Source organism: Sciurus vulgaris (genome assembly GCF_902686455.1).
Source record: "Sciurus vulgaris genome assembly, chromosome: 1".
In the NCBI taxonomy this organism is placed as follows: domain Eukaryota; kingdom Metazoa; phylum Chordata; class Mammalia; order Rodentia; family Sciuridae; genus Sciurus; species Sciurus vulgaris.
In genome coordinates, this window is record NC_136461.1 from 96,222,094 (window position 1) to 96,283,041 (window position 60,948).

Sequence of the window (60,948 nt, forward strand, 5' to 3'; positions counted from 1 at the left end):
AATAGTACATGACATAAATAATCAGGTCAATAAATATTTGTTTAAAAAAGGAGTGAAGGAGAAGGAAGAGAGGAAAGAAAGGGAGCGGGAATAGGGGAAGTGAAAGTCAAGAAGGTGAGAGAGAGAGAGAGAGAGAGAGAGAGAGAGAGAGAGAGGAGACATTTCCTGCAACAAATGGCAAGAATTTATGGTGTACAGTTCATTGAACTGAAGGAGAATATCAGTAGATGATCAGGTAACTGAGGTCCCTGTTATGGTTTGAATATGAGGTGTCCCCCTAAAGCTCATATATGAAACAATGCAAGGTTTAGAGGAAAAATTATTGGGTTATGAGATCCTTAACCCAATCAGTGAATACTCCCCTGATGGGATTAACAGAGTGGTAACAAGGTGGGTGGGTTGGCTGGAGGAGGTGGGCATTGGGGGCATGCCTCTGGGCTTAGTCTCTTTGCTTTCTGATCATCATGTGAGCTGCTTCCTCTGCCTTGCCTCTTTCGCCATGTTGTTCTGACTCACCTCGAAGCCCTGAGGAAGGGAGCCTGCTATAGACTAAGACCTCTGAAACCATGAGTCCCCAAATAAACTTCTTCTCTCTAAATTTTTTCTTGTCAGGTCTTTTAGTCACAGCAACAAAAAGCTGACTAAAAGAGTTCCCCTTTGCTGTAGTCATATAATGCCAGCTTTGTGAACAGATTCAAGCTTATACAATTCTTCATATAAGGAAGTCCTGTATTGTACATATTCTCAACTCTTTTTACTCTGTACCAAATATTCTTTTGTCTTGACAAATGCCATCAGTTATTGCTTCTGATTAGAACTTTATTTTTTAACAATATATATCTGCCCCATCCAACATGATAGCCACTAGTCAGTGGACTTAGTATAAGAAAAAATGCAAAATAGCTTACTATTAATTTGTATGTGCTTGCCTGTTGAAATGTTAATATATTGAATATATTGAGTTAAATGAAATGTATTACTAATATTAATTTGCCTTTTTTCTTTTTACTTTATTAATATGTACCAAGAGCTAGCCAAACTACAGAGTTGGGGGCACAGATGAGCAGACTGCCAAGAGTACACAAGACTCCTGACCTGACACCAATCGCAACAAGTCTAACTACAGAGTTCAAGGGAAAGCCACTGTCACTTCAAACTCAAACTGCAAGTTCACAGAATTTCCAAAAACTGCCCTTAGTTTTTACATTTCCCTAGGAGGATCAAAGAACTCACTGAAAGCTGTCATACTCATGGTTATGGTTTAACAAAGAGAAAGGTTACAAATTGCAATCAACCACGGGAAGAGACTCATAAGGCAGTTTGGGAAGTTTCCAAATGTGAAGCTTCTGTTGTCCTCAGGACATGTCACCCTCCTGCCATCAGTGTTGACAACATACACAGTATTGTCAGTCAGTTAAGCTCAACTAATTTATATGTCCAGAATTTTTATTGGGATCTTACTCGATAGGCATGATGAACTTTTTCAACAAGGTTGTATTCAGGCTCCAGGTCAGTTGATATTATGTGACCCAAAATATCCACCATAAATCACATGTCTAGTCTGTGGCATGGCTAGCTCTACTCTAAGACTACTGGGTATGGATGGCCCCCACTTTAAGATCTGTGTGAACAAATACCAGTTAAACAAAAACATTCCTCTCAGGTATGACCTTGATTACTTTCCTAAAAAAAAACCCCACAAAATCTAAACTTCTCTTTCAGCTAGGTCAAATTCTATATTATATAAAGTGACTACTAAGAATTACAAAATTAAATATATGACTCACATTACAATACTATTACGCAGAAATATCTCTATCTTTCCATAGACAAAATCCTTTTCAATTCTATCATATTTAGATCACAGTAATATCTCTAGATTCCTATAACCACATAGTGCATATTCTGCCATTTTAGTATTCTTTAGCTCTCATTATTTTTATTTCCAGTATGACCCATTGGAACTTTCTACATTTTTTATTACTATTTCCAGGTGAGTTTAGGGTAGCTACATGTATTTGAATTTTATAGGCTCTGTGATCCATCTTTAGCTGGTCAGTCTGGAAGAGTTCCTAGCAAAAAATTTTCTGCAATCTGAAGCTCCATTTCCCTAAGAATTTGGTAATATCAAACTATTACCTAGGAAAAGACGGACATAATCTATCTACCAAGTTCTTGATTGAACATATTCTCCCTTCTCTTCCATAATATATACTTTATATGGAGAAAAATGAATTCAAGGATTCATAAACAGTAGATACATTCTGTAGATGTCTTCAGAAGTTTTATTGATTGTTTTAGTCAATTTTTTCACTCCTGTGACCAAAACACCTAAGAAGAACAATTTGAAAGAAAGAAAAATTTATTTGGGGGCTCACAGTTTCAGAGGTCTCAGTCCGTAGATAGCTGACTCCATTTGTCAGGGCCTGAGATGAGGCACAACATCAGGGCAGAAGTGTATGACAGAGGAAAGCAGTTGGGAACATGGCACCAGGAAGCAGAAAGAGAGAGAGGGAAGAAGAGAGAGAGAGAGAGAGAGAGAGAGAGGAAGCGCACTCCCCTCACAGACAAAATATAAACCCCAAGGGTACTCCCCAGTTGACCCACCTCCTCCAGCCACACCTAACCTGCCTAACCACCCAGTGAATCCCTATCAGGGGATTAATGCACTAATTAGGTTAAAATTCTCATAACTCAAACATTTCACCCTTCTTACATTGTCTCACACATGAGCTTTTGGAGGAAACCTCAGAGCATAACATTCAGTTTTTTTAAAAACAATAAAATCAAAGTTATATTCCCTATTTTTTTACCATGTCCTCTGTGTAAGACATAGCCCTCTTTCTACTTAACCATTTCAAGACTCCATAAAGTTCTTTCTCAGCTTGTATTTTGACTGTTGATCAAATATAAAATTGTTGGTCCATGCACCATTTATTCAATGCCCATAGAGTGTTATCAAGTAAGAATGATGTAAAAAATGGAAGAATAAATATGTTGTCCTTTTGAGTTCTCAGCCTAAAATGTAAACTTGACACAAAAGCCTTACATGGTCAGTGAGTACTGAAATTATGAACTCCATGTGACAGGCAATCTGAAGACAAACCAAAAACAAAACCAGTCTGTTCCCAGATTATGGAATCCCTAAGAAATTTATTCCACATTATTCTTAATCTATACCTTGTCAAAAGAAAAGTTGCTAGTGTTAATAAAAAATATCTACTCTTAAAGAATGTGTGTTGCAACCTGTGTAAAAGGAGGTCAGTAGCTCTGCCTTTCCAAGTGGGATTACTAAATCCTGGATCTTGTTGAGGTTAAAACAGGCCATTAATTACGTTTAGTTTTGTTCATCTACTAAACCACTTCATTCTGTCATGGGGCATATACCAATTAAATGTACACAGATTGTTTTATGAACACATTAAATGGGGATGACAATCACTAATGCAATACCAAAACAACCAAGTTGTTCTGCTGTGATAAGCTCTAGAGGTGAACAGTGTGAGATTCTGCAGCCTCCAGCAGTTCTGTTGATGGCTTTCCATTCCCCGACAAAACCACTGAGGATGACTCTAATGGATGTTGCATCTGCACATATGCCATTAGTTGCCCTTCCTTCACGCTTACTCTGCCCTGGCTGACTTTGCACATCTGTTATAATTTGGTAAATAATAATAAATACACCTTTGCAATGTGTGATGCTGCATAGCACACACAACTGAAAATTCATGAGGCAGCTAGAGTGAAGAAATAATCGCATTGTCTCATGGACTACCTTGTCATGGTCATTTTGTGCCAGACGAGGACTTCAGAAAGCTGATCCTGATCTAATACTTCCGGTGTTCCTTTGTTGAGAAGTCTTGGGAAAATTTCTTAAGTTTTCTGCCTCAATCATTCATCTGAGGAGTAGGAATGTTTTTCTGCACAAAGTGATTACATACATTAATTGAGGTTTTGTAAACATGAAAAAAGAGTCTCTCACAAGTTGATGTGTATATCATTTTCTTCAAGATTTTATTGACTTCACGGTAGAATATTATATTTCTTAAATAAAATGATTTTTTTTCCGCTACGTAATAATAATCAGTGACTTTCAGGAGGAACAAGTTTGAAATTCCTATTACTGGTTCATAAGACTGAAGTCAGCTTCTGAAACATAAGCCGTAATGTTTTGATCACCCATAAAAAGATACTAAGGCAGCAGTTAGGAATCTTTCAGGTGTACATGCTCATCAGGGAAACCTCTGTGATGTGACTACAATTGAGGACCACAAACAATTTCACAAAACTTACTCTTTCTATTTTCCTGCCAACAGGTAACTGTAGTTTTCCTTCTATGACTGAAATTTCTCTGACAAGTAGCTGTGTTGCCAGTGAGTGATTAAAAAAAAAAAAATTAAACCCTCTTCTACCATTTTTCTATGCCCATGGAAATGTTTTTCTGCTGTTAACTCATTTCGAATTAACTCAGTGCTAAAATTAATCACCCATACTCTTTCTCTCCACTTAGAAAAATAGAAACTCTTTAGCTTTTTGTCATTGGTACCAGGAGGGGCCCAACATAACTTTTGCATCATTTGTGGTTCTCTATAATTGCCTTAATAGGTTTAATTAGTATACTGGATTTTGTTTTCCAAGAGCTTGCATATTTTTAATGGGTTTGCTCTCTTGTTAATGGTCTAAATGACTTGCCATGAAGATCATATCCCAACAGAGGCAGACAGAATAACAATAAAAAGACTACCAATCTCAGGATGATTTTTCCCCATGACTTTTAAGTTCAAATATTTAATGATGAGTTTTTAGCAATTGCAAGCAAATCAGCAACATTATCAGGAAAATTTCGAATGTTTAAAGAATGCTTTATTTCATAAATTTAAATTTAAATATTTAGGAGTGGGTTTTCAACAACTTGAGTAAATGTATTTTGTTAAAAATCAAGACAAAATATCTCATGTTGGCTTTGGAGATATTTTCCAAATAACTGTATCAAAGTATTAAATTATAATAATGTCTTTTACCTGAAAAAACACTTCAAAGTACTTTCATAAAAATTAATCATACTGGTGCATACTGAGTGTTTCAATTAATGATGGTATAATAGTCGCTCGAAATATTTTTACATAGAGATAAATATTCTCCTTTCGGTTCTTTTTAGAATGAACATTTTTAAAAAACTTTTTACAAATTAGAGCACAAAGGTTGGTAGAAATTCTGACTATTTAAAAGAAATAATTTGATCCCATATGTTATAAATAACAATTTAAAGATTATGGAAGAAACTCATTTTGCTGGAATCACACCATCTATCAAAGATACAACATAGGATTATTTTGTTTAAAGAAATAAAAGACTGAAGGTTTCATGATGGCGGACTAGAGGGTGGCTGCATTTCATATTGCTCCAGACTCAGGATTCAAGAAGAGGAGATATTGAGAGACTTGGGACCAACTCAAAGCTACCGGGTGAGTCTCTCCCGTTGGGGAGGCGTCCCGGATGGGGTGGTCGTCCCGGAACGCAGGGGAACTTTGTGAAGAGGAGTTGCCCAATGAGACGCCCCTCCCCCTGCTGGAGCAGTGAACTGGGACAACTGGAAGCATCGTAGAGGAGGCCGCTCAGCACAGTGCTTGGACTGGAGGAACCCACCGGGCTCCGGAGCCTGCCCAGAGGAGGAGGCACTCGGTAAGTTGTTTGGACTCAGAGCGACCGCTCCTGAACACCAGGTGGCTGCCCAGAGGAAAAGGCATGCGGCGGGTCACTGGGACTTGGAGTGACTATATGGGGCTCCGGGTGGCTGCTCAGAGGAGGGGCCACATAGCCAGGTGATTAGGTGCAGAGCAGGGTCCCAGAACCTAGGAGGCTTCTGGGTGGAAGAGCCCACAGAGACAAGCTGAGGGGCGGAGCGAAGGTTCCAGGACTGCAGGCAGATTCTCTGAGGAGGGGCACCCTAAGGAGACTCATCTGCGAAGGGTGAGGCTCCCAGGCCCGAGAAGTAGGTCCGGGCCCCTGGGAACATTGCAGAGGAAGGCAGCCCAACCCAGGCGGTAGTTGTGGATTCAGGGGAACCTCTAGGAGAGGAACTGACCAGCGAGACCTCCCCACCAGGTGAGTCTTCCCTGCCAGATGACGTTTTCCCACAAGGATGATAAACCAGAGACACAGGCCCAAACAGGCCTTGCCTCAGCCCGCAGCCTAGTTCCCCTTTGGATGACCATTGGTCAACAAGTGGAGGCACCTCTGCCCACTAGCAGGGAATATACCCCACCTGAAGGCCACCACCCCTAGAGAGGCAGCTTCCTTGTGGAGCACCACACTATCAACTTTCTCCAAGACTTCAGCCTACTGAAGGCTAAGAGGGAATATACTAGAAATCTTCAGGGACATTATAAGTCAATAAGAAAATCTGCAATATCTTAGCGGTCCACTGATACCTGAACAATATGAGAAAACAAGGGAAGAAAATGCCCCAAACAAATCTAGATGTTACATCAATAAAATCCAATGACAGCATGGCAGAAGAAATGACAGAAAGGGAGTTCAGAATGTACATAATTAAATGATCAGGGAAGCAAACGATGAGATGAAAGAGCAAATGCAGGCATTGAATGAGGAGATGAAAGAGCAAATGCAGGCGTTGAATGATCGCACCAATCGACAGCTAAAAGAGCAAATACAGGAAGCAAAAGATCATTTCAATAAAGAGTTAGAGATATTGAAAAAAAAACAAACAAACAAACAGAAATCCTTGAAATGAAGGAAACAATAAACCAAATTAAGAACTCCATAGAAAGCATATCCAATAGGATAGAACACCTGGAAGACAGAACCTCAGATATTGAAGACAAAATATTTAACCTTGAAAACAAAGATGACCAAACAGAAAAGATGGTAAGAAATCATGAACAGAATCTACAAGAACTATGGGATATCATGAAAAGGCCAAATTTAAGAATTATTGGGATTGAGGAAGGCTTAGAGAAACAAACCAAAGGAATGAACAATCTATTCAATGAAATAATATTAGAAAATTTCCCAAATCTGAAGAATGAAATGGAAAATCAAGTTCAAGAGGCTTATAGGACTCCAAATACACATAATTACAACAGACCCACACCAAGGCATATTATAATGAAAATAACTATCATACAAAATAAAGACAGAATTTTAAAGGCTGTGAGAGAAAAGAACCAAATTACATTCAGGGGGAAACCAATATGGATATCAGCAGATTTTTCAGTCCAGACCCTAAAAGCTAGAAGGGCCTGGAACAACATTTTTCAAGGTTGAAAGAAAATGGACGCCAACCAAGATTCTTTACCCAGCAAAACTCACCTTCAAATTAGACGATGAAATAAAATCCTTCCATGATAAACAAAAGCTAAAGAATTTACAAAAAGAAAGTCAGCATTACAGAACATTCTCAGCAAAATATTCCATGAGGAAGAGATGAAAAACAAAGAAACAAATCAGCAAAGGGAGGAATTATCCTAAAGGAATTGTCAAATAAAGGAGGAACCAAGTCGTGTCAAAAAAAATAAATAAAATTTAAAAAATGAGCCACATGACCAGGAATACAAACCATATCTCAATAATAACCCTGAATGTTAATGGCCTGAATTCATCAATCAAAAGACATAGACCGGCAGATTGGATTAAAAAGAAAGATCCAACAATATGTTGCCTGCAAGAGACTCACCTCATAGAAAGAGATACCGATAGACTAAAGGTGAAAGGATGGGGAAAAACATACCATGCACATGGACTCAGCCAAAAAGCTGGGGTATTCATCCTCATTTCAGATAATGTGGACTTCAAGCCAAAGGTAGTCAGAAGGGATAAAGAAGGACATTTCATACTGCTTAAGGGAAGCATAAATCAACAAGACATAACAATCATAAACCTCTATGCCCGAAACAGTGGCTCATCCATGTATGTCAAACAAATCCTTCTCAATTTCAGAAACCAAATAGACCATAACACAATAATACTAGGTGATTTTAACACGCCTCTCTCACCACTGGACAGATCTTCCAAACAAAAGTTGAACAAAGAATCATAGATCTCAATAACACAATCAATAATTAGACTTAACGGACATTTACAGAATATACCATCCAACCAAGAGCAAATACACTTTCTTCTCAGCAGCACATGGATCCTTCTCTAAAATAGACCATATGCCACAAAGCTAATGTTAGCAAATACAAGAAGATAGAGGACACTACCATGTATTCTATCAGATCATAATGGATTGAAATTAGAAATAAATGAAAGAGTAAAAAACAGAAACTACTCTAACACCTGGAGATTAAACAATATGCTATTATATGATGAATGAATAACAGAAGATATTAGGAAGAAAACTTAAAAATTCTTAGAGATAAATGAGAACAAAGAAACATCATATCAAAATCTCTGGGACACTATGAAAGCAGTACTTAGAGGAAAATTTATTTCATAGAGCACATTCAATAAAAGAAGTAAAACTCAACAAATAAACGACCTAACACTACAGCTCAAAGCCCTAGAAAAAGAAGAACGGAGCAACACCAAAAGTAGTAGAAGACAGGAAATAGTTAAACTCAGAGCTGAAATCAACGAAGTTGAAACAAAAGAAACAAAGAACTCAAAATACTCTACACTAAGAATGCAAATAACCTTATTGACAAATGGGCTAATGAAATGAACAGACACTTCACAGAAGAAGATCTACAAGCAATCAACAAACATATGAAAAAATGTTCAACATCTCTAGTAATAAGAGAAATGCAAAGCAAAACTACCCTAAGATTTCATCTCACCCCAATTAGAATGGCGATTATCAAGAATACAAGCAACAACAGGTGTTGGCGAGGATGTGGGGAGAAAGGTACACTCATACATTGCTGGTGGGGTTGCAAATTAGTGCAGCCACTCTGGAAAGCAGTGTGGAGATTCCTTAGAAAACTTGGAATGGAACCACCATTTGACCCAGCTATCCCACTCCTTGGCCTATACCCAAAGGACTTAAAATCAGCATACTACAGAGATACAGCCACATCAATGTTCAGAGCTGCTCAATTCGCAATAGCCAGATTGTGAAACCAACCTAGATGCCCTTCAATTGATGAATGGATAAAGAAACTGTGGTATATATATGTATATATATATACACAATGGAATATTACTCAGCCATAAAGAATGATAAAATTATGGTATTTGCAGGCAAATGGTTGAAATTGGAGAATATCATGCTATGTGAGGTAAGCCAATCTCAAAAAAACCAAAGGACGAATGATCTCGCTGATAAGTGCATGATGACACATAATGGGGGGGTGAGAGGAGTTAGTGTTAGGGTTAGAGTTAGGGTTAGGGTGGGGGGCAAGAAAGGAGGAAGGAAGGACTGGATAGAGGGAAAAGAGGGGTGGGAGGGATGGGGGAAGGGAAAAAATAACAGAATGAATCAAACAACATTACCCTATGTAAATTTATGATTACATAAATGGTACGCCTTTACTCCATGTATAAACAGAGAAACAACATGTATCCCATTTGTTTACAGTAAAAAAAAAAAAGAAATAAAAGGCCATCCTCTATAGAGCAAATTTTTGGAAAATGAAAAGATAAGGAAGAAACTAACAAACATTTACATATTAAATAATCAACAAATTACAAATGTTTATGTAGTTCCCATTAGATCCAAGACACTACTCTAATAAAAAGTCACATTCATGAACAAAAATAACCTTTAATGGATTTTATTTATATTCTGCAGTGAGAAACAAATAAATATAAAATAAAATATGTGGCAGTCCTGTACTCATGCAGAAAAGCAGGATATGGGCTGCAGGGTGAAGGAGGTACAAAATCTTTTAGATAAGTCAGTTAGAAAAGACCTAAGAAAACTACAGATTAAAGAAAACCAACAAGTAGAGCAGAGACATGGGAATTTTTGGTGTACATTCCTGTACATGGAAACTCACACAAAGGTCCTGAGGCAGCAGACTACTCTACAAATTCAAGGAGTTGAATTGAGGCCTATGTAACTACAACAGACTAGGAAGTCTGTTTTTACAGTGGTTATTAGCTTCCCACATACTGACTTAAAATACTGATGCCAAACACAAGGCAAAAGATTAAAACGTTTAAATAAAATACATAAATATACTGAATAAAAACAATGTGATCAAAATGTGGATCAATGTATATTAAAGAAAGAGAACACCAGTGTGATTTATTAAACAAAAACAAAAAACTAGGTTTTCCTAATGTCTTAGAAAATTATTTAGTTATATTTTCTCCATCAAATAAAAATAAAAGCTACATTTAATTGTTAAGTGGAAAAATGTTTAAAAATTCACTCATTATTTGTGGAAAAGTAGAATATAAGCCTGAGAATCTGATAAAACTTCACTTTAATTATTAAATTTCCTCACACATTATTAATAAAGAGGTAAGTATTTTATAATAGCCAAGTAAAAGGCCCTTAATTATGTATTTTTGTTACTGAGATTTCCATAATTCTGAATTTCTTGAGATTAAAACAAGACATCATTAATATGGCTTTTTAAGATATCTTAATTCACAGAAGTGTATTTATATTTATGATTACTTATAAAATTTATTCTGGCTCAAGATGGAGGGCTAGATACATAAAAGTATGTATGCATAAAAGTATGTATGCATTTTACAAATACATTAAGTGGAAATGACAATTACCTATATAAAATAAAAATAAAGTGCTCTTACATTATTTGCTCTTGGAAGTTAGTCTGTTAAGATATTTTCTCTGTCATAACTAATCTAAACAATATTTAGCAGCAAAATGAGAAGCAAAAAAAAATTATTACTTCAAAGAGAACACAGATATTGTGTTAAGTCCTGGTTCTGCCTCTTACTAGCTGTGTGACATTAGCAAGTTACTCAAATTTCCTGAGCCTTAGCATATTCTTCTGTAATACCAAGACAAAAATTTCTTATTGATTTTAAATGTACACTATCAAAATCCTAGACATAGTATCAGGCATTTAAGAAGGTACTCAAAAGTTGGCATTTATTTAATTAATAGAAGTAGTTTGGTTTTTTTGCTTTTGTTTTTGTTTTTTAATCATCATTATTACTAGTACTAATCAATTGTAAATCTCAGGTTGTTGACATCAGTTCCAACAGTCTATACCCAGATGAAATTGTAGTACCTGACCCTGTAGGGACATACTGGTTACTTGAGAGAAGGACATGCTCAACCTTGCCTTATTGACTTACCTCATGGCAGATGGCAATTTGTGATAGTGTTACTCCTGGGAGTTACGCTATGCTGCTGTGTCATTGTTTGATGGGGAAGGCCAGGCTAACACAGAAGAAAACAGTGACCAACATCTGCAGAATTACAACCCCAGTAAAGAAAAATTATGAAGAAGGTTGCTCTCATAATATTTTGTTATAATGATTCTTTTATAACATAAAAAATTTTAATGACTTCCATCATTCCCGCTAGCAAATGGTATTTTTACACTTTTATGTCCTACCTTTTGAGAAAATCACATTAACAAAAGACTTCTATAAATTCTTAAAATCTATTTTATTAATCACAATAGCTTTCAAACAATATGCATATGGAAATGTAGGTTTTGAGCCAACTGGATAACTATCAAAACAAAATTTTGTGAAATTCCTCACACAAACAGAATGAATTTCTAATTGATCAGAAGTAAAGCAGTCAACACATTTACTGTAATAATCTGCTTCCCCAGATGTCCTCAAGACTATCTCCAGGAGGTCCAGACAGCACATTCTGAACAAGATCACAACCACTCCATTCAAGGTCAAGACCTGAGAACCATATGTGCTAGAACTTTTATCTCCTTAATCAGAAACTCAACTTCCCCACAGCACACCCTCTTATTTAAACTGTATGGTTTGAAGGGGCTCTCTGCTTTGAATACACCCAAATACACTTCACTATGCCCTTTATCCCTATTTAAGGATTAACCACACTCTCAGAACATCTATACTCTATTCACAATAAGAATCTTTACATCTTCTTTTCTGTCCCTGTCTCCCAAGCCATTCAATTGCTGAAATTCTTTCACTCTACCCTTTAAAATCATGGGTCTGTTACTAGCAAATTCCTATTCCCTTCATCTTCTTCCACAACTGTTTTTGTTTCCTGGTTCCTGGGATTGAATCCAGGTACATTTTACCGCCGAGTTACATCCCCAGCCATTTTTATTTATTTTGAGACAAGATGCTGCTGTGTTGCTGAGTCTGGTCTTAGTCTTGTGATCCTCCTACCTCAGCCTTTCCAGTAACTGGGATTGCAGGCATGCACTACCACATCCAGCCTTCCTCGGTTGAAAGCAGGCTTTCCCTTTGGATCCTGCTTTCCCTGCAGCTCTCTGAGGTGGTGGGTTTTTGACCCATTGCCCACTGCCCCTGGACTTCTAGGTGATGCAGATATCATCTTGAGTCATTGCTATTTTTAGATCATTCTCCTCCCTAAAACACACTGCTTTGAATCTACTGTCATCAGATCATACTCCCTATTTGTGCCAGTATAGCATATGCTCTGTTCCCCTAATTTCTCAGCAGGATAGAAACTTGACTCATTGTCACTCTCTGCTATATAATTTCTTCCTTATTTCAAAATGATTCACTAAACATATTGTATTAGTTTGCCATGGCCGCCATAACAAAATACCAGAATGAGTGACTGAAAGAGCAGAAATTTATGTTCTCATAGTTCTGGAAGCTAGAAATCCAAATCATGGTGCCAGCAAGTTTGGTTTCCTCTAACTCTTCTCTTCCTGGCTTGCTACTGGGGGTTTCTTCTATATGTGCATGCATCTCTGGTGCCTCTTTATGTATGTCTTAAATTCCTCTCTTTCTAAGAACACCTCAGCTTTTCTCCCTATGACCAAAATACCTAATAAGAACAACTTCAGAAGAGGGAAAGTTTATTTTGGGCTCATGAGTTTAGAGGTCTCAGTCCATTGATGGCCGACTCCATTGCTCTGGGCCCAATGTAAGGCAGAACGACATGGCAGAAGGGCACAGTGGAGGAAAGCTGCTCAACTCATGGCAGCCAGAAAGCAGAGGGGGAACGTACCACAGAGAAGATGCACCCTTCCCACGCACACCCTGGTGACCTTTCTCCTCCAGCCACACCCCACCTGCCTACAGTTCAATCCATTCATTCAAATTAGGATGGACTGATTAGGTTACACCTCTCACAATCCAGTCAGTTCACCTCTGAACATTCCTGCCTTAATTGAAGAGCTTTGTGGGGGACGCCTTATATCCACATAATAACAGATTTAATTTAATTACCTTTAAAAGCCCTATCTCCAAATGCACTTACATTCTGAGTTACTAAGTTTAGGGATTCAAAACAGGAACTCTTGGGAAAACACAATTCAGTTCATCGAGTATACAGATGAGTCATCTCCTATTTTGTCTTGTCCTTGACTTCATCAGATTAATCTCCTTGTCATCCAAGGTATGTCCTTTAAAAATGTATGTCTTATTACACCATTCACCATTTCTCAGGTACTCACTCTCATATCACACAGTAGGTATAGGTGTCCTTGTAACTTTTGCCCTCTATAATCTCAGCTCATTGCTGCCCACATCCTGGCCTTTCCTCTTCCAGCATATTCCTGCTAAAATCTTACTCTCGATAACTCCTCATTTCCACTAAAATAAATCCTATGATCTTTTCCCTGAGCTTTGATATCCTCACTTCTTCCCTGACTTAGCTTAAATAATTTTGTCCCTTTAAACCATGTCATGCTTGTTACTTCTCTACCAAAACTCATCAGGGACTCCCTCATTTCACTCAAAATAAAAGCTGAAGTCCTTTGAAGCATCTAGAATACTCTATAGGCTGTGGTCCCCATGAGTCTTTCATATTCATCTCCATCTATTCTCCTCATTCATTATACTGCAGTCCCCTAGCTTCTTGCTCTTCTCAGGCATTCTCTTGATTTAGGATCTCTGCCTAGAACATTCTTTCTCCAAAGATGTGCATGAAACTCATCCTTTTTCTTCCTTGGCTTTGTTCACATAGCACCTTCTCAGGGAGCTCTAAATTGATCATCTTACTCAGAATTTCAATTTATACTCTCCACTGGACATCCCAGCTTCCCTTCACCTGCTTTCTCTACCTTAATTCTGATAGCATTCATTGCTTTTAAAACATACTATGTAATTTACGTGTTTATTTTACCTAGTTCCTTTCCCTGGAAAATGTGTCTATCTCCCCCCTCTCCCCCAGAATGCAGGATCTCAAGGGCAATGATATTTCTTTTTCTTGATCACTGATACATCCCAAATACTTAAAATAGTTCACAGCCCAGGGGACTCAATAAATATTTGTTGTGTGTTGGGAGGAAGAAAATAGAAAAGGGCTTTCTACTGTATTTCAAAATCCTAGATCCACAAAAAGATAAATAAGTCTGAATGCATTAAAATAATTTAAAGAGGTAAACTTTTGTACAATGAAACTTCAGAAGCCAAATAAATCTCAAATCATAAACATCAACTTAGCTCTCATATCAAAGATAAAGACTAATCATTAGGATATATAAACAGATTCTAGAAATTGATAACAAGAAAATCTAATAACCCAATAGGAAAATAGGCAAAGGTTAAATTCAAATAAAGAAAAAAATGATAGCTTTTAACCATATAAAAGGATTCCAGACTACTGTCATAATAAGAGAAATACATATTGAAACTCCTCTGAAATTTAATATCTATTCTTCAGAAAAACAAATCCAAAAGCTCAAGAAAGCTCTTTACAAGTGAGCTGGATACTGTCACTCTCACACCCTCCTGATAAGAGTATAAACTGGCATGACTTCTGTAGAAGATGATTTACCAATATCTGACACAATCACAAATGCACACACCTTTTGACCTAGTAATATCTATTTCAAGTCTATTATTCTATAGACTTGGTAAATCTGGCACGAGGTCTGTAAGATATTATTTGTTAAAATATTGGATGTTTTAGTAACACACCACGGAAAATAATGTATATGGATACAGCATTGGTTATACACATTCTAACACCTAAATCAAATGAAATACTACTTAAGTATATAAAAGAACACAGATCTATGTATTTTGATATACCAGGAGTTCTAAGATATAATATCATGAAAACTGCAAGGTAAAGAAAAATCGGATCTTGTATTTAAAGAGCAGAGAAATGATGACATATTTGCAGTTGCTTCCATATTGCCTCAATCTATTTTGGGCTGCAATAAGAAAATAAAACAAACTGGGTATCTTACAAACAAGAGAAACTTTTTCTTATACTTCTGGAATCTGGAAAGTCTGAGATCAAGGCATCAGAAAAGTTGGTGTCTGGTGAAGACTCCATTTCTGATTCATAGTTGGCACCTTCTCAGTGGGTCCTCACATGGTAGAAAAGGCCAGGAAGTGCTCTTAGACCTCTTTTTATAAGGCATTAATCCTGTTGATGAAGGCTCCATCCTTGTGAATTAATCATCCCCCAAATGCCCCACCTTCTAGCACCATCGCCCCACATAATTGATTTCTACATGTGAATTTGGGTGGGACACAAATATGCAGACCACAGCACATGTACCTCTAAAACAAATTATTTACCTGTGGAGTTGCATAACAGGAATCAGGCAAAGGAGAAGAAAAGGTAGGTGTTAGAAGACATTTTACCTTGTAATAAAACATTTGAAATTGTTATATCACTTCTATATTACAAAAATATTACCTATTCTAAATACTAAATGACAAAAATAATTGCAGAAAAATAGTTCATAAGAAAAAAATCACCAGCACTATATTATTTTAATACAAAAACTTTGTTCTGCAAATATCTTTATTGAATAGTTTACATATGCTAAATATAAAGTCAGGTAAAAATAAGGTTTTTTTTTTCCCACTTTGATTTCAGGAAGATTATAGAGAAAGAAGAATAGGAACTGGTAAAGAATTCATTATTGTTATTTATTAGGTACTGCAGGCCTGCAAACATGTCAGGAACTCAGATAAAACAAGACAAGAAATGATATTAGCATCAAAAACAACAACTGACAGTAAGCAGTGCTACTTGCAGAATAAATAAACAGGTGTATAGCTGCTTTAAGCATAATTTCCACATAATAGGAACAAATAGATACATAAAAGAGAAATCTTCCTGCTGAGACTGAGAGAAATTGGACCACAGAAAAGAAACATATCTATTGCTAAAATTACAATCAAGATAGTAGGTGATAGAAACAGAAGGAATACAGAGAAACATTGAGGAACCCCTCCTTATATTTAGCATAGGTCCATTCCTTTCCAGACACATACAGTTCAAGGCCAATTGCCAAAAAGGGACCTCCACCTCAGTGCTCCTCATCTGAGTCCTCAAGTAGACAGTTGAAAAGTGGTGAGTAGGGATAAGAGGTATGTCCCATTATGACTGAACAGAAGTCTCACCAAAACCTGACAGATTCAAGTAGGGCAACAAATGAATTAAAAATGTAAGAATGAAGTAAGGGTCTTTAACCTAAAAAAGAGAACAATATGAGGAAGAACAACTAGAATTTGCATCAGCAAGAACAAATATTATTTGATCACCAGTTTAGGACTTGGAAATTAGAAAATTAAAAAAAATGTGACGCTAAACACAAACTCAGTTTTTAAGGAACTTAGGAGATAAGACACACACGTTAAAATAAAGATTATAAACTGATCTCTTATGGGTGTATCCAGCATAGAAATGCATTAAATAATACCACAATATAACAATATTAAAAATATTGAACAATTTCTTATAAAATATCTGGATGTTCAGCTCCATTTCAAAAAGTAGGACAAGAAAGGGTTGTTGAGTGCAGAAAGCAGAAAGTGATTCCCATACCACAGAAAGATTTTACACTAGGAAGGGGAAAACAGCATGAGAAAGAAACGGATAAGGTCCTGAGGCACTAAAAGTTCAGGGCAAAATGAAATACAATGTGAGGGGCTTCATTGGTTAGTTTGGGCTACTACTGAAATGCCACGGAATGGGCAGCTTACACAATGGAAACTGATTTTCTAGCTGTTCTGAGGTTGGAAGTCTGAGATCTGAGTGCAAGCTTAGTTGGGCTCTTCTGAGGGCTCTTTCCCAGTTTGCATACTGCCACCTTCATACCATTTCCTCACATAGCTGAGAGTGAGTGCTCTCTCTCCCTTTTCTTATAAGGCCCCTCGTCACATCATAAAGGTTCCACCTACTTCACATAATCTAACTCTACTGACATTCCAAAGGTACCATCTCCTATACCACCACATTTGGGGCTCAGGGCTTCAACATATGAATCTGAGGGAAATACATTCATTCCTTAACAAGAAGCTACAGTAAACTGCTTGCTGGGAAACAGATTTGCATATGTGAAAGACTTTTGGAAGAGACAATTTTTAAATTATCTCATACCACCCTTAAATTCAGTGTAGTTAATAACCTCTCTCCACTCCAAACTTCACCCTTTCCCTTATAAATATTACACCCTAATGGTATCTTTTACTCCTTCTTACTCCTATTCATCACTTACAGAAAAGGTAATACATGTGTAGTCCATCCCATACCAGTTATATACATAAGGCCATGAGGTCAATTTCACAAACTGCATAAAAAATTGGTCTTGTTAACTTATATTTTCCTTTTATAGAAGATAATATTTTTAAAGAGCAGAGACTTGAAACTAGTCAATAATAAAATCAGCTAATTAATTTAGTTATGCCATATGCAAATGAGGTTACAAGTTTTACTTTAAAATTAAGTACCTGTGTACCTTTTTTTAAGAATACAGAAGCACTTCACTCATTTGATAAAACAGCTGTTAAATATTTAATTTTTAAAAGCATGCTGGTAAAAATCTGTGTTTGCCCATAAAAAAAGTCACCATATTTACATCTCTATTATTCTCCATTCCAGTTCCTTTGAAAGCAGGTGGCTTCACTGCAAAATTAGTAAAATGCAAAAATAGATCATCAAATGAAACTTCATCAAGATCTAAAGTAAAAAAAAAAAAAAAGTATTCATCTCAGAATAGAGTCCGATCCATACCAGTGAAAGAGAATGTAAAGTCTGCTCTGTATAGAACACAGGTGCCTTATAGCACTCCACACCCTATTTTTCTGTTACTTGTACCCCCGGTCAAGAGTCCCTAAGGCTGGGTTTGGAATCAGCATTAGCTCTGACAAATGCAGGGAAAGAATAAGCTTATGTTTAATAGCAACGTTAGCCCAAAGGAGACCTCAACACAATTATATTACCCAATCAGCAGGAGAGTCACTTATTAACCACACCTCTGCCATTTACCCACTCTGACCATTTAATCACTCTGAAATTCAATTCTTAATCTGCAAAAATGGTATAATAATTGTGCCTCTCATCTAGAATTATTGTGAACTAAGTTCTTAGAACAATATCCTACAAAAAAGGAGAACCTAAGATGCAGGCAAAAGAGCAGACCAAATTCATGAAAGTCTCTCCTTCCTGAAACCATAGCATGTGGGAGTTGTTTCGTTTAGTTCAAGGCATGAAGGCACAGGACAAAGAGAACAAAAGAGGACAGAAAAATTTTTTAAATTTGGAAGCCAGAACGCGAATGATAACCAACTGACAGTTACTGACAGCAGCCATGGGAAGGCAAAATGCAAAGCTAGTTAGTACTGGGGGAAACAAGAAGTAACACTATTTGCAGCATATAACTGCCCTCCTCTGGAGATGGAGGTTGATAAAGCCAATATATGAGGATTGGTGAAAAGTCTTTCTAAATACAGTTATCTCACCATAACATCACCAGATGTGCTGGGTGAATCTCCCTATTGATCGTTCAGTCTAAATGTTGAGACCCACTTCTCACCCCATTCACTTGACAGAAGTTGAAAGTGAGTCCTATGATACTTCAGGCAAGAGACTGGAAAAGTTTTTTTCAGAAGAATCTGACTCCTACCTTGAAAAATAGGGAGCAAAACAAACAAAGCAAAAAGGCTTATTATCAGAACAGAAACTACGCAAGGAACAGAAATTTTCAAAATATTATTATTATGACCTTTGGAAATATAATAAAAGATAATGCTTCTCTAAAAAGATAATGGAATACTATTTTTAAAAATGAATATCAGAGAATAAAGAAGAGCTGCCTGGTTTGTGCTTTTGGCAGCAATACAGGAAGTGGAATAAGTGTGACCTGTTGATCTCCCATGTCACCTGTAAGCATCTTCTGGCTCAGAAATCCTAATTTCACACTCTTTATTTTCATCTTTCCTGATTGTCTATTCTGGCTTGAATACCCTTTATCTGTGTAGCCAGCTATCCTGTGCATATATCTTCCATAGCATATGTACAAAATCCCATAATTGCCTATTTCCCACATTACTGTATGAAGTTTCTCCGGAAGAGAGAGAGTCTCACCAACACCTGGCATAGTGCCCAGCATATTAGTAGGTGCTTCCAAAAACTTTGTTAAATGAATAAATTGAATGGATGAGTAAAATGCTGTCACATCAGTTTGGCCTGTCACCAGGATGGAAAATCCAAAAAGTCCACTATCAGTTTTGCTAAACCCCCGTGCTGAATTCAACTATGCCACTTCCCAAAGGGAAAGAACCAGAAAAAATATTTCTATAGAGAAAGACAGGAAGGATGGCCTTTCCCCCTTTATTAAAGAATGCCAAATTGAACAATAAAATTCACTTTATGTGCAAGAAAAACAGCTCTGTGGAGCACCCATGGAATTCTGTTTCCATTTGCAAAGGTAAATGCTCTCATTACTATAGTTTGACTGTAAATTTCCATTTAATATTATAAAATATTAATAGTGCTCATATCTGAAGTTATTTTCTTCTTTTGCTGTTATATTTCCTGATGCTTCAATGGCACATAAATATTATTTAGACAATGAAGATTAATTTTATGAATAAATTTGTAAAATGGTATAAATTCAAATTGATACTGCAATATATTTTTTTTAAATCCCCATCTCCTTTTGAAATACATTTTGAATTAACAATGGTATAGCATTCTCAGTTCTCTTTATGCATCATAATCACTGGTAGAGTTTGTTAAAGATACAAACGCCCTGGCTTTTCCCAGATCTGTAGAATCAAATTTTATGAGAAAGAGACCAAGGCCTTCATGTCATAAGCTTACAGATGATTGTGATGTCCAGGAAGTTGTACAGTTATCACTTGTAGAACACATGGAGTCTCATTACAGATCCTTGATCTTATTTCATGAACTAGGACTTCACCAATAACTCCTTTCAGTGACATTATTCACAACCAGTAGATTGGAATGTAATCTTTAGTCAGATACCAAGAGTGATGGAAGAAAAATACATCAAGAATAGAATTTCTCAGGGTGACCACTGAACATAGTTTAATCCAGATCTAAAGTATCTATTAAATGAAGACAATGGATTTATTGGGCTTACTTCAAGTTTATCTTGCTTTTCTATGTTTCTAACTGCTGAGGAGTAATTTCTTAGAGGATTACCTCCATTAAAACCCACCCTCTTATCCTTTTTGCCAGAAATTCTTTCCAAAGCCTATAAAAGCTAATTTCACTTCTTACAAAGCTAGTTAATCAAACCGGTATTCAAGTTCATTTGCCTGGTATCTTTTGCTAGAGTTGACACTGAAATAAGGGCTTATAGAATATACATTTGAGCTATTAACCATGTCTTCTCACCATTGATCTTCTTTTTCCCTGGACTTAAAGGCTAAAATTCTGTTACCTGCCACTTTATTTTTATTCATTATTGCATTCAAATAACATCACTATTATATCAACGTGATGGATCGTCTCTGTAATTGAATGTGAATACTCTTACTTTGCACCCTTCTAGAATTATTAATTTCAGTGTATCTGTTGAGGTTTTGAATGTGGCTGCACAGTAAATAATGTAACACAAAGAGGTTTTAACCTATTCCCAAAGCCCACAACAAGGATGTAAAACCAGTGGTGTATTAACTTAAAAAATAGGTCAATCTTATCTTGTAAAAAGAAAATAAAAGATAATACTCTCAGTAAGGACAACCACACTTGAGACTGTAAACCATACTTGAGACTATAAAAAGAAACTTAGATGCATGTGTTAAATTTTGCTTCCTGTCCTTGGAGAAAGTCTTCAATTTAATGGACATTAAAAAAAAGTATAGATTCAGTCACTCAGATATTTTCTCATATTGCCTATATTGATAAAACATAAGCCTAACAATAATAATTGTACCCTCATTACGTAGCACTTTAAAAAGAGCTTTATATATGTAAAACTGAAAATTAATCATAAGGCATATAGATTAGAAAACTAAATAGAAAACATGATGGTATTCATCAGATGACTAATGAAATGGTTCCTTCAACCAGCAACAAAATGTAGTGTTACTTAAATATCTGTGGAACCATGTAAAGAAAGGTATTTGAATTACACAAGAATTATCCTCAAGTTTATCAAAAATGCACTCATCATTATTTGCAAACCATAGACAAACCTACATTAAAAGGCTTCCAAAAAGATTATGATCTCTTTATATTGTGAACTTCTCAGATAGAAATTGAGCATCCCTGATCAAAAAGTCTATAATCTGAAATACTTTAAAATCAATTTTTTTGAGTATCAGCATGAGGTCATAGTAGAAAATTGCATAATTTGAAACTCTTTTTCATGCACATCATTATTGTATAAAATTAACTTTAATCTATGTACGTGAGGATTATATGAAACAAATGAATTTTATGTTTAGATTTGGGCACCATTCACATATATATATGTATTTGCAGATATTCCCCCCAAAATTTTTTAAATCTAAAATTCAAGACACTTCTGATTCCAAGTATTTGGGGCAAGGGATAGTCAATGTAGATAGATCGAAATGGATGAAAGATGTAGAGATAATTGTGTCCTCTGTGAATACTTACCAAAGAATGACCTCAGCAGAGAAGACTTTAATAATCAAGTGACTAGATTAAGCCGTTCTGTCGGTACCAGCCAATCTCTTTCCCCAGTCATTTATGTCATAACCCAATGGGTTCATGAACAAAGAGGCCATGGTGGCATTGATAGAGGTTATACATAGGCTTAGCAGCATGTACTCAAGGCAAACTTGGCTGTGATCACCTCTGAGGGCTCAATCTACCAACATCAGAGACCAACACTGAGCTCCTGAGCTCCTTTCCTCATGGTAAATTAATTCCATTGGACCCCTTCCATCATACAAGGGGTGGTATTTTATCCTTACTATAATACATACTCTGGATATGGACTTGCCTTTCCTGCACACAATGTTTCTGCCCAAACTACCATCCACAGACTTACAGAATAACTTATCCTTCAATATATATTCCACATAGCATTACTTCTGACCAAGGAACTCAACTTCACACACACACACACACACACACACACACACACACACACACACACACACACAAATGTGCAGCAATGAATGAGCTCATGCTCTTGGAGTTCACATATCCCCCTATCATCCTGAAGCAGGTGTCTTGATAGAATCATGGAATGGCCTTTGTAGACTTCATAATGGCACCAGCTAGATCATAGTATTTTACAGGGCTAAGGCAAGGTTCTCAGAAGACCCTATGTACTCTGAATCAACATCTAATTTATGGCACTGTTTCTCCCATAGCCAGGATTTATAGGTACAGGAAGCAAGGCGTAGAAATGTGAGTGGGAGCATTCATGGTTACCTCTAGTGATGTGCTAGCAAGTTTTTTTTTTCCTCTTTTTTCCATGATGTATGTTCTACTGACTGAGAGGTCTTAGTTTCAGATGTAGAAATGTTGCCATCAGAAGATACAGTGATAATTTCATCAAACTGGAAGTTAAGGCTACTTCCTCTCACTCTGGGATCCTCATGCCTCTAGTCAAAGTCTAAGAAGGGAGTTACAGCATTGACTGGGGTGAGTGATCCAGACTACCAATAGACATAAGGGGCTGGGAATATAGCTCAGTTGGTAGGGTGCTTGCCTTGCATGCACAAGGCCCTGGGTTCAATCCCCAGCACACGCGCACACACACACACACACACACACACACACACACACAAAGACATAAGGAAGAGTATGTGTGGAATATCTAGTATTACCATGCTCTGTGATTAAAGTCAATGGAAAATTACAACTATCAAATTGAGGCAGGACTATGAATAGCCCAGACCCATCAGGAATGAAAACTTGGGTCATTCAGCCAAACATGAAAGTTTGGGTACTTCTTGTAGTCCAGTTACTTGGGAAGCAGGGATGGGGGGATCCTCTTGAAACTCATGAGTTTCAGACCAGCCTGGGAATATGCAAGATCAGTCTCAAAAAAAAAAAAAAAAAAGTTTGGGTCATTCTGTCAGAAAATGAATCACAATCAACTGAGGTGCTTGCTGGAAGAAAGAGGAATACAGAATGGGTGAGAATAGATGGTAGTTATAAATAGCAACTATGAAGACTATAATTATCAAGAATGTTTTCTCTATATTTTGTTAAGCACACATTTTTGTGTGTATAAATACATCAAGTAAATACCTTTGTTTTCATTCTTCTTTATTTCTTTATCACATAACAAAATATTTGGACTCTATATAAGTATCATTAATTTTATACCACTGTATTTAAGTTACTGCATACCAGAAGAAGAGTAACATTATCCAATGACTTTATTTCCTCTCTTGGATGAATGTAGGATAGTTGTATCATGTTATGTGGAAACATTACCTTATTATTGCCTTTATTTGGATATTTAATATGGTTTAAGGAGATGCATATAATTGATGAGTTGACAAGGAGTGAATTTGTGATTGTTAATCTCAGACATCAACTTGACTGGACTAAGGAATACTAAAAACTAGAAAAGCATTATTTATAAGTGGTTTGTGGGGGTGTTTCCAGAAGAAACTGACCTGTGAGTCTGTAGAGTAGAAAAAATTCACTCTTAATGTAGACACGTACCATCCAATCAACTGAGGACCTGGATAGAATAGAGGAGAGAAAATTGCTTTTTCTCTCCTAGTGCTGGAACTCTTGCCTCAGTCTGCCCTTTGGACGTCAGAATTTCAACTCTCCAATATTGGGAATTCAAGATTCATACCAGTAGTCTCCCAAATTCTCAGGTTTTTTAATTCAGACTGAGAATGAAATCATCAGCTTCCCTGGATCTGATGCTTTCAGACCTGTGCTATCAGAACCACAAGGACTCCAACTTGCCCATAGCATATCAGGGGACTTCTTAGCTTCTGTAATTATATGAGTCAATTACCCTAATAAAACCCCTTTCATCTATCCATCCAGATGCTCTTTGATCTACAATAGGGTTAAATCCTGCTAAATCCATCATGAATTGAAAACATCATAAGTCAAAATGCACTTCATATACCTAATCTACTCAATACTATAGCTTAGGAACACAGTACATTGTGGCCAAATAGGACCTGTGACTTCCTGCTACTACCTAGCATCCCAAAATAGTATCATACTGTATATTGCTGAGAAAAATTTTATTAAAATCCATAATTTAAAGTATGTTTTCAACTGAATGGATATCATTTTCATACCATTATAAAACTGAAAAATTATAAATCAGGCTGTAAGTTGATTCTGTCTCTTAGAGAACCCTAATACAACACTATATACATTTAATAAAAATGGGATTTTTCTCCATTTTTTATCCCAAGTTTTAGAGCTGGCAGTGCCAGGTATTAAGTACATATTTGGGGCTGGGGAGATAACTCAGTCGGTAGAGTGCTTGCCTTATAAGCACAAGGCCCTGGGTTCGATTCCCAGCACCAAAAAAAAAAAAAAAAAAAAGTACATATTTGGTTTTTTTTGTTTTTTTTTTTTGCAGTGCTGAGGATTGAACCCAGAGCCTTGTGCTTACAAGGCAAGCACTCTACCAACTGAGCTATCTCCCCAGCCCAAGTACACATTTGTTGAATGAGTGACTAAAGCATATAACACAGTTAAGGCAATGCCCAGAACATAGAAAACACAAAATTTTGCTATCATTAGGCACTTACTATATAATTATAATAAAACTAAGTTATCTAAAATAGAAAATATTAAAAGTTTCAAGTACAATATAGAAAAGCTACCAAAAGAATCTATGAAATTCCTGGTGGGAATGTTTATTTCCATCTAAAAGGAACTATACAACAACAGAAACACAATTCAAAAAAATCAAAGCATATTCATGATTTGGGAAAAAAAAAAAAAGGAAAGCAATGATAATAGAGAAAATATATGTTTGGGACACCATACAGTATGAACTTGTTACTACACAAAAGCAGGCTCTGATAGTCCACAATGGAATCAATTGGTTGAGAGGCAAGGCAGTAGCAAAGGGAGATGTCAGAATGAGTTTGCTGACTGGAAAATGGTACACTATCACACCAAAGGATCATCTGGCTGGAAGCTCATTTAGAAGTGGTTTATATAGAAAATGGATGATGGCTGACCCATGAGTACCTTATTACAGGTGGAAGTTTGTGACCAAATGATGCAGACCTTAATCCTGATCACCTAATCACAAGCTATTTTCTAGTTTTGCACATTTTAAGAGCAAAGATTATGATTACCTCAGACAATTCTACTATTGATTAGTTTGCCTATATGCAGTTCCTAACATCTTATGCAATGGACAGGCTAGAAGAGGTAGCCACCCCAAGACCCTCTTACTGATCACCAAACTTGTGGTAATGAAAGAAAATCTACTTCACCTGATTATTGTGAAAGACAAGGGCCAATTCAGGTTAAATAGGAAGCCAGGCATAAATGCTTGGCATCAGTACTTGGCATCAGTTCTGTAAGATTCAAAAACCAGGTCACCGAGTCGTTTATGGTATTATTAGGATTATTATTTACCTTCGGGGGTGGGGGGGAAGAAAAAGCATAGGATTGGAAGAACACTGGGAAGACTCTGATGCTAGTAATATGTGGTCTTGACCTGGGTAGTGACTTCATACTTGTAATTCATTTTGTATATGTATATTAATTGGCCTTGTTTGCTGCAGTTAAATAAAATAGCCCAAATATATCAGTGCTCACAAATGTTTTTGTTGTTTGCTTCCATTACATGAGAGCTGTGGGCTATTATATTCTCCTGGATTCATGTGACCTCAGCTTGGCTTATTCCAGCTATCTCCCCTTCTGAGATTCAGACTAAAGAAGTAGCCACTCTTTGGGGCATGCTTTCCACATGGCATGGTTCAGAAACACAAGGAAAACAAGCAAACAAAATGGCAAGCTGCATTAAAATTCTCTAGTCGCATATGGTGTGTATCTTTTTCAAAACTTGGTTTGATTTTTGTCTATTTGATGGAGACATTTCCACATGCCATGAGCTACATCTATATTTCTCGAATACAAAGACGTTCTGCAGATATTTTGAGTTTGGTCTCTTTAACCCAAGTCATTTTCTATAGCTTAACTATGGCTTTGCAGATATAACAACATCTTAAATTAGTTGATTTTGAGATAACCATAAGGTAGATTATCCTTGCGTGATAGGAGTAGCTAACTTGGACTAAGGACTTTCCTGAGATCACAAAATCTTGAAGAAGTAAGCTACCCTGTTGTGAGAGAGCCTAGGAGTGGGCCACATGGCAGAGAACTACCAGTAGTCCCTATGATCCAAAAGCAGCCCATGACAATCTACTAGTCTTAACAAATGCAAGAAACTGAGTTCTGTCAGCAATCACAATAGCTTTGAAGAAACCCCTCAGATCCAGAAAACATCACAGGGACTCAGAGAGGCTGCCTTTGCTAAAAGCAGTGGCTCTTTACTTTGACCTGCAGATACCCAATGAGGTACTAAAAGCAGGATAAATCTTGGCATCTCTGACTTCATTTTGTATCTGTCTCCTACATTATACTTTGTGTCCTGCTCAGTTCTGCACATAGAAATGTTAATCATTTAAAGTGTGTTCATCTAAAAACTTGTGATACAAGGTTTGTTAGCTCTAAATTTACCTGACCTATCCGGTCCCACTTCAAGACTGGGACAAGATTTTCAGGGACATTTTTATCATCCTGTTTTAAACCCATTGCCTTACACCTTCTATTAACAGTGGAGTTTTGCAGGAACATCACTTCCCTAAGCAGGAGCATTGATCTCATGAGAACCAAATTGCCCTCTTCTAGGATCACTGGTCCTGATAAACAACCTGAGCATTACAGAATTGAAATAATGATCAGACCACGACTTAGCCAAGCTGCTTAATTATGCATATCTCTCACCTCCTGCTCCAATTCTTCTTTCATTTCATTTCATTCTAAAACTCTTTCTGCACCCCGAAGACAGGGCTGAGATACTTGACCTCACGTTGCCTTCCTGATATGGCCATATCGATTAAGATTTCTTTCCTGCTTTTCACCATCACATTTTCTGTCTTGTTTTGGGGGCAAGTGGCTGGACATGGTTTTTTGAAACTCTCAGAATCAGATCTCTGACTTGTGACTCCAATAACAAAAAAGAAGGGTTCCAGGCCAACACCTTGACTGCATTGATGTCAACCTTGCAGATGACATTCCTGAGCCATGCCCAGGCTCTGAACTCCTGACTCAAGGACATCAATAGCACATTGATGTTGTTGTAAACTGCCAAGTTTGTAGTAACTCAATAAGCAACAGCAGAAAAAGTAATAGACTCTCCATTCCATAAAGTGTACATCGCTTTAAGTAGCTATGGTACACTTTAAATTGTCTAGATAGTGTTTCTCAATTTTCATTGTGTCCCAGAATCACCTGAAGAGCCCATTAAACTAGACGGAAAGATGCTAACTCATTAAATCGAGGGTGTGGTCCAAGATTTTGTAATTCTAGTAATTTCCAAGTGATGCTGCTGATGTTGATCTAGGGACCACTTTGGGAAGCACTGGATTGCCATGACTACAATTACTTCTTTGTACTTATGCCCTCAGCAACCAACTACTGTGAGAATATAAGCTTCTGAGAGAAGCAAATGGTTGTCTTGTTTTGTAATAAGTTTTCTTAGAAAATGAAAATAAAGATCTTATTACATGATATTCATTAGGCTTAATCCCTGAGTTTCATTCAGTTACCTGATTCCTATTATGCCTGGGGCAAGTGAGCAACTGCTTATTGTAATGAATGCACTGATTATTTGTTCCATATTATAATTTATATTCCCATTTTACTGAACTATTTCCATTATGGTGGCCTGATTTATAACAGAGCTTGCTAAAATGCCCTAGACAATATTTATACTTGAAATTGTTACAATGCCATATTCTATACTCTGAGGGCTCAATAAATATAAATGGAATTGATAATTGTGGATTAAGTTCATAATATCCCTGTTATTACTATCTGAACAATTCAATAAAAACTTTTTTAAAAAAGAATTATCATATCATAATAATATCATCAGGGAGCTACAAATTTACAATTCATCTGCTTTATCACTGGGTTTAATAGCTGGGCCATTACACTACAGATCTAAAAGATATTATATACATCAAGAGTAAAACATATATCTAGGTTTTTATGTTTGATGTTCCAATTTGTTTAAGTACAAAAACCATCACCTTTTGTCTTTATTTTCTATAGTGAATTTTTTTCCTTGATGGAAGTACCTCTTTCTTTCCCTGCAGCTTCCTCGTAACTGCAGAATGGCAAAAACTACATCATTTAATGAATATTCATATCAAAGAGATATTTATAACATTTCTCATGTCATTGCCTCTACACACACTTTGAGAATTACAATGAATTCTTTAAATCCTGAAGGAAAAAAATCTTCAATCTTTATACTAGCCTTTAAATACATTTTTAAACAACAGATCCTAAAATTAAAGAGAAATTAGAAATACATCTTTGTGGAAAGAAATCCCTTCAGCACATCCAATATAAATAATAAATATTATAGGAGAGGTGAGTTTTCAGTGGTAAATAATTTGCTAGGAAGGAAGTATAATAATAGATAAATATTAACATAAAAATAAAAGCTCTTCAGGGGAAGGATTTTGTTCTTTTGTTATGATCCACGTGTTTAGAATGATATTTAGTGCAGGGTAGAAGTCCAGAATGTTTGTTGAGGAAATGAATGATTGAACAAATGAATAAGTGTATGAGATGCAGAAAATTGATCATGATTTTCCTGGTCATATAAGACACATCTATGATCCTTTGATTCCAGAATCAACAATCTGAAATGCAAAAATGATTCAGATTGCTGAACACTGCATTAAGTTCTCAATATAAAAGTGAAGAATGCAAAATTTTGGTGTTCAAATGTCTATAGATTGGCATGGGAAAGCCAGGCATGTAACTAGCTCTGATACTAGGATAAGTGAAAAAAGGGTTGTATATAAGTATTCTAGGGCCACACACTGGTTGAAAAAGCTACAAATACACTACTTGTGAGCATTACTAAAATGAATTGGGAGAGGCCAAAACAGTACAGATACCCAAGGCAAAACACAAAAATGTCAAAATGTGTTGGCAAATGGGAAGCTGCAGCACAGGGGATGGGTGTGATAGGCTGGAGGTCCTGGAGGCGGGGTACAGTCGGTCTGGGGGACTTGGTGATAGGGCGCAGTCAATCGGTCTGAGGGCACTAGATGCAGGGAATGGTCGGTAGGTGAGGGGTCCTGCAGACGGGCTCAGTCTGTCTGGCCAGGGGTCCTACAGGTCCTTGCTATTGTCTCAAAATGGCGACAGCCACGTGTAACCAAACCTGCAGGTACTGTGACAGTGAACTTCCAGGCAACAGCAGGCAGCTGGTGCTGCACTGGCGGTTGCGGTCACTCTGCTGGCTACTGTCAGATGATAGGCAGGTGAACCTCTGGTGGTGGGTGATGGGTAGGTGAAAGGCAGGCAATGGACAGGCAAGAGGCAGGCAAATGGCAGATGGTAGGCGCCAGACAGTGAGCAATAGATCCTGGGCCAGGAAGGCACAAAGAGTGAGAAGTAGAGTCCTTTATCCTTGGGTCACACCAGGCAGGAATGCAGAGTCAGGAAGAGAGAGAGAAAATTCACAGTATTTTTGAACAAGAGTAACCTATATATTTTAAAAGTTTTTAACTAAAATGTGCAAACCAGGTCAGTGGCTCACTCCTGTAATCCCAGCTGCTCAGGAGGCTGAGACAGGAGGATCACAAATCAAAGCCAACCTCAGCAGTTTAGCAAGGCCCTAAGCAATTTAGTGAGACCCTGTCTCAATAAAAAGAGACTGGGGATGTGGCTGAGTGGCTGAGTACCCCTGGGTTCTATTCCCAGTATTAAAAAAAAAAAGAAAAAAACAGAGGGAGATCCAAGATGGTGGACTAGAGGGAGGCTGCGTTCCTTGTTGCTCCACAAAGCCGGATTCAAGCAGAGGATATCTGTTTCTCGGTGAGGCAGTTTTTGCTGCTTATCGATCCCCTGCTCTTTACCCCATTTGTGTGCTGTGATCACCTGCAGTCTGCCAGCATATCGACACCTTTTTTGAGAGCAGATTGCTCACTGTCAGGCATCTATCATCCGCCATTTGCCTGCCTCTCGCCTGTCCATCGCCTGCCTTACCCCTATCCACCACCCAATGCTCGAGGTTCACCTCCCAATCGTCCAACAGCTGCCAGCAGACTGACCGCAGACCGCCAGTGGAGAACCACCTGCCTGCTGCTGCCTGGAAGTTCACTGTTAGAGTACCTGCAGGTTTGATTACATGTGGCTGCCGCCATTTTGAGACAACAGTCAGGCCCTGTAGGACCCCTGGCAGGACTGACGGAGTTCTGTCTCCAGGATCCCTCAGCCCGACCGATCACTCCCTGCCTCTGGGGCCCTCACATCGACTGACTGCTCCCTGCCGCCAGGACCCCCAGACCAATTGACAGCGCCCTATCACTGGGATCCCAGACCAACTGATTGCACCCGGCCTCCTGTATCCCACAACCACACCAAACACACCCGACCTCCAGGACAACTGCTGGACCAACTGCATCCTGTCTCCAGGACCTCCAGCTGACCACGTCCACCCCTGAGCTGCAGCTCCCCATTTGCCAACATATTTGGAAGCCAAAGCAGCCATCTTGGATAATCTTGGAAGCCATAGCTCCAACCTTCGGGTGGGGCAAATCCCATCCTGAGACACCTGCTGGAGGCTTGAAGCTCATTCTCAGATACCTCTCATACATCAGGCTACTGAACACTGGGAGGTTTGAATACTACATGACTGTTACAGTGTAGATTTTCTTTCGTCTCCTTATTGAACAATTTTAAGTTTTTATTTCTTTACATTTCCTTCTTTCTTTTCTTTCTGTTTACCTGTTCCCTCAGAGTCGCTTTCTCCCTTATTTACATGCTAACATCTGATTTCTTTTGATTACACTCTCACCCTTTCTATTTTCTAGAACTTCTGAATATTCTTTTATTATCCCATTAACAGCCATATTCTTCATCCCTCTGCATCCTCTTTGTCCTCCATCAGAAACTGCAGACATTATTGTAAACCTGTTTGTTTTACCGAAGATAACATTGGATCTCATTTTGTTTATTATGGCAATTTTGTTATTGTCCCCATACAGGCTATTTGGTCTAGGATTGCATAGTGTCTGATTTGAGCACTGCTAATATTGATTTCCCCTTAAAGAAAGGGTTTTGGAAACCTATAGGGCCACTATAAGCCTATAGGGGGAAATCCGCAATACCACACATCTGCACTGCTAAAGGGGAAGATACATGAACAACATGAAAAAACACGGGAAGAAAATGATCCAAACAAATCTAGATTCTATAGTAATAGAATCCAATGACAGTATGTTAGAAGAAATGTCAGAAAAGGACTTCAGATTATACATGATTAAGATGATTCGCGAAGCAAAGGATGAGATAAGAGAGCAAATGCAGGCAATGAATGATAATACCAATAAGCTGAAAGAGCACCTACAGGAAGCAAAAGATCATTTCAACAAGAGATAGAGATTCTCGAAAAAAGCCAAACGGAAATCCTTGAAATGAAGGAGACAATAAACCAAATAAAAAACTCAATGGAAAGTATCACCAACAGACTAGACCACTTGGAAGACAGAACCTCAGACAATGAAGATAAAATATTTAATCTTGAAAATAAAGTCGCCCAAACAGAGAAGATGGTAAGAAATCATGAACAGAATCTCCAAGAACTATGGGACATCATGAAAAGACCAAATTTAAGAATTAATGGGATTGAGGAAGGCACAGAGATACAAACCAAAGGAATGAACAACCTATTCAATGAAATAATATCAGAAAATTTCCCAAACCTGAAGAATGAAATGGAAAATCAAATACAAGAGGCTTACAGAACACCAAATGCACAGAATCACAACAGATCCACACCAAGGCACATTATAATGAAAATGCCTAACAGTCAAAATAAAGATAGGATTTTGAAGGCCACGAGAGAAAAGCATCAGATTACATATAGGGGGAGACCAATACGGATAGCAGCAGACTTCTCAACCCAGACTCTAAAAGCTAGAAGGGCCTGGACCAACATATTTCAAGCTCTGAAAGAACATGGTTGCCAACCAAGAATCCTATACCCAGCAAAACTAGCCTTCAGATTTGAAGATGAAATAAAATCCTTCCATGATAAACAAAAGTTAAAAGAATTTACAAATAGAAAGCCTGCACTACAGAATGTTCTCAACAAAATATTCCATGAAGAAGAAATGAAAAACAACAATGGAGGTCAGTAAAGGGAGGAACTACCTTAGAGAAAAAACACTCAAAGGAGAAACCAAGCCAACTTAAAAAACAAAAATAAGCCAAATGACTGGGAATACAAATCATTTCTCAATAATAACCCTGAATGTTAATGGCCTAAACTCATCAATCAAAAGACATAGACTGGCAGAATGGATTAAAAAGAAAGACCCAACAATATGCTGCCTGCAAGAGACTCATCTCATAGAAAAAGACATCCACAGACTAAAGGTGAAAGGATGGGTAAAAACCTACCACGCACATGGACTCAGTAAAAAAGCAGGGGTCTCCATCCTTATATCAGATAAAGTGGACTTCAACCCAAATTAGTCAGAAGGGATAAAGAAGAACATTTCATACTGCTTAAGGGAACCATAAATCAGGAAGACATAACGATAGTAAATATGCCCCAAACAATGGTGCATCCCTGTACATCAAACAAATCCTTCTGAATTTCAAGAATCACATAGACCACAACACAATAATTCTGGGCGACTTTAACACATCGCTGTCAGCACTAGACAGATCTTCCAAACAAAATCCAACCAAAGAAACCATAGAACTCAATAACACAATCAATAACCTAGACTTAATAGACATATATAGAATATTCCATCCATCAATGAGCGGATTCACTTTCTTCTCAGCAGCACATGGCACCTTCTCAAAAATAGACCATATGTTATGCCACGAAGCAGCCCTTAGGAAATGCAAAAAAATAGAGATACTGCCTTGTATTCTATCAGATCATAATGGACTCAGAGTAGAAATCAATGACAAAGTAAAAAAAGGAAATTACTCCAACACTTGGAGACTAAATAATATGCTATTGAATGAAACATGGATAACAGAAAACATCAAGGAGGAGATTAAAAAATTCTTAGAGGTCAATGAGAATGATGATACAACATATCAAAATCTCTGGGACACTATGAAAGCGGTACTAAGAGGAAAATTCATTGCATGGAGCACATTCCAGAAAAGAATGAAAAGTCAACAATTAAATGACCTAACATTACAGCTCAAAGCCCTAGAAAAAGAAGAACAGAATAACAGCAAAAGTAGTAGAAGACAGGAAATAATTACAATCAGAGCTGAAATCAATGAAATTGAAACAAAAGAAACTATTCAAAAAATTGACAAAACAAAAAGCTGGTTCTTTGAGAAAGTAAACAAAATAGATAAACCCTTAGCCACACTAACAAAGAGGAGAGAGAAGACTCAAATTACTAAAATACATGATGCAAAAGGAAATACCACGACAGACACCACTGAGATACAGAACATAATGAGAAGCTACTTTGAAAATCTGTATTCCAACAAAATAGAAAGTACCGAAGATATTGACAAATTTCCAGAGACATATGCTCCTCCCAAACCAGGAGGACATACATGATTTAAACAGATCAATATCAAGCAATGAAATAGAAGCCATTAAAAATCTACCATCCAAGAAAATCCCAGGACCAGACGGATTCTCAGCCAAGTTCTACAAGACCTTCAAAGAACTCATTCCAATACTTCTCAAAGTATGAAAAGGAGGGTACCCTACCGAACTCATTCTATGAAGCTAATATCACCCTCATACCCAAACCAGGAAAAGACACGTCAAGGAAAGAAAATTTTAGACCAATATCCTTGATGAATATAGATGTAAAGATCCTTAACAAAATATTGGCAAACCGTATCCAAAAACATATTAAGAAAATTGTGCACCACGATCAAGTGGGGTTCATTCCTGGAATGCAAGGATGGTTCAACATTCGTAAATCAATAAATGTAATCCATCATATCAATAGACTTAAGGATAAGAATCATATGGTTATTTCAATTGACGCAGAAAAAGCATTTGACAAAATACAACACCCCTTCATGCTCAAAACACTAGAAAAAATAGGGATAGTTGGAACATACCTGAACATTGTAAAGGCTATTTATGCTAAGCCCATGGCCAACATCATTCTTAATGGAGAAAAACTGAAACCATTCCCTTTTAAAACGGGAACAAGACAGGGATGTCCTCTTTCACCACTTCTATTCAACATTGTCCTCGAAAATCTAGTCAGAGCAATTAGGCAGACTAAAGAAATTAAAGGGATACGAATAGGAAAAGAGGAACTTAAGCTGTCACTATTTGCAGATGACATGATTCTATATTTAGAGGATCCAAAAATCTCCTCCAGAAAACTTCTAGACCTCATCAATGAATTCAGCAAAGTAGCAGGTTATAAAATCAATATGCATAAATCTAAAGCATTTTTATACATAAGCGATGAAACATCTGAAAGGGAAATGAGGGAAACAACTCCATTTGCAATAGCCTCAAAAAAAAAAAAAAAAAAAAAAAAAAAAAAAAAAAAAAAAACTTGGGTATCAATCTAACCAAAGAGGTAAAAGATCTCTACAATGAAAACTACAAAACACTGAAGAAAGTAATTAAGGAAGACCTTAGAAGATGGAAAGATCTCCCATGTTCTTGGATAGGCAGAACTAATATTGTCAAAATGGCCATACTACCAAAAGCGCTATACAGATTCAATGCAATTCCAATTAAAATCCCAATGAAGTACCTCACAGAAATAGAGCAAGCAATCATGAAATTCATCCGGAAAAATAAGAAATCCAGAATAGCTAAAGCAATCCTTGGCAGGTTGAAAGAAACAGGGGGTATAGCAATACCAGAACTTCAACTATACTACAAAGCAATAGTAACAAAAACAGCATGGTATTGGCACCAAAATAGACAGGCAAATCAATGGTACAGAATAGAGGACATGGACACAAACCCAAATAAATACACTTTTCTTATACTAGACAAAGGTATCAAAAATATGCAATGGAGAAAAGATAGCCTCTTCAACAAATGGTGCTGGGAGAATTGGAAATCCATATGCAACAGAATGAAACTAAACCCCTATCTCTCACCCTGCACAAAACTCAACTCACAATGGATCAAGGACCTTGAAATCAGACCAGAGACCCTGCATCTTATAGAAGAAAAAGTAGGTCCAAATCTTCACCTTGTTGGCTTAGGATCAGACTTCCTTAACAGGACTCCCATAGCACAAGAAATAAAAGCAAGAATCAATAACTGGGATAGATTCAAACTAAATAGATTTCTCTCAGCAAAGGAAACTATCAGCAATGCGAAGAGAGAGCCTACAGAGTGGGAGAATATCTTTGCCACTCATACTTCAGATAGAGCACTAATTTCCAGACTATATAAAGAACTCAAAAAACTCTACATCAAGAATACAAATAACCCAATCAATAAATGGGCTAAGGAAATGAACAGACACTTCACAGAAGAAGATATACAAGCAATCAACAGATTTATGAAAAAATGTTCAACATCTTTAGTAATAAGAGAAATGCAAATCAAAACTACACTAAGATTCCATTTCACCCCAATTAGAATGGCAATTATCAAGAATACAAGCAACAATAGGTGTTGGAGAGGATGTGGGGAAAAATGTACACTCATACATTGCTGGTGGGACTGCAAATTAGTGCAGCCACTCTGGAAAGCAGTGTGGAGATTCCTTAGAAAACTTGGAATGGACCTACCATTTGACCCAGCTATCCCACTCCTTGGCCTATACCCAAAGGGCTTAAAATCAGCACACTACAGAGATACAGCCACATCAATGTTCATAGCAGCCCAATTGACAATAGCCAGACTATAGAACCAACCTAGATGCCCTTCAATTGATGAATGGATAAAGGAACTGTGGTATATATATACAATGGAATATTACTCAGCTATAAAGAATAATAAAATTATGGTATTTGCAGGCAAATGGATGAAATTGGAGACTATCATGTTAAGTGAGATAAGCCAATCTCAAAAATCCAAAAGAGGAATGATCTCACTGAGAAGCAGATGATGACACTTAATGGGCGGTGGGAGGGGGCCAAGAATGGAGGCAGGAGGGACTGTATAGAGGGAAAAGAGAGATGGGAGGGGTGAGGGGGAAGGAAAAAATAACGGAATGAATCAAACATCATTACTCTATGTAAATATATGAATATGGAAATGGTATGCTGTTACTCCATGTACAAACTGAAACATGTATCCCATTTATTTACAATAAAAATAAATTTTTAAAAAAAGCAAGAAATATACATATTTTTAACTGAAAAAAGTTTTATGAAACCATACCAACCTTTTCTCATATGATACATTTGATATTTCCTAATCAATTTCATCCTCTTTATTGCTGGTCAAGGTGTGCTGAATCAATGTCAAGATCCACATATCTAAAAAACATCAATTTGAGCATTGAATAGCTATGGGGAATAGACCACTGAAGTGGAAGACAGCTGCCAGCATGTGTCCAACTCTTCTCCCATCCAGGTGGTTTGCAGCTGAAGGGCAATACTTAGGGAACTCTGATATAGGTCACTCTCCAACTTAAAACCACAGCGTTTTAAGTAGTGAACTTCTCTATACCAGTCCAAAGTACGGGATGGTGAAGTACCAGGAGCCTTTTCTTCTCTGTTGTGGGTATTTTTTGGCTTTAACTATTATTCTATTAGAAGTATTTTTGAAAAATGAAACTATTCTCATTTCAGGGCTCATCCCAAATTCAATCTATACTAGAATTTATCTCAGTTTACCAGAATCACACTGTCATGCTTAAAAAAAAAAAAAAAAAAAAGAGCAAGACTCTAATCATTCCTCCATGGATAATAAATTATGCATCCACAATAGTCTTCATTCAATACTATTTATTAAGCACTTTCTACTTCTTATAATGCTAGGGATTAAAATAGTGGGGTAATAGGAGTCCGAGTCTCCTAATGTATAGAAAGCAAGCTAACATATAAAATGTATAGAATGCATACAGATAACAAAAAAAAAGCTATGAAATAATGCAGGAAAAAAATAGTGTTTTGGATTAGAAAGTATTACATCGAGTAGCCAGGGAAGGCTATTATTTGGAGGTAACATTTAAGATGATACCTGAAGGAAGAGAAACGACCATTAAAGTAAAATTCTAAAGGGAGAAAAACAGTTATCTGAGGACTGGACATGCCTAAGTGAAGACTTCATGCAGGAAAGAAATGAGGTATTAGATGGCTTCTGTTTCTTGATCACAGTATGAGTTGGGAACACTAATATGATATCAAATAGGTAGTTACTTGAAATTACTGGATTGTTCCGTTAATTGGAAGGGATAGTTATTGGTGAATGAGGTGATCCAATATGGGTTTTTAAAAGCTCATGCCTGCAGCTATGTGGAGAAAGAATTAGACAGGGGTGTAATTAGAAACTCGAAGATCCCTTGGGACACTGATCTCCAGGCAAGAACCAATGGAACAATGAACTTAGATGTTGACTGGAGATGGAGAAAAGCAGATGAACCCGAGATGTACTTGGGGGTTAGAACCAACAAGGCATATTTAGAATTTTCTTAAAAGAGGCCGCCATGAAGAAGTGAATTGAAAAGTAGTGGATAAGTAAACACATAAAAAGGTGAAGATGATATTGAAGGGGGAAATTTATACTTTGGGGAAATAATGGGAAACATATACTAAGTAGCAGCATAAAAATAATTAAGTTTTCACATTTACAACTCAAATCCCATGTCCCTCCCTGGGCCTCTATTTTCTTAAAACAAGGTGTTTTAACCAGGGCAGAGAGAGAACCAGCTTTAAGAATTTTTGGTCTTAGATCGATGAGCCTAGGCCACTGAAAAACTGTAACTTACCCAATGAAAACAATGAAGGAAATTTTAACTAAGATATTTTGTGGAGTGAGTCTGATTTAATTGGTCTGAGGTGAACCCAGGCATAAGGTGTTTGTTTCTTTTGTGGTGCTAAGGATTGAACCCACAGCCTGCCTCATGCTAGGCAAGGGCTCTACCATTGAGCTAAGTCTCCAGAGCTTTTTAAAAGTTTTATTTTGAAACAGGGTTTCCCTAAATCACTGGCCTTGAACTTGGGATCTTCCAACTCAGCCTCCAGAGAAGATGGGATTGCAGGCTGCACACTACAGCAGCTAGGCATAAGTGTTTTTTTAAAAAAGATCCTTAGATAATTATAATGAGTACCCAGGATTGAAAGTCCTGTATTAGAAGTACAACTGAAGACACCACATCAATAACACTATTCTGTTAATGAAAGATTAATAGAATGGGGTGAAGGAATTCTTCCCTCCAAGAATAGTGTAAGGCCATCCGTCAAACAGACATATTTTGAGACCACAAGAAAATAAATTTTCATTTTCTTTTGTAATTATTTTTTAAACTGGGAGAAAATGTTATTATCATCTCATTAAGAACAGGGTCACTTAGATATTTAAAATATGTTTTATTCCCATTATGAACAACAATGAGGGGAGAGATTCACATCTGAATGTTGACTGAAAGCAAAATAGAAGAGGAAGAATTGTGTGCAATCTTGCCCATACAAGCAAGGAGACACTAGGGAAATGAAGTGCAGTAGGAAAGTGATCAAAAGTGAGGGATATATATATATATATATATATATATATATATATATATATATATATATATATATATATATATAAAACAGAATACACGGAAAATGGGTTTCTTTTTAACTGTTTAGTAGGCACCCTTCCGGGATTTAACCCCTGAATGAGTCATAGAATACCAGAGCAGGTCCCCGAGAGCCAAGCAACTCAATTTCTCCTGAAATAAAGACCAGAAATGTAACTCTTCTCCAGGTGTAAGGAGGATGCCTTTGTTGCTTGTGGATGGCTGAATAATTGAAAGCCATTACTAGACCTAAACCATTCAGTTGATTAGTGGTCGCATTAGAATCACAAAGGTTTTACAAAGTTAGGGTTTCACTAAGTCCGATTTACACCTTCTATGTAGCCTGACTCCCCTGAAAACCGAAGGGAGGAATGCGTAATTCAATTTCTAATTGCCACGCTGGAGAATATGAAGAACTATAACTGTTCAGAGGAGATGACGGTACGCGGGCAGAGCAGTTTTATTCGGTGGAGTGAAACCAGTGAAATGACCACAGAACCGAAGGTGAATTTCAAGTTGTAAGTGGGCGTGTCTACTTCGGGAGGGGAGTGAAAGTTAAATAGAACTGAAGGGCTCAGGGAAGGAGGGAGAACTGAAATAATAGCAGAGCGCGGGTGTGGTGGGTGGGAAAAGCGGCGCCAGGACCTCAAAGCCGCAGAACGCGGGCGGGCGGGCGAGCTCGCGTAGATGCTGGGCGCCCGGCGGGAAGTGGGAGCGCGGGCGGGCACTACAAGTCCCAGAAGCCCCGGGCTCCGAGCCGCGCGGCGCCGCGCAACGCCCGCCGGGAGCCGGCTGCAGCCGCCAAGATGTCGCAGACTAAGAAGAGAAAGCTTGAGTCGGGGGGCGGCGGCGAAGGAGGGGTGGGAACTGAAGAGGAAGATGGCGGGGAGCTGGAAGCGGCTGTGCCGCGACCCCGGAGGACTAAGCGCGAGCGGGACCAGCTGTACTACGAGTGCTACTCAGACGTGTCGGTCCACGAGGAGATGATCGCCGACCGCGTCCGCACCGATGCCTATCGCCTGGGCATCCTGCGGAACTGGGCAGCGCTGCGAGGCAAGACCGTGCTGGACGTTGGCGCAGGCACCGGCATTTTGAGCATCTTCTGTGCCCAGGCCGGTGCCCGGCGCGTATATGCGGTGGAAGCCAGCGCCATTTGGCAACAAGCCCGGGAGGTAGTGCGGCTCAACGGGCTGGAGGACCGGGTGCACGTCCTGCCGGGCCCGGTGGAGACCGTGGAGTTGCCAGAGCAGGTGGATGCCATCGTGAGCGAGTGGATGGGCTATGGACTTCTGCACGAGTCCATGCTGAGTTCTGTGCTCCATGCGCGGACCAAATGGCTGAAGGAGGGCGGTATTCTCCTGCCGGCTTCCGCTGAGCTCTTCGTAGCCCCCATCAGCGACCAGATGCTGGAGTGGCGCCTAGGCTTTTGGAGCCAGGTGAAGCAGCACTATGGCGTGGACATGAGCTGCCTAGAGAGCTTTGCCACACGCTGCCTCATGAGCCACTCGGAGATCGTGGTGCAGGGTCTGTCCGGCGAGGACGTGCTGGCCCGGCCTCAGCGCTTTGCTCAGCTCGAGCTGGCCCGCGCCGGTCTGGAGCAGGAGCTGGAGGCCGGGGTGGGCGGGCGCTTCCGCTGCAGCTGTTATGGCTCAGCGCCCATGCATGGCTTTGCCATCTGGTTCCAGGTGACCTTCCCTGGAGGAGATTCGGAGAAACCCCTGGTGCTGTCCACCTCGCCTTTTCACCCGGCCACGCACTGGAAGCAGGCGCTCCTCTACCTAAACGAGCCGGTGCAAGTGGAGCAAGACACGGACGTTTCTGGAGAGATCACGCTGCTGCCCTCCCGGGACAACCCTCGTCGCCTGCGCGTTCTGCTGCGCTACAAAGTGGGGGACCAGGAGGAAAAGACCAAAGACTTTGCTATGGAGGACTGAGCGTTGCTTTTTTCTCCCAGCCACTTCTCAAGGCAGCCTGGCCTGTTTGGGAGAGGCATAGGGAGGTCGGAGAAGAGAGGGAGATCTCATGTGCAAGTAGGGGACAATCTCTCTTTTCCCTCATGGTTCTTGGGGAGGGAGATTGACTTCAGTCTCCGTTTGAGGAGATTCTTCTGGTAATGTTTATTTATAAAGTGATCTCCCCAACCATGGATACAGCGTGCTTATTGATGGGCTTTTAAGCCTTAAAAGCATGTGGTAACAAGCACTTGTATTTCTTTTGTTTCACAGGAAAAAAAAAAAAAAAAGGCAGTTGAAATATAAGTTTATGATGGGTCCATGTACAAACCAAACACCTCACACCTTATCTAAGTCTGTAGCTGGGAAGAAGGGTATAAGGGTTCAGTCGACTCCAGAAATTTCCACCATGACATAATCTTTCCAGAGCCATATTTTCTGTGTCTAAATTCGCTCCGTTCCTACAGGCCTGTGGGCTATGGTACTTGTTTCTCCTTTTCTAAATAAACCTCACAATGGTAATTAAGGGGAGGAGATGAGGAAGTAGTTTAAACAGCCCAGTTCTTACTACTTCTGTAGGGTGCTAAAGTTTATGAACACATGAAAATGGACTGTATGTAATTGTATAGCATACCTAAGAAATTCAAAAGATAACAGAAGTCCGAAAAACTTCGAAGTATGGATTTTTAAAATTCTTAATACTATTAAAACAACCAAGAAAATGTTTCATGTATGTTCCATAATATTGGGGTAATTATGAAACAGGCTAATAGAGAAGGTTTCTAAACCTAAACCCAGGCCTTACTCATTACCATGGGTACATTATTTAAGCCCACTAAATTAAGGAAAATACATTCCCAGCTAGAAAAGTGTTTTCAGTTTAAACATGTAGAGGAATCATATGGCTTGGCCTATTTACATCTTGTGAAAATTCCTTTCTTTTCTTTTTTTTTTTTAACTTTTTTTAGATCAGCCAAATGTGAAAGTTGTGAATTTGGGAAAATGGCTTGTAATGAAATGTGAGTCATGTTGTCAAATTCATATCACTGATGTTTCCCTCCTTATCTCTGGCAAATAAAACATTGGCATTCCCATTATTTTTATAGATGAAATACATTTTTTGTACCATTTATGAGTTAATGCTTTTGCCTTTTTCATGTCAGTTCTTAAGTGTTACAAACCCTTCAGAACATAGCTTCAGGGCAATTCAAACTTTTAATGGTATGGTTTTTGCATATTAGTAGCTTTTATATGCTAATAGAAAAAGTGGAAATGTTCTTAAGAACTCCAGCATTTTATTTATTGTAAATTGTGCTTTCTGCTCTTTTATTCATCTCTTATTAAAGTACTGAAGTTTAATTTGTTAAAATTTGATATTGTTAAATACACTATCCATTAAATACATCTATTTTGAAGGGAAGCATACATGCTTCAATCATCAATTTTACAAAATAATTGAATAGCAAGCAGTACAATTACAGTTGTCACCATTTTAATACCATTATTATAAGAGTGCTAGCTTGTAGAAAGCTAGGTTAAGTTTAAGTTATAGATATAGAGCTCATTTTGGAGTCATCTCTATATTTAAAATCAAACATTTACTTATTTAGAGTTTTAGTGTGTGATTTGAGTAGATTTCTAGTGGTTTTGTTTGTTTAAACTTGTTATAATAATCTCTGTACTATGTGGCCAAGAGAAAGCATTCTTCAGAATTCCATATTTCACATGCATTATAGATTTCTCATTAACCAATATAAGCAAAGAAAAATCCTGTTAAAACTGGAAAACTAGGAGTGAAGGTAGGTATGTCATAATTAATCAAAGTAAGTTTCAAAATTATGTTAGTCTTTCTCAAAAGAAAAATGAATTATGAAAACAGGTATTCAAGAGACAGCATAGTATAGAGATTCAGAGATTGGACTGGGGAGCCAGACAGCCCATGGCTGCACCTAGGCTCCACTACTTTTTCCTTTGGACAAACTACTTACTCTTATTTTTCCCTTTAAGCCTCTCACATAACAAAAGGGAGATAACAATAGTACCTATTTCATAGAAATGTGAGGCTATAATGGTTAATTCAGGTAACTATACAGTGCCTGTTAAGTGAAAAGTTCTCAGTACCTTTCAATCTTGTAATTACATGAAAGTCATGCAAATCTGGAGCTGTTAAATACATACAAAATTTGCTACAGAATAAATATTCAACATTTTGGTTTTTTTACAGGTATTGTGTGACAGTATCAGCATGGCTATACATGAAGAACAGTGTATGACCCTGGACACCAAATGATCCAAAGGAAAACCAAGACCTTTGGAGTGAGGACACTTCCAGAAGGATACAAGTCTAATATGTATCAACATCCAGGCATTGTCCTTTCTTGTCTATATGGACTGGTACTGATTGCTTAGGGCCATTAGGGCCTCTGGCAGGAACTCCTGGGCCCAAAGAAAAACATGGTAAAGTTATACTTACTTCCCTCAAACAATTTTTTTAGCCCTGTGAAATTTCACAAATATTTTCATTTATTCAATGAATATATTCATTTCAATGAATATTTTATTGATTATTTGAAGTAACAGTTGTGTTAAACATTTAGGATACAAACCAATGGAACAAATTCTGCCTTCAGATACATGCCTTCATAAGCTAAACTATCAAGTATAATAAACAATGGGCTAAGAACTAGGTTAGTCTTGGTGTTAGGAAGGCACAGATTTACACATATTGAAGGATTTGCATAAGATTGCATATCTGATACTTGACAGTTGAGCTCAAGTCTTTTCCTTACCTCAAAAATTCACTTTTTCATTATATTAATCCTGCATGCTTCAATGAAAAGCATAAAAGTACATACACTTCTCGAGTAGGTAAAAACTGTTTTTATCCTTTTATGAGTGGAAGAAAGGGAAAAGTCCTTAGCCCTCAAAAGTCTCATTGAAGATCTCTTAGGCCTTGAAGAACCACCCCCTTTAAGAATAGGATCTCAAGGTTTCACAAATACTAAGCACTCATGGAACATCCCCAATGCCCATTCCTTAACAGCTAATCAAATGTGATATGTATTCTGAGGCCCCTAGAAAACTGAATCCTCAATACTGTCAGGCCATTTGTCCTTGAACCTTGGTACCAGAGAGCAGAGGACCAAGATGAGTTTGAAAGTGATGCTGAAAATGGGCAAGAACTCAAAAAGGTGAAAATGTGAAAAGCATTTCTAGCAAACAACTATCTAACATTTTGCTTATGACCAGCCCTTTTGTTATCTTCATAGTTCACACTACCCAATATCACAAAGGGATTGATCTTAAGGAGCACTTAATAACAAAGAGATTCCACTCACATTTGCATCTTTTGATGCATTGATTTATTTACTGATCCAATAAACCAACAATATAAGTTCTAAGATAAGTAAATCCTACTCAACTAAGATATGGTAAGGAACATATAATTATCTGCATCAATAATTTGCATGCTTTGTTGAGCCTGGAAAGGTTCATTCAACTAAATCTTATCTCTGTTGAAACAAGGTTGAAAAGGCAGCAAAAGTATTGCTTATATTATCAGATACATAATGAAATCCTCAGGAAAAAAATCCTCTCTAATATTAGTTTCGGAAATAAATCTATATCCTCTGAATAATAGTTTGTTTTGTAAAAGACGTATCATATTGGATAGGTGACCTTTCCACATCGGCTACTAGAAAGCTGAGCCAACGTTATGCCTGACTTGTCCTTTTTTATTTTTTTAAGTCTTTGTATCTGGCTCCATTTCCATGCTCCAATTTTTCCCTGATTTTTCCTCTCACACGTGTAATAAATAATATGTGTTTTGCTGGTATTTATATAACCTTATTTTTGTCTAAATCTTTTTGACCTTAAAATGTTTTCCTACTTTCTGGAATACCTACAAGGTGAGGAGGTTACAGAAAGAACCAGAGGACTAAAATATGTGCCCCATAATTTGTGTGTTCCAAATTTTTCATTTGTTTAGAAAACTGATTTGATCCCATACTTTTAGCCAAGTTTACAGAATTTTACATTTTGTAGAATCAAAATTTGAGTATATGAAAACTCAGACACATAGATAACCTTGAGGAAACCATGAATAAAGCTCTTTGATTAAATATTAAACACACTAGTAAGGAGAGTTAGAGGTTTCTAAACCTTTTTCAAACGTGTCAAAATAGTTACAGTGAAGATAAGGAAGAATATGGTGTAATTAGACTATGTGTCAAAATATTGTACATACTTGTAGGAAAAGACATTTGAAACAAAAATCTTGGACCTGATTAAATACTAAGAGGGTTTTAATAAAAATTAGGACATGATCAATAACACTGAAATGGTGCTTCTTTGGTATCTTTGATAATTAAATTCATCATTGTTGATAATAGTACTAGTAGTAGGGGAAGACTGGTGATGATTTCAGTTGATTGAGTAGCTTTAAACACAGCAGACATGTACAATAGAGGGAACTGCGGTGGGCATGGAAATCCTCTTTCCAGTTTCCTCTTTCAAGTACAAGAAAAGAACAAAAAGAAAGAAGACCAGAAAGAAGAAAATGGTTTCTGTACTTTTAAAAATCTTTGCAGGCACTCCTTTAATGAAGTGAGATATGTGTTTGTGAAAAACCTTCACATTCTGCAAAATTGTTTGCTAAAAATAAAAAGTAATGAGAAACAGGATGGTTGAACCATCAAGACCTATAAACTTTGTAACTGGTACTAATTATAACAAAAAATAGTAGCAGTTAATTCCTAATAAATTCTAAAGTAAATGTAAGTAAAGATAGCTTATGAAAGGAAATAAGGTAGAACTTCACAAACAAAACCCAAAAACGATGGGGAGAAGGTTTAATAAACATTTCTAAGGTAAAGAGAATATGGGCAGAGCCGGGGGAAGAACCCACCCAGTGAGCGATACGTTCCTCTTGGCTCACTGTATTGAACTACACCTGTGTTTTTAGTGTTCAGTGGCAGTTACCAGGGCGTGCTAAGTAATAATGATGGCAGTGGTCACATATATATCAGTTGACTTCCACTTATGCTGGCATTATTTCCCTACATAGCAGTTAAATTTGAATTCATTTGATTTATAGAAACATTCACTGAAGCAGAACACTCTGTCTTTTGTTCAATTTTCAAAAATCAAAGTAATTTAAAATTCCATTGGGTTTATAGATCTTTCAGTGCAAATTTTGAAGAGAAATAGAATGGAGAGCTACGTGTGGCTGTAACTATACTTAAATATAAATTTGTATATTTTACAATTTTAGTCACAAGAAAGAGAGGAATACAAATTCTGACCTATGTCGAGTGGAAGGAAAATGGTTGAGTATAGCTAATTGAGTTTAAGTGTTAGTAGTTGGATAGATGGGATTGGGGAAAACAGCTGTTTTTCCGAAGTCAGTGGACGACATAAAAACATCTTGGGGACACACAATTTCCTTAGAGTCAGTTTTTTTATTTTTCCCTGAAATATGGGATTTTAACAAAAGTGAGTATTGTGATTGGTAACAAACTACTACCTATTTTTTTGTTGTTGTTTTGTTTTGTTTTGTACTGGGGATTGAACACAGGGCTGCTTTACCTCTAAGCAACATCCCCAGTCCTTTATTTATTTTTTTTATTTTGAAACAGGGTCTCACTAAGTTGTCGACATTGGCCTCAAACTTGCCATTCTCCTGACTCAGCCTCCCCAGCAGGGATTATGAGCATGTACCACTGAGCCTGGCAACTGCTGCTTATTTTGATGTTTGACATTGTCTTTAATCTTTCTTTTCAGCTTAATCCCTAAACCTATTTGATGATTCATGCATATAAGAACTATTGAATTCTCTCAAATTTGTGAACAAAATTTTCCAACACCCATTATTTCAAGCTATATGTAGTTTGGTAATGGGTGGTGTGGAGTGATGTGACTATTAGACTATTGGATGTTTTTAAATAAACACTGGCAGCTTTGGTCTTTTTAACATTATTATATATTATTTTCTATATTAACATAATTGTATATTATTATAGTAAAATCATTATAAGGATTAAGTAAAGAATTTTGACCTTAATTATGGTGACAGAAAAAAGATTAAGATCCACAAATGGTTAAAATTTTTATTTTATGCTTTCATTAGTATCAGACTTTTCACCAGGACATTTTATAAAAGTAGCAAACTGTTTATTTTTATTTTAAATTTTTATTTTTTGGTAGTACGAGGGTTTCAACCCAGGGCCTCATGCATGACAGGCAAGTGAGCTACCACTGAGCCACATCCCTAGTCCCCAAATCCTTATTTTAACCTATACTTTTCATTCTACCATCATTTATCATTTGTGGGAATTATAAAAATAGGAAACATTTAAAAAGTTGTTAATATACAGTAAGAGAATTAAAAAGAGAGAATTTGGGACATCCAAAGATTAAATATATAGCCCCTGAATAATTGAGAATTTTCTCTTGTCAGAATAATTAGAGGAAAACAAGGAGAGAATTATGGCAATTACAACAAACGGATTTTAATACAAAATGAAATTAGAAACCAACAGGAAGTGTGCTGCTTATAATAAATAGAATTAAATATCAGCTAGCTTTGGCTTGAAACCTCAACCAAGGGGATTTTATAGAGCCTAGGCATTATTATAAGATAGGAGCACATATAAATTAATTCTATAACATTAGATCCAAGAAAAATATCATGGTAAAGCTTCAGAATACTAAGTCCTTATGCAGACAGGAGGTAGAATAGTTGAGTTACTCTATACAAATAACATAAAATGAGATCAATAATGGATGTGGTCATTGCACCACTCCATAAATAGTGATATTAAGACATTTAAATGATGTATTATTCAGTGGTAAAATTTGTTATTGGTTGTTAATAAGCTATACTTTTTCATTTTTGATTCATAATATCTGATTTATTTTATACCACATAATAATGCATTCATAGGAATATATTGTGAAAATATCATATGCTGAAACTTTATGCCAAATAATATTCCATTGCACCCATTACTACTCAGTGTGTAGAATGTTTTTAAGCAATAATGGTGTATTATATCAAACTGTGCAAAGTTTCATAAAATCAACGACATTAACATTGTTTACTTCACATGAGTTATACATGATAAAATAATATTCCATAAAGAATGGCTTCATCCAAAGGAAGTTTCCATATTTGTTACAAACTTTTGTTTAAAAAAATGCCTCCCTTGTCAGACAGAATAAACAGTCATAATACTTAAGCATCTTTTTAAATTTTTAAATCATTATTGAGTAGCTAATATGTGCCAGATATACTTTAGGCACATTTTTAAAATTTATTCCTTAATATAGTTCTGTGAAGTAGTTCTATTATCAATCCTATCTTACAGATGAGAAAACAAAGACATGAAGGAGTTTGGCAAATTGCCCCAGGCTACACAGTAAGTGGCAGAGCCTGGGACTCAACCCTCGAAATCCGAACACCTCATCTTCTATACTGTATGTCCTATCTGTGACACTTGGTCTCTCAGAGTTAAAGTGACATTGATAGGCACTAAAAATAGATCGGAACTTGTCTTAGGTTAGGATCTCCAGGATCGGATTCTTCAATAAACAAGCATGCATTGACACGTGCACACACAAGCACATACTTATACTATTTGGAAAAGTTTGAAACAGACCCAGAAGACATCTATTGGCAAATGTAATGCAATCCTTGAAAAATACAGTGATGTCATCCCAATAAATGTCATGCAATTCCCTAGCTTTTCTTTGCTCATGCTGCCACCCCCTGCTTGTCTATAATGCCCATCTGCTCTCCTTCCCTTCCTATGTCCTATTCAAGAGTCTGCTTAAATACTACCTTTCATCTTAAGCTTTCCTCATCTCTCTATTCAAAGGAGTCCCTTCACAATCTCACACTCTGTACACTGTGTTTTAATCTTTTGATCTTTGCCTATGTCTACTTTCATTTAGTTTTATTTTTCTTTCGGGAAAAGGCACATTACTCATATATCTATGCATCTCTCATTTTGCTTAGCATGTAGTACTTGATCATTTTTATTCTGTCAACATATTCTGAATTTCTTTGCATTCCTCACAAAAGGAGAGAGTATTTTGTAACTTTAGTTAGATTTTCTGGCTGAGTAAGTCCATTTTCTCTCACTGTAACAAATACCTAATATAATCAACTTATAAAGACAAAAGGTTTATTTTGGCTCACAATTGAGGTTTCTGTTCATGATCAATTGACCTTGTTGCTTTGGATATGGTAGCATATCATCATGGGAATGTGTGGTCCCCAATAACACCACTCTGGGGAGCGATTCTTCACCACATGGACCTTTGGGGGGCATTTAAAATTCCAACTATAGCATTGGCTTAATTGACTGGTGATCATATATAAATAAATTCTGTTACCAAAAGGAAATCAATTATTGTATCCCAATTTGAAGGTAATATATTTTTAATTGAACAATAGCTTTGAGACTGAGTTCTATCTTGTAAAATTTTAAAAAAAAAATCTAACTATAAAACAAAATTGAACATGCTATTGTTCCTCAGAAAAACCTTAACCAATTTATAGCAAGTTTCACTGGAAAAAATTTCATCCAAAACTTCAATGTATATGCCAGTTTTGGTATAATGTGTTAAATTGCTTCAGCATAAGGTCTGTGGTTCATCATATCTAATCTATACATAGGAAATGTGACATTATATTAAAGTGCAATTATTTTCAGAAACTTTAAAATAAAGTGTTTTTAATTAAACATTTGTCTTACAATATATTACCTAAAAGACACTTTATCTCAGAAAAATTAGGCAATATTTTAACTTGATCTTGACAAAAATGCATTAAATCTATTTTTAAAAATGTTTTATTACTTGCAAGTTTCAGCCTGATGTAATTTTAAAATAGCCAAGTTATAAACCCCTGAAAATTGGAGTTTATAATGGAAATACTGACAGACCCTTAACTTTTAGAAGAACGAAAGTGCTGTTGTAATAACATTTGCTAGTGCTGCCTCAGTCGATGTAGCAACATGACTAGGGTGCTAGATGTGGTATTTCAAATATAAAACTGGTTGAATGCTCGCTGAAATATTTTCCTATCTTTCTAAGTTTATAGAAAACTCATTTCTTGTTTTGGAAACTTTTTCTCTCAGAGTTATTACAATGAACAAGTACACATACCCTTTTTCTCTCTTTCCATAGTATGTATCTCAGTTGTCTTATTCTCCCTCATGACTGCTTTTACCACTAAACTTTCCTGATAATAAAGGGCCCCTCCATCACCCCTTCATTCAAGCCAGAAAACTAGATCTCAGACTTAACTCTTCACATTACTTCTTCCTCCACATTTGAGCCATTGCAAATACTGAGTGGGGGTTTTACTGCCAAAACATATTTTTTAAATCATTTATGTCTCTTCATCACAATGGTTTCACCTGAGTCTATCACAAACTCTGACCAAGCCAACCAACAAATCACCTGGATTATTTACTATCCTTCCAGTGGACCTAAAATAGAATTCAGACTTGAAACGGTGACCTGTATGATCATACGCTTTCTGTCCTCATCCCCATTTCCCTTCTCCACAATCCACATCTACTTTAAAGCCCTGCTGGGACACTGAAACCACACTGGCCTTCTAGAAGTGCCTGCAATATGCTTCTTAAGGCTTCCACATAAGTTCTTTACTTAGAATACTCCAACCATGAATGTGTCTTCCTTTTTCTTTAGGCCTAAATGTCATTTCCACAGAGACACAGTCCTGTCCACTCAAATGTACACATTCCTCCATGATTATGCTTTTCAAATTACCCCATTTAATTCATATCATTTTATTTGTGTTTTCTACCCTACAAAAGTTTAAGCTTCATGAGGAGAGAAACCATGTGTTTCTTCATAATGTACTTCTCTTGTTTAACAGTTGTTCAATGAATACTAGCTGATTATAAGAATAATTGCATGATACAATGAGTACTAAAAGCTAATATCTGTTGAGTATTTTCTATGTTCCAGAAACTGTTATATATGACTTGTAGCCCAAGTTCTTTTAATCTTCTATTTAATCTGGTGAAATAGATACTATTATTAATACTATTATTAACCTCAGTTTACTGAGATCCAGAGGCTGGGTTATTTGTTCAGAAAAGAGGTTTATTCAGCTCACAGTTCTGGAGGTCAAAAGAGCATGGTGCCAGAATCTGCTTGGCTCTGGTAAGGGCCTCCTGGCTACCTGACAACATCAGATGGCATTGTGATGTATGTGCATATAAAAGGGAGAGATTACATGGGGAGACAGGAAGCAAGAGGCTGAGGAGGGATTAGCCTTACTCTTTTCACAACAACCAGGTCTCATGGTAATTAATCCTTTTTGTGAGACCAGCATTAATCCCCTCCAAGAGCTGTGCTCCTGAGAACTGACTTCCTTCCAATAGACCTTACCTTCCAGTGGTAATACTGCCTCAGCACTGCCACACTGGCACCCAAGCTCCCAGAACGTGCAACTTGGAAAACGTTTTAAACCATGTCCATAGCACCAACATATAGTCATTTTTTTCTTTAAATATTTACTGAGTACCTGCTGGTGCTAGGACAGAAGAGATATGAGAATAAACAAATCAGAGAAGCCCCTTTGCCTTTGTGGAGCTTATATTCTTATGGATGAATTACACACCAACGTAGGTAGGAAGGAAGGACAAAAACAAGATAAAAAGAGAGGAATGGAAAAGAGAGAAATGAAGACAAATACATCTTATAAAAAGTGCATTGAATGGAAATACATAGATGAGGGTCTTAGAAGAGGCAATTTTAGATCTGATAGTCTGAGAAGTCCTCTTGGCAGAGGCAACATTTGAGCTGAAATTTTAAGAAATAAAAAAATCCAAATATTCAAGGGTCAGTGGAAGAGCATTTCATTCAAATGGAACACCAGGAGCAAGACACAAACTGGCATTTTCCAGAAACAATTGAAGGCTGACAAAGAGAATAGTGGAAGGCAATGGGCTTGGGAAAATAGGCAAATTATACAGAGCTTGCAAGAAATGGTATGGAATTTGGATTTTATTTTCGAGCAAAAGGAAACCATGAAAAAATTTCAATGTAGCAGTGCAATAATATGATTTACATTTTTCCCCTAAAGAGCAACCTATACTTAATGCGAATAATGGATTAGAAATGGGTAACAATAGAAGCAAGGAGACCAGCTAAGAAGCTGGTACATGAATAATAGTCAAACACATAGAAGCACAGACCTGAATAATGGTTACTAGGTCTGAGGGGAGGCCAAGTTGGGGAGTGTTGATCAAAGGGTACATAGCTTTACTTTTGCAAGATGAATAAATTCCAGAGATTTACTATACAACATAGTACATACAGTTAACATATCATATTGTATATTTAATATTTCATAAAGAGGGTAGATCATATGTTAAGTTTTCTTATCAAAAAAAGAGCGGGAAGAAATTTCAAGAGGTGATGATTAAGGCATTGTGTGTAGTGATACTCTCATATGTCTATCTCATCTTCAAATGCATTATATGTTATATATGTATAGGTATTTTGTATATCAATCATATCTCAGTTTTAAAAAGAAATCAGCACACAGATTGAAACAAGCCAAATACATAAAATCCATGAAGCTTATTATAAAAAATTTGAAACACACACATACACACACACACACACACACACACACACAGACTGATCATTATTGAAAGTTGCTAGGGCATTGCCTCATTTTTCTGAAATTGATAAAGGAGAGAAAATAGAATTCATTTTCCATTTTCTTTACAACATGCATTTCAGAGTAGCCAATCATTGGAGAGGGAAATTCTTGTTTACAGAATTCTAGCAAATAAACTGTAGGAGACAATTAGAATATCACCATTTTGCAAACTATGATGGGTCTGTAGGATGATCATCAGTAGTTCTTAAAACAGGAAAGGAGGGGTTAGCAGAAGATTTCATAGTGAAGGAATCAGGCTGGCATGCTTAGAACTTGAGCTAAATGATTTGCAACAGAAAGTACACACAATAGAGCCCATGAAAATATTCTTATCCAAATGTTTTGAAGTCAAGTCTGATTAGTCCTCTAAATTATGGGAAGTACAGGTAGTGGAACAATAAGTTAAACAACACCATGAGGAAACAATTGACCACATCTAGAATGTGAGACTTTCACAGAAAAATAATGACTCAATTTCTCCAACAGATCAACAATATACAAAAGGTAATAGTGATGAGAGGGAATTGTTTTAGAGTATGAGGACCTACTTGGGTGAGATTCAAATAAACAATTTTATAAAACTCATATTTAAGATAATGGAGGAAATTTAAATATGGAGTATATAAAAAACTACATTATTCATTTTTAGCTATAAAAATGATGATTGGGTTATTTGAGAAAAGTGATCTTATTAGAGGTACAAAGAGAAGTATTTTTGGTTCAAATGACATATGGGATTTTCTTTAAAATACTTCAGGAAAGAAAAGGAGTAATAAGAGAAGAAAGAAGATCAAGTTAATACTGATAACTATGATAGCTGGACTATGCATGTGTGGGGCTCATTGTGTACTTTTTTCTATATCTTGTACATAATTAAAATATTCCCAAGAAAATTATTTTCAAAAGGCTATTTAAGGTGGCCGCTGTGGCATACACTTTTAATCCCAGTGGCTTGGGTGACTGAGGCAGGAGGATTGATTGTGAGTTCAAAAGCCAGCCTCAGCAATTTAGGAAGCCCTAAGCAACTCAGTAAGACCCTATCTCTAAATAAAATATTTAAAAAGGGCTGAGAATGTGGCTCAATCCCCAGTACGCTGCACACCCTAAAAAAGGCTATTTAAGTCCTCTAGGAGAAAAAGAAAAATGATTTAGTCACAATGAAAAGAAGACAAATATACAGATACATATTTATAGAAATTATTAAGGAGTTGGAGGAGATAGTGAAGGGGAAAAAAGAAGAATCAGTGGTGATTCCTTGGCTTCTTATTTGAGCAACTGATTAAGCAAGGAGGCATGTTCTGAATTAGTTTAGACTTCAGAGAACAGGTGGGAGAATGGACTAAACATCTAGTTTCAGACATTAAGGCATGCTGTATTCATTTGCTATTGATACATACTGGAGAATTTCCCATATATTTAATAACTCAAAACAGCAGAAATGTATCATCCTGCAGTTCTGAAGGTTAGAAGTACAAAGTCAGTCTTACTTGATAAGGTCAAAGTGTCAGCAGGGCTGTTCCTTCTGAAGCTCTGAGGGAGAATGTAGAGGCTATCCACATTCTTCCACTGGTATCTTTAAGGCCCATCCTCTTTTCTCTGTTCATGGTCATGTCACTTCCTCAAACCTTGACTCTCTTGCCTCCCTCCTTAAAAGGATTTTTGTGAATAATTGGGCCTCCCAGGTTAATCCAAGTTAATCTCCCCATCTCAAGATCCTTAATTTAATCACATCAGCACTGTCTCTTCTGTCATGTGAGGTCACACTTTCTCAAATTCTGAGAATTAGGACACTGACATCTTTAGGGGAGGCAGTATACAATCAGCCTCAAGGCCTAATGTATCCTAAGGTATCCTAGAGGAGGTAAGTGGATGTGACGGGCCCCGCCCATCGGCCATTAAGTCTGAGAGCTAAGATGGCGCTGAGCGGAAGTTCCTAGGAGCACTTAGGTGGTAAACAACTTTCAGGAGGTCTGACAGCGGGAGCATGAGATGCACAGGAACACCGCATGCCACGGGGCAACTGCCAATGGACTGGCTGAGTCCATGTGATGTGCACGTGGACAGGCTGCTGATTGGCTGATGGGCTCTATAAGGGAATGGTTTCTGGGGTAGAGGGAGGAAGAAGATCTACGGGAACTCTGTAAGAACCTGGGGTAATAAAACTGCTTGAGGAAGATCGTGTAAGAGTCGTCATTGCGAGCGACAAGTGGATAGTTGGATGGTGAGGCTAGGCATCAGAAGAGAGAACCAGGAAGCTACCTCTGGGAGTCACCAGCATTCAAATATGGTGTAAAACGAAGTAATGGTCCACCATGAAGAATTCCAGGCTTGGAGGTTGTTCATCCTAGGTAACTTGAGAGCAAAGGGAAAGCCAAGAGAGCTGCCCATTCATGTACAGTGTAGAACCATCTCAGATGGTTAAACTTGACTGAGGTTAAACAAGATAAGAAGTATCCCTTGTATGTGGACATCATAAAGTAATTTTAGCAAGAACGGTTCCAACCTAATTGAAGTAGATTGAAGAGTGACGTGGATCTAATGAATGAAGGCAGTGCATTTGAAAACATTACCCTGAAGAATAAGGACTAAACTTGAAGATCAGCAAATGATTTGGGTCAAGGAAAAAGTGTCTTTCTTTTCTCAAAAGAGGGGATAAGAGAATATGCTTGTTGATAAAAATGATTTATCAGAAAGAAAAAGATTGATAACAAAAGAGGATTAAAATGGGACTGATGGAAGGAAGTTCTTGACAAGAGTAGAAAGGAGTTTAAGAGCACAAAAGGAAATCTCCCATAGGACCTAAGTACTTCCATGAGAATAAAGGTGGAAAAGGAGAAACCAGGCATGGTGGCACATGACTGTAATCCCAGCTGCTCAGGAGGCTGAGGCAGGAGGATTTCAAGTTCAAAGCTTGCCTCAGCAACTTAGGGAGATTGTCTCTAAATAAAAAATAAAAAGGACTTGGGGGAGCAGGGAAGTGACTCAGTAGTCAAGCATTCCTGGTACCAAAAAAAAAGAAGAAGAAAAGATGGACAGAAGTGAAGATTGGAAGGTGAGTTTGGGAAGATATCAGAAGGGGTATGCCCTTGGATAGCTCTGTTTTCTTAGTGATGAGAGTTGAAGGTTGGAATGAGGGAGACTTTTGATAAGGGAAGGTTTGAGGACTGACCGTTCTACTGAGGAGATACTGTATAATCTCTTTCGAAGGCCTATTTCACACACGTACACACACACACACACACACACACACGCACAAAAGGGTGAGTTGGAGTGGTGGCAGGAAGTAGCCTTTCTCTTCTGATGAAATGAATTTGGGAGGCCAGTTTCATAATCTGATATTTATAAATGAACTATTTTTGGGTGATGATGGAATGATGACCAGCTATGATGAGCTAATTCACCAGAAGAGAGTGCTTCCTTCCTGGTGATACAACAGGCAATTTGTTGACCACTTAAAATTCACCACACAGAAAGGATTCAAATATTCATCTTTTAATGAATTGTTAAATAGGCTTAAAAGTAAGTGAAATGATAGACTCTCTGTAACTCTAGATTGAGCACTTGACTCTAAGCATTGCCACCAGTTAGCACCCTGGAGCCCATGAAAACAGTTGCTACCTCAATTAAAATAGAGCAGTCATTTCCTCAGACCAGCCTCCCCATCAGCAGATGTCATCCCCACTTCTGAAAGCTCAAGATTGCCTACATTAAAATTCTTCTTTGTCTGTACAGACATCAGAAGGGCAAAAATATATTGTTTCCAGGTTAAAAACTCCCAATCATGAGAGTTAAGACTTAAGGTTGTGTGTGCCAGCAAGAAAGAGTTAGTGTGGTTAACTTCTATTTCAAGAAGGGTAAGCCCAAAGAAATATGGTTTATCCTAGAAGGGATATCATGTGTCTCAATCTATTTCTTTTTAAAGGAGTGAGGTATAAAACAGTTATTGTAGAAAAAGAAAATGAGTTTACTGAGAAAGTGCAATACAACTGATTGGCAAAATATAAACAATTAGGTTGCTGTTTTTCAAGAAATATTTTGATTACTTTGATTAGATTCACACAAAGAATCTGGGCTCTTTATTTAATCCAGGAAATAACTTGATCCAATAGTATTAGTAAACTATCCCCTAAGGCATAGAGAGGATTATTTCTAGAAGCAATTAATATCATAAATGACAGGTTGATTTTTTAGTAATTTTATTTTAATTGGATAACACCTGATTGTATCTCTAAATTCTCAATGTTCTCTACTGTGGTTGCCTGTGCACCACAAAAAACAACATTAATATTTTGCTTCTGAATAATGCAAACCTCTTTTACAGATTTTTAAAAAATTTATTCTTACAACCTTTCTATTAGAAGTAGCAAAGTTTATTATTTACATTTTTCTGAAAAAGAAATTAAAGCATGTACATTAAAAATACTATACCCCAATCTATTAGGTTCCTTTGACTTACAGTTTAATTCTACATTACACTGTATTTTTTTAAATTTAATTTTTGTGCTACAAAATTTGTATTGTAAACATGAAACATATATGAGATCATCAAAATGAGGTTCCATTTCTTCCAACTCCTACTCCTGAATTCACTTCCTATAAGATCTAATTCAATTTAGACATCACAGACTGAAACTGTATTATGTGTAAGGCATTTAGAAATTTGTAAGAAGGCAAAAATATCAATGAATGTTCCTTCAAAATGAAATGTAGGGTCATTCAGAGGATCACTATTTTTATTAAATTAAAAATGGCAGGTCACTGCCTATGTTGACAGTGTTAGAGTCAGCAGTTTTTGTTGCTGTTCCTGTTGATGTTGGTGTTTTTCTAGTGATAATAATGAATTTACAATACATTAATTTTTATTATAAACAAATGAAGTCACTCAAATTTCCCATCTAATGCACACAAACAAAATTAAAACATAATGTATTAAACTACATATTTAATATTTGATCTAAACTGGGTAATCAGCAGTCATTGCCATTCCAATGGGGGACCTTTCTCCTATACCACTTGCTAGTGCTAGTTCTGTTTAGATACATTCAACTAAGAGTGGTTAATTGAAGACTGATGTTTATTCTTATTCTATTTGATATGTCACTAATTATATAACACAGTTTCTTAGATATTTTGGGTACTCAAGAAATATTGATTAATTAGAAGTTATTTAATTCTAGCACTTCTGAATTGCATAAGAATTACCTATGAGGAGAGAGTTTTGATGATCGAGTAGGTAATCAATTCATTAAAACACAACAGAGATTGGAAGTAATTTTCTGCATAGGATAATAGAAAGGAAGGACATAAGGTGGGAAGTGAGGAAGGGGGAGGAAGGAAGGAGTTGCTTTCCGGGAAAGAAGGCTTGCACCAAGAAGAGTGTTGTAGATTTGAAAACAGGCCTATAAAGCAACCTCTACTGCTGAAAATTGATGCTTCCCAGAAGTTCAAAATATCCAGATCATTGAATGAGTAACAAGAAAGGTGAAGCTAGTGACACTGAAGAGGATAGATAACAATACAAGGGGAACAGCCCAGAGGATCAATCTCCTTATCATTCTAACTATTCTAAGCATTCAGTAGAATCCCAGGAAAGGTCTAAGACTAAGCCCAGAAGCAAATGTAACCAAAAGGAAAATAACGCAGCATCAAAGCACAGGTTTTGCATGTTAAAGCTGCCCAGGTATTCTGAGTCTAAGTGTTATTGCACTAATAGTTTTTAATGGAAATATTGTTATTGTTTAAACTTTTACTATGTGCCGAGCATAACAGTAAGTGCTTAGGGCTAAAATTAAAACCATAAACAAAACACAACAGGTCCTTGTTTGAAAAGGGCTCAATGGGGGCTCACCTCTGGTCCTCTACAAGATCTGTGTTCAAATGACACTAAAGAGGTCTTCTCAGATCACATTGTTAAAAGTTCCTCAGCCCAATGCCTGAGAGTACATTGTAAGTAAGAGCTTTGTTTATCATTTGCTCCCACACATGAACATGAACATCAAGACAGTGGGACTTTATCTAGTTTACCAATAATAGCTACAAATGGCAACTTCTCAATAAATATTTGTTAAATATGAATGCATAAGTAAATACAGAACTGAGCATAATATCATTTAGGGGATATTATAATCAACTTTGGAAGAAAACAGTAGTACAATTTAGTTTTGTCTAATTTTCTTAAGACAAATTCTTAGAAGTATAACTGTTAGGTGCGTGTATTTTTAATAACCCTTAATGGAATGTCAAGTTTTTGATTCTGTAAAAGAAATACAAGGACTGGGTTTGTAGCTCAGTGGTAGAGGACTTGCCCAGAACAGATGAGGTACTGGGTTCGATCCTCAGCACCACATAAAAATAAATAAATAAAATAATATGATTCCATCTCACCCCAATTAGAATGGCAATTATCAAGAACACGGCGACAATAGGTGTTGGCGAGGAAGTGGGGAAAAAGGTACACTCATACATTGCTGGTGGGGTTGCAAATTAGTGCAGCCACTCTGGAAAGCAGTGTGGAGATTCCTTAGAAAACTTGGAATGGACCCACCATTTGACCCAGCTATTCCACCCCTTGGTTTATACCCAAAGGACTTAAAATCAGCATACTATAGAGATACAGCCACATCAATGTTCATAGCTGCTCAATTCACAGTAGCCAGATTGTGGAACCAACCTAGATGTCCTTCAATTGATGAATGGATAAATAAACTGTGGTATATACATATATATATATATATATATATATATATATATGTATATATATATATATATACACACACACACATACATACACAATGGAATATTACTCAGCTATAAAGAATGATAAAATTATGGCATTGGCAGGCAAATGGATGAATTTGGAGAATATCATGCTAAGTGAGATAAGCCAATCTCAAAAAACCAAAGGATGAATGATCTCACTGATAAGCAAATGATGACACATAATGGGGGGTGAGTAGGGGGAAAGAATGGAGGAAGAAAGGACTATATAGAGGGAAAAGAGGGGTGGGAGGGGTGGGGAGAAGGGAAAAAATAAACAGAATGAATCAAACAACATTACCCTATGTAAATTTATGATTACACAAATGATATGCTGTTACTCCATGTACAGAGAAACAACATGTACCCCATTTGTTTACAATAAAAAAAAAAGAAAGAAATTTAAATTTATATCCTTCAATGTAGGAGAATATTTTTTTCCTATAATTTCCCACAGAAGGGCATTATAAATCTTGATAACTTCTACAAATATTATGGATGAAGAAATAGTTGCAGTGGTGTTTTATTTTGAGTTTAATACTAGATGGGTTAGAGCTCAAATGTTTTCATACTGATCTTGTTATTTGCTCTTATATGAATCATCTGTATAATTTGACTCATCCAATTTTTTTTTCTTTGAGATACTTTTCTTCATTGATTTGATGGAGCTCTTTATTTATTAGAAATATTAACCCTTTATAACATCTGTTGAGAAATATTTTAACAACTTTGTTTTTATTCATCCTTCTTTACTGTGGGATTGGCAGTAAAACTTTAAACTTTTATGTCATCAAAATGATCAAAATTGTCCTCAAGGATATCTACCTGTGGGGAATTAAAAATCACTTAAAGTCCTTTGTAGCTTCTCTTATCAAGAGGTAGAGTTTACTCTCCCAGTCCTTGAAACTGGAAGATCTTATGACTTGATATGACTAATAGAATAAAACAGGAATGACTATGTGCACTTGTTTTTTTTGTTTGTTTGTTTGTTTTTTGTTTTTTGTTGTTGTTGTTTTCTTTTACTGTATGCACTTTTGAGCAAGGCCTCAAAAATCATTGCAACTTCTGCTTTTCCCTCTTTGAAACCTTGAGGTCACTATACACTGCAGAAGCCCAGCCCACCCACCTTAGAGATGAATGTTTTCGTCAACTTTTTCACTGCTATGATTAAAGGACCCTATAAGAACAAACAATGGTCGAGGAGGAAAGGTTTATTTAGAGGCTAATAGTTTCAGAGATCTTAGTCCATAGAAGGCTGGCTCCATTCCTGGGGTTGGGGGCAGGGCTCATGGCAGAAGAGTATGGTGGAGGGAAGCAGCTCACATGATGATCAGGAAG

General features: G+C 37.1%; 1 protein-coding gene across 2 annotated transcripts; it reads left to right on the forward strand.

Moving 5' to 3' along the window:
• The first annotated feature begins 39,191 nt into the window (after nucleotides 1–39,191).
• On the forward strand, nucleotides 39,192–45,845 carry PRMT6 (protein arginine methyltransferase 6). 2 transcript variants are annotated; one of them, XR_013766158.1, is made up of 2 exons: nucleotides 39,192–41,222; nucleotides 43,369–45,845. XR_013766158.1 is itself a non-coding variant. In XM_079153609.1 (1 exon), the coding sequence occupies exon 1, from the start codon at nucleotides 39,999–40,001 to the stop codon at nucleotides 41,124–41,126; it is 1,128 nt and encodes a 375-aa protein (XP_079009735.1). In that variant the 5' UTR covers nucleotides 39,192–39,998; the 3' UTR covers nucleotides 41,127–41,640. The 2 variants fall into 2 exon arrangements, 1 of the variants encoding a protein (XP_079009735.1); XM_079153609.1 differs by lacking the exon at nucleotides 43,369–45,845 and having other exon boundaries at nucleotides 39,192–41,640.
• The last annotated feature ends 15,103 nt before the right edge of the window (nucleotides 45,846–60,948 follow it).

Excerpts from the sequence above, each read along its gene's own strand:
- PRMT6 (XM_079153609.1), top strand. The coding sequence starts at position 39,999 with ATGTCGCAGACTAAGAAGAGAAAGCTTGAGTCGGGGGGCGGCGGCGAA.